A 61,536-nucleotide genomic window follows, 5' to 3' on the forward strand; every position below is an offset into this window, starting at 1 on the left:
AATCAATGAGTTGTAAAATAAAAGACAAATATCTTCATTTTTCATTACAAAATAATTAATTCTAGGACTCGAATTATTCAAGACATTTTCACTTTTTTTATACTTTAAATAAAGATTATATATAGAAAAGTTATATTTAAATATAATAAAACTCATAATTTTATAAAATAAAAACCATTTAATATTAATTCATAAGTCCAATCTTGTTATGCCTTATTAAAAATACTTTATATCACAAAATATGTATTTCATTTAATTTTACATATTTTGTTTAGTAAATATTGATAAAATATTGAAAAATATTTTTACATAAAATATTTTTTAAATATAAATTATTTTTTTACAAATAAATGAAGTTTTTTTTTTGAAATGGAATAAATGAAGTTTAATAATAATAATAATATTGTTACATAAAAATAAATCATATATTTTTTAAAATAAAGTTCAATTTAAAAATAATTGAAACTTAGAAATCATAAACAAAAATGCATGAGTAATCCCAATATAATAAAAAGCCCAATAGGCCCACAAGTCATGAAGAAACTATAGAGAAACCCCAGGACAGCTTTGTCATTTTCCACCTGTCTGCTAAACCCTAGCCCTCTCACCTTATATCTTCAAAAACTCTCACGTTCCCTACTTTGCTCGCTGCGCCTCCTTCCTACGCACCTGCAATTAAAACCCTGAATTCCCAATCTGATTATCTGAAAGCTAACCATGCCGCCGAAGTTCGACCCAAGTCAGGTGGTGGACGTTTTCGTCAGGGTCACCGGAGGTGAGGTCGGAGCAGCTTCATCTCTTGCTCCAAAGATTGGTCCACTTGGTCTCTCTCCTAAGAAGATTGGTGAAGACATTGCTAAGGAAACAGCCAAGGACTGGAAGGGTTTACGTGTCACTGTTAAGCTTACTGTCCAGAATCGTCAGGCTAAGGTCTCGGTAGTTCCTTCTGCCGCTGCTCTTGTCATTAAGGCATTGAAGGAACCTGAGCGTGACAGGAAGAAGACGAAGAATATCAAGCATAGTGGGAATATTTCTCTGGATGATGTGATTGAGATTGCTAAGGTAATGCGGCCTAGATCGATGGCTAAGGATTTGAGCGGTAGCGTGAAGGAGATATTGGGTACTTGTGTGTCGGTTGGGTGTACTGTCGATGGGAAGGACCCGAAAGACCTCCAGCAGGAGATTACTGATGGTGAAGTCGAGATTCCTCTTGATTGAATGGAATGAAGGAATCGGTAATTGTGCTTTTTTTTTTTCTTAAAATGTTGCTCCAGATTCTGGGTTTTTGTTCAAGGGCAATAGCAAGTTCTATGAATTATTGAAGTTTTATATGAATGAGGAGATGTAATATTTATTATTTTAGCATTTTTGGTTAATGCTTTTGATTTTAGCTATAGAATGAATGGTTTTTGTTTGCTAGCTACGGTTTTTTATTTAATTTTTTATATTGATTACTCTAGATTGTTTCATGTTTAGCATTCTATGAGTACTAGTTTGAACAAGGATCCTACTGAAGTTTTTAGGGTATTTCCCTGTTCAACCTGATTTGATCTGTTGTCCTGGAACAGTAAGTGGTATCTCCTTTTTTGTGATTTATATGAATTTATTGAATTCTGAGGATTTTATATATAACTATTACTATATATATATACACTACTGGCTATGGATACCCATGAATCAGCAGTGATGAATTCTACTTAGTCCTGGTTATTATAGGCTTTTAATAAGTATGCATGGCACCAGATTCTTGCTGTTGGCTCTGGTGTTTCTTATTCTGTTTGCCTGGATGGAATGATTGGGTTCCTAGCCTTTTTGGGTTGGTGTCCTTAGGGACAACGGTTTGAAGGTTTAATTTTTGTGAATAGTGATTATTTGTTGAACAAAGGCTTGTCTAGTGCTTGTCAAATTTGCAAATGTAGAAATGGTCCTTTATGCTAGTGTTTTGGATGATAATTGGAATATTGTTCAATTCATAATGTTGATTTCACTCATAAATTAACTAGTGTTGGAATATGATTGATTTACTTTTCCCCCTTGTAAGTGAGGTTGGGAATTTTATCCTTATGAATGAAGTGCTTCGGACTTTACATTTTAATACCTGTGATTATATTTTAAAAAAAAAACTATAACATGTTATATATGACCATTAATCTCAACACAACACATTATAATATTGGCATAGTTAGACTTGTTATTTGGCAGGATCTCAAAATAATTTTGAAGCGTGTCTTGTTTGGGGGTGTTGTGTCATATTTTTTGGATGGACCTCAAACTATTGTACTCTTACAGTGCATTTGAGTTGAGCTGCGAGTGCGACTCGTTTAATTCTTCTGTTGCAAGCCAGTGCTCCCAGCAGCAGTTATTATGTCCTTTGTGGTTGGAACCATAGAGCTATGTTTTGGCCAAGCTCTATTAAATGATAAAAAAAAGATTGTTTAGTTTTGTTGAAATTATTATGAATAGTATGTGTAATTAGATTTCATATTACATCATTTTTAATATTAATACCAAAGCATTCATGAAAAATGTTATTAGTTTTTATATTATAATAAATTTATATACTTGAACACATATTAGTGATCTAAATATGTGTTCAAAATTTTGGTTTGTCATAAAACTTGTATTATGGACGATAAGTATATTAATTCGAATTAATAGCCTTGTTTGGTATTTATTTTTTTATTTATAAAAAAACTTATTTATTTAAAATTAATTTAAATATAATGAAATTCAATTTAACTCTTTTATATTAAACAAATTTAAATTAATTTAGGCTATTCATTATTTTTTTTATTTTTAAGCTAAACATAAATATTTATTTTTATAAGTATAATACTTTTTTATTACATTGATTGAAAAATTATTATTATTATTTTATAATATTATAAATACCATTAAAAATATATATTGAGATTTTTAAAAAAAAAATAATAAAATAATATAATAAATTTCTTAATATTAATTATAAATGCATTAAATATTTATAGTTAATATTAAATTAATTTAATTTTTAAAGAGCAATTATTAAAAAAATAAGAATTAAATTTAAAATTAAAAAAATAAAAAATAAAAGAAAAAAAATAGTTAATTAGATAATGTTGATATAAATAGGTTTAAGTAAAATCATTCTTGCAAAATTTAATAAATTTGGTAAGATTTACTTTCAATTTAAAATTAATTTTTATAAAAATTCAAAAGAATTAAATTTTTATATGATTTGTTTTATTAAACATAAAAATTTTAAAAAAAAATTACTTTTTTTTTTCCTGAATTCTATCAAAATTAACAATTTCAAACAAAAGTTAAGGAATTTTTTGATAGAGGAATTGATATAGAGACTTAAACTATTAGCGGATTTGGTGGCGGGATAAATTAAGGTTAAGTAAATTTTTACTTTGAAATTATTAATTAATATGACTAAATTTCAGTGCTTTAATTAATAGTTAAATGGATGAAAATGTGGAGAGGATTAATCATTTTCCATCTTTGTCTTTTGTACACAAGGCATTTTCTTGCCTTGTCTCTCTTTAAATTGGAAGAAATTTTTGTTGAAAAAAAGTGCATCCGTCAAAGATTCTACACGTGGCAGTTGAAGGCGGCTTCAAGTATCCAAAAATTCTGGAAATTTCCAATGTTAGACAACAAACCAATCATTCCATGATTTGGCCACATGGACTTGCAAACTACCAACCACTTGTTTGTCTTTGATATTTTATGTGTTGATATTTTGGGTTTCCCTCTTCAATCTTCCCTTATAAAACCCCCTCACCCAATTAGGTTTCTGTTATCCTGTCCTTTGTTCATCTTGTACTAATCTCTTCTATCTTATTCCAATACCATCAAAGGAAGCGTTCAGTCATTGAAGTTTCATCTTGGGTAGTAAGTGTATTCAATGGCAAAAGAAATCCCAAGTTTCCATTCATGGAATGAAGTAGCTCCACCTCCCATTATTTTCCCTCATAAGCCTTCTAACTCTCCTGCTTTGGAGACCATCACTGAGGAAGAAGATGATGATAATGATTAATGACTTTTTTTTATTTTTTATGATATTTTATGTGTTTTTCAAAATTACGTACGAGCTAGATTATGCATGTAACTGTTATTTTAATGTATTAATTTTAAATATTATTTTGTAAATTATTTATATTTTTCTTTTATAATATAATTATAATTATAAAAATTAAAATTTCTTTTAATATAATGATTTTAAAATATCACTCAAATTGAGAATTCGAATGAAAGAAAATTTTGAATTTGTGTTAAATCAAATTCAAATCAATTTATAAGCCAATCCAATAGAATTTATGCAAAATCTAAAAAGCTGTCAACAGTTCTTTAGGTTCAAAATGGCTTAAAATTAAAGAAGGGATTGATTATAGTTTTTTTTTCCGAGATGTGATTCACTTTAAAAAGAATAAAAATTAATTTTAAATGTCTGTAATAACTTAGAGGTGTGTAGGACAAGCGGCATGGGAGGTATTTGGAATTAAGGTATTAGCTCAGTATCAAGCGGGTATTCTGTAGTAACTTTTGGGAATATGTAATAACGGAGAGAGTTAATGTTTTGTTTTGCGAGTCAAAGTTCACTTGAATGGATCCTTTTTCTTTGAGTTTTTATTTATTATGGTGTTACGATTTTAAATTTTCACGTTTACATAAAAGTATACAGTATTTAATTTGAACTCTTTTCAAATCAAATCAAACACTAAATTCAGAAATATATTTACATAATGAAATATTTTAATTATAATTTCTAGTCCTATTATCATAAAAATATGGGATTTCAATTAAATATCATTAACCAATAATCATAATAACATCAGCATAATAAATATGGTAACTCAATAACGTAGTTTAATGAATAAATTACTTATTTTATTTAAAAAATAAAATAATTATTACATAATTATAGTACCAATTATTTTATAATTTGCAGATCAAGAAATAGTCTACAATGAATAAAAGAAGTATTTATAAATCTCACAACTTGCTTATTAATAAATAGTCTACAATGAGTCGTGAAAGTATTTAGAAACTTGGCAAGTTTGTGATGACTAGCTGGATTTCATGCTCATTGGTGATAAATTAATCACTTACTCTAAACAGTTTTAAAAATAAATAAATTTATTACAAAAACTAAAACAGATATCAACATCCCTCATATAAGATTTTAAAATAAATTTATGAAAAAAATTATAAATTTTTATTTTTTCGCTAATTTATTTGTGTATTGTTTATCGAAAATTTTAATGTTGAAAAATTATATTTTTAATCCTAAAATTTTTATGAGCTTGACACATGGCCTGCTTTTGAAGCTAAGATCTCCTGTTTCGTAAGACACGTGTATGTGTTGGATGTGAAGCCTATTTTTGAGGGTTATAGTTCTCAATTCAAAATGTGAAAATGACCCATCTATATAATGATAAAGGTCGGTGGCCACCCCCAATCCCGAAAGGAGTTATTACGCTTAGCCTCCCAAGAAGTGCATAGTGACTTCCTTTTCCACGTGTTACAGCTTCGTATTCCTCACTTGATTTTCCCACTTCCACCGTATTTCTCACGTGTGTTTAGCTTTTTAAGGAGTGTTCAAACGCTGTTTAAATCAGACAAACAATGTTTAGATCCAATAATCAAGGACTTACCTTATCCTATAGTGTACACATAACAAACATAATGATATGAGATCTAAAGGAAGTTGATTTTCAATATCAAAAAATTTAGTATGAAAGAATTTTTTAATTTTTTAATAACATATAACAGTAATACTATTACAATATTATTTATTTTTATCATACAGAACCATACATATAAATATATTTATCTGTCCATTCTCGTCAAACGACCATTTAATTTTAGCGTGCTTACAAAATCGTGATATAATTGGACATGTTCTCCTATCCATCACATTAAATAAATTAGGATTACTTTTAAATAAGTTTAAACTTTCGATCAGTCCGACCTGCTTTAGTTTTAAATTGAATGGTGTGTTAATGAATCAACTTTATTAATAGACTCTAATGAGTTTTGGACTTATATATTTTACGAGAACTCGATTTCAGTTCAAACACCAGAGGTCCAGCGATAATCAAAACAGAAGTGGCCAATCTTCATTTGGAATTAAGTTTGTCTTCAAACTTAGACTCTAGTCCTCAAATTCCAAAGCATGTTAAAAGATTTGAATTGTTGAGTTGAAGTTGCACCAGGCCTTTTCATACCTCTCTACAAGACTGCTAATTCTCCTGGGTTGAGACTGTTGCTGTCTGTCGAAGAGGAGACTGAGGATAAGGAAGATAACCAGACTCAGAGATTTTTGGGTCACTTAACTTGATTATTTGAATGGGATATCTGTGCAATTTTTGATAACTTTGTAAATAAAAATTTTTGTGACAATTTAATTCTAATTTTTTTATTTTTCTTAAAAAATTTATATAATTTTATAAAAATTCATTTAAAATTTTTCTTACATAAATAAATTACGCCAAAGAAATTATCTTTTGGACAATAAAATTAAATGGAATGTTTGGTTGCTTTTCTTTCAATTTCCTTTGGTTATCTTAACAGTAGTGTTATGTTTGGATGAAAGGAAAAATGAAAATTTAAAACAAAATATTTTTCCGTAGAAGAGAAAAAATGATAATAAAAAATAATAAATGCGTGTACTTTTTTTTCTGCCTTGAAAGAGTGAATGGGTGGAAAATAAATAAAATTTATATATCTACCATTCATTAATAGAAAATAAAAACAATAAAATTTTATTTCTTAACTCTTTAATTTTGTAAATGAGTGTGGAAAATTTTATTATAAAAATTTAACTAAAAAATGTAAAAGATAAATATGTTAAATTAAAAAAATAAAAAAGAAGACTAAATTAAACATTTCAATCATGTGCTGTAATGAACTACAAAGTATAAGAGACATGTGAAATTGTTAATAATTGAGTTGTGGAACAAATCTAGGTCCAGTCCTTTTTCTGATGATAAAGCATTTCAGACTGAACACAATTTTTCAGTTTGTCTTTCATCTGACACATTCATTGAATCTGCCTACTTGTTTCTTTTTAATTTCCTTTTAATTGCAAGACAATTATTTTGTCTTCAACTTCGAATTTGCAAGAGAAGGAAACTCAATATGCAACATACTTGCTCTAAACACCTTTTGTTTTGTTTTAAAATTCACATCTCAATCTTGACGATAATTTAATTATAATTATTGATGATTTAAAATTTAAAAAATATGATTTATGGTAATTTTTTTTAATTTTTTATTTTATTTATTAATAACGTCTAATTATTTTTCTATTATAATATCATCTATTTTTATTATTAAGATTTATACGTACGAACTCGTTAAAATACCTCTCCATATCAAATAGTCATTTAATTTTTTTCGGCGCGTGTACTGTTAAGACTGCGAAATAACTAGACTAACTACTCTCTCACGTTATATTACTGAATTAAATTATTTTCTGTTAGGTCCACGCCTATAAATTATTTACTATGTTTCATGTGTCTGAATTGTAAATCAGTTTATTTAAAAATAATCTGATGGACCTTAAACTTGTATTATGTTTTGACAGTTTAATCTCTCTCCATAAGAAAATATTTAAGTCATTAACTATGATTCAATTTAGATGAATTATTTAATTGAGAATTGAAATCGGGTTTCATTGATTTGCATCTCAAAATTTTCACATCATTGATTTGCATCTCAAAATTTTCACATTCTTTGTGTTGCTTTTTGCTCACAAGATAAAGCCTTCACATGACAAGATTATAAAGAAGCTGCAGACAAAACCGACAATTTAACTCATCAATCCTTAAAAAAGGAAAAAACGAATACGTTTTCCTCACGAGGAACAAGAGACCGACACGTGGCTCAATTTCATCCAGGAGATTTTTCTATATTATTGATCCTTTTTGTGTTTATTGGGTAGTGATTGAATAGTGATTAGGCATTGAAGTTTTGGTTCTTAGCAATGATTGGTGGCGTCTGTGGGGACATGCAGACGTGGCTTGCAAAGAGTGGTTGAGAGAATCAACGGCTGTGGTAATAGTTGGACTGAGTTGTATGGGCGGTTCCCGAAGGGCAAATGAATGATTATTGGCGTTCTTGGTCGGTTTGGTCGCCCATCACCCACCACGTCACCAAAATATTTTATAATCAAACTATAGCTCTACTCATGAATTTTATATGCAATATATAATTAAAATTAATTTTAATTCTTTTTAATTAATATATATTTAATCAAATTTACAATAATAATTACCAATAAAACCATAATAATAATGGATCGATAAAAAATAAAGTGGTTTATAATTTTAATATAATTAAAAAGAATATAAAGTACTATATATTAAAGAATATATAAAATAATTGAAAATATTGAGAGAAAATCAAATTCTTTTTTTTTTTTTTTGAAAAAAGAACACTCACTCTCCTCTCATACTCACTATAAACCAAAGATAAAATTAGTAGAATATACTAAAATGTCTTTAAATTAAAATCCTAAATTTGGGTTTTAATCAAAATCGAAATTAAAAAAAATCCCAATATTCAATACTCACACCCATAAATACCCCCTTCGACTTCCACACTCCATCACAACAGCGTACATCTCTTGGCTATCTAGTATCTACTATCTACTATCAGAACTCTCATCTTCTCTACCCTCTTCTCTTGCCAAATTCTTGCCCTATGGCGAAGGACATTGAAGTTGGAGGACATGGAAGTGATTTCCAAGCCAAGGACTACCATGACCCTCCACCCGCACCATTGATAGATGCTGAGGAGCTCACACAGTGGTCGTTTTACAGGGCTATAATTGCTGAGTTTATAGCTACCCTGTTGTTTTTATACATCACTGTTTTGACTGTGATTGGTTACAAGAGCCAAACTGACCCTACCAAGAACGCCGATGCATGTGGTGGTGTTGGAATTCTTGGTATTGCTTGGGCCTTCGGCGGCATGATCTTTATTCTTGTTTACTGCACTGCTGGTATCTCAGGTAATTGTTCTTGTCCTAAAAATAGCATCATTACTGAAGCTAAAAATGATATGGGTTCTAATTAAATTTGGGATTTTTGTTATAGGTGGGCATATAAACCCTGCTGTGACATTTGGGTTGTTTTTGGCGAGGAAGGTGTCTCTGGTGAGAGCTGTATTGTATATGGTAGCTCAATGCTTGGGTGCCATTTGTGGATGTGGGCTCGTGAAGGCATTCCAAAAGGCTTATTATAATAGGTACGGTGGTGGAGCCAATGAGCTTGCTGATGGGTACAGCACAGGCACTGGATTGGGAGCTGAGATCATTGGTACTTTTGTCCTTGTCTACACTGTTTTCTCTGCTACTGATCCCAAAAGAAACGCTAGAGACTCCCATGTTCCTGTATGTTCTTGTTCTTTCTTTCTTAAATCATAATCCTTCTTCTTAATTAACTGGTAAAATATGAGATTGGTTTAAAAAATTTTTTTGGATTTTTGGATTTATATATAGGTCTTGGCTCCACTTCCAATTGGATTTGCTGTGTTCATGGTTCACTTAGCCACAATTCCAGTCACTGGCACTGGTATCAACCCAGCTAGGAGCCTTGGAGCTGCTGTGATCTACAACCAGGACAAGGCCTGGGATGACCAAGTATGTTGCTTCTCCTCTCAAATGATTTTTCTTTCTTGGTCTGACACTTAAACCCATGAAATTATCTTTCTTACAAAAATTTTAATTTAATTTTCAGTGGATTTTCTGGGTTGGACCTTTCATTGGTGCTGCAATTGCTGCATTTTACCATCAGTACATCTTGAGAGCATCTGCTGCTAAAGCTCTTGGATCATTCAGGAGCAGTTCCAACATATGATTCAGGGGGAAAATGTTCTCTATGCTTCTGAAGTTGAGAGTTTTATCTGGTCCTTAAGCTTTGGGGCCTTTGGAATTTGTACATTAATTATGTATGTTTGTGTGTGTGCTTGATGCTTGGGCACTTGGTTTTATTTGTGCCCAAAATGTTGTTTCCTTTCCCTTTTTGTGGTCATTGTAGTCATGATGATGTTAATCTCTAATAAAAAAAATTATTTCTCTAATATTTAGACCATTATTCAGCAAGTTGAGAGAACAAACTCGGTTAATAAGTGGATTAACCTTTGGTGGTGGATTGTGAAAATTGCTTTGGTTATCCTACAGAGGAGATGACCGAGTCATTGCTTTGATTCATGTAATTGACCAAAAATTATAGAATACAACATGGTATGATAAATCAACAAAACTCTCTATATAAATATGGGTAATTCTTATTTAAACTGGTAGGTAAAATAACTAAATAAATAAAACGATGTCGTCTTTTTGCCTTGGCAAGAATAAAACTCATCTTTAACCTTTAATAAAGTCATTTAAGCTCTCAGTATTCTGTAAGCACGAAATTTCATACGCGGCTTCCTCTCTCAGCTGTTATCTGAATCTCCGTTGCTACACTCGAGAGGTATATTTCTTTCTCTTACATGAAACTGCGACCTTCACTACTCTTTTTGTCGATCTTGATCCATTTCCGATTATCATATCCATATTCTTGCTTTCTTCTTGTTTGGTGTCCCAGAAAATTCTGGTAAATTTTTCATTGAATTGAATATCGGATCTGTCCATTTCGATGCTTAAATGATCTCCAATTTTCTTCTTTTTTTTATCGTATTATTTAAATATAAATAATTTTTGTTTTAATCGATTGTTGATTTGTTGAAACTTAGTGTGGAATTTCAGGAAATCATGGAAGCTCATATGAACCAAGGTGGAATTCAGCATTTGGTGTCTGCAGAGCGAGAAGCTCAACAAGTTGTCAATGATGCTAGAAATGGTGAATTGTTTAACTTCAAATTAAAACTGAAAAAAAAAGATTAGTTAGATGTATCCGTTGTCTATTTTTATGTAAAAGCATATGTATTTAGAGGCTGTTTTGGACAAATGAATTTCATAAGATTCTCACATTATTCTGCTAATTTTAATGAAATTTGGCTCATGTATGATGAAAAGAATAGAATTTAAACTGAACTTTTTAGGTTCCAAATATGTTAAGTATTTTCTTATAGTTATTGGAGTTTGCTTGGATGTTCACTTATGAAGTCTCTTCTCCTAATTACTTTTCTGTTTGGGTTTATGAATTTAGCAAAAATGGCTAGACTAAAACAAGCCAAAGAAGAAGCTGATAGAGCGATTGGTGAATATCGAGTCCAACTGGAGCATGAATTTCAGAGGAAAGTTGAAGGGGTAATATGAGTTATTATTACATTGCATTATACTTGCCCATAAAAGAGAACTTTAAATCATGAACTTCCATGCACATTAAGCTCTTGAAAGCATTTACCCTTGGTTGTTTTCATGTGATATGGCTGTGATTCACTGCATATTTGCTTACTTCTCTCTTATTTATTTATTTGTTTGTGTATATGTGTTTGTGATCACATGGCTCTTGAAGACTAGTGGAGATTCAAGTTCTAATGTGCAGCGGCTTGAAAAAGAGACGGGGGCAAGAATCAGTCACTTGAAGAATGAGTCTGGTAGAGTATCCCATGACATTGTCAACATGCTACTGAAGCATGTCACAACTGTTACAAACTAATTCTGTTGGTTCCTTGGTGTTAAGGTGGACTTGCAAGTGATTAAATAATCTGTTTGTTTTAGCTTTTTTCTTCCAATACCTTACACCTCTTCTATACTTCTACAAGTTCAGTGTCTTTAGAAGCAATAATGATAATAGAAATTTTGGCCGTTTCTTGTAGGCCATATGCTAAGCGTTTTTCTTGGGTCCGGTTGGCATTCTTGTTTGAGTTGTTAAAAGAACATCTTAATTATATTAATTAGAAGCCATCAAGTTTTGCTTGTAAGTTGAACATAATTGGTTTTAGTCACTAACACAGCTAAGTAGTTTATCAAATTATTATATTATAATTACGGCTCTAATTTTTAAATTCTAAAATAACTTGATCTCTGTGATTAAAGTATGATATATTCACTAGTTACCGAGTTACATAGATTAACTTTTTGTGGCATTAGTTATAGATTCCCTTGGCCTGGTCCACATGACGTAATGAGTTTCACTTTATAAAATCCAGGTGGAGAGGATATGAGGAATCCAAATTAAACTAAACACTCTAAGATAAAACAGTTTCAGAAGAGGAAAGAAAAGCCATTTGCTTTTTGAACTTGAAATGAGGGGAAAAAAAAACAACAAAAGATCCTCAAAAACAAAAATGGGTTGGCTCAAAAGTATTGCCAAGTCTAATATATATCTGCTCTCTATCTCCCCAGAGCTTCTTCACTACTCTTTTAAAGGTCACAAGCGCAACCTTGCAACCTTCACCAAGTTCACGGCCAAAAAGCTATACAAAAAAATAAGCTTTTTGTGTTAAAAGAATCCTTTTAGCTGTGTCTGCTATGTGCCAAATTGCCAACTCAAAAGCTACCTGGAAAAGGCATGAAATAGTCACCAAGAAGCCGAGACTGATTTTCCTCTTGCAATGCCCTTAAACACTGCAACTTGAGCTCTGGAGCGTCTAAACTGTGTTGGCAATTTCAAGTCCCAAGTTACTGCCAAATTGTGACCGCTTGGTGGCCGGCTACAATCACTATCCCTTCATGGTTTGAACTTTCTCTGCCACATAATAAATTTTATATATATATATATATATATAAACTCCTGTTTTTAGATACTTATTGTGTGCCTGGCTCCCTGTATGCCACCTGCAAAGCTCATCAAAAAGTTGGTGGCGGCCTCCGCAGGTGGCATGCGAGGAGCCATGCATGCTGCAAGTCATTTGGTTTTTACATCTCTCTCATGTAGTCATTTAATCTCACAAATCTTTAATCCTTGTTAACAAAGGTAAATCTGGACTAGGACCTTAGAGGGATCTTGGAATAATTCATAGTGTAGAACAGCTTTCTACATAGAGTTCGACTGAATCTCTTTCTTTGCTTTTCTTATTTTTTTAATTTTTTTTATATAGCTGTTAATTGTGATCTATAATTCAAACTTTCCTGCTTTCTGTGTCTATTTATTTTTCAGAAAGATTTTAAGGCTTGCATAAATATATTTTTATTCTCCATCTGCCTCAAGCTATGGAAACACAACATATAAAATGGTTGAAGAAAGGTTTTATTTGTATAGCTACTGCAGAGAAGACAAAGAAAATGATTAAAGAAAGCTTCTCCTATTCAACTTTCTACACACTGAGGAATTATTAAGAAAAGAAGAAAGAGTTGGAACACTTAATTTTCCCTTTTTTTCTTTCCCTTTTGACATCATACAAGAAGCAAAAGCAATTTTTTCTTTCCCTTTCCCTGTCATAAGAGGCTAAAAATAGGCTGTAGTACGTAGCTTATCATGGTTGATACCCTGAAGGATGAGCTTTCGAATGTGTGTTTCTGATGCTCTCTGATATCTTTAGGATCTGATAAAAGTCCGGTTGAGGAGATGATCTGAACATTTCGGATGTCAGTTGCATTATGCAACACGGCGGCTGACATTTGTGGCCGGAGCCTGGCTGTTTCTTGTACAGAAAGAAGGCTCACCATCAAGAACACAAGAGCTTCTTCTTATGGGAAGTTCACATTAAGAGCTTGCATAAGCATATAATCCACTGGTAATTTCTAACAGAAGTACTCCAAATTTCGAAATCAAATTACAACTTATGATATGTGGCTAAGAATTTTTTGAATTTTGTTTCTTAATTCATCTTTGTATTTTTATCTAACAAAATTTCATTGATTAATTTAGATTTCTAAATTGGGAGTCTTTGGGTTTTAATCAAAAATAAATATTTAAGTCTAGTTTATATTTAAGGCACAAATTTATGGTGCTTAATCTAAATGGTTAAAAACATATGTAATTTATTTTATAAACTCAAATTGAATTTTTATTTTTCCAAACATAAATTTATGGTGATTTAAATAATAATCATAAAATTATAATTATTTTGAAAAAAGTAAAATTTTGGATTTAAAATATAAATAGAATCAAATAAATTAAATGTCCAAGTCCATAGTTAAAGAATGAGAAAGGTATAAATCCATAGACTTGGATTTGACTTCCACTGATACTTATTTCCTTGTTTGTTCTATATATGCAGTCAACAACAAAAGAAATAAATATTATGTATGTGTTTAATTACATTAATAAAATCAATATGAAATAATCATATGAATTTTAACTATGAATTTTATTTTCAATTTTCCACATTTAATTAAAATTTTTGGGCAATAATATCGAAGAAATTATGCCATTTTTAATTTAATTAAAATTTGAAAATGAAATCTCATAATATTGACATCGATTTGTCAATAGGTTGAAATAATTAATTTAATATTTATAAAAAATAACGAAAAAATCATTTTCCCAATTACCACACATTTATTCTAATATTGATATCCAATTATTATTGATACTTGATAAATTTGGATTAAACTTAACTCATCTTAAAAGTAGTCAGTGAAATTTAATACACTACTCACACTCATAATTATATTAAAATTATATTGGAACATGAGGCTTAATATCAGGAAATTATAATATCATATTAAATTTGAATTATATCTAATTCATTCGAAAGTAAATTTAAGATAAGTTATAATACCATATTAAATTTGGATTAAATTTAATTCACCCAACTAGACACTTCTCTTTTGAGCTATCTTTTAGAGTAGGTTAAATTTGACTCGAAATATGTTACCAGAGCCTCTCAACCGATTGTTGGACCTCCCGTAGATGTGTTATGCTTTTTGTGTAATTTTTGAGCATGAAGAGGTGTGTTGAATTTTATATTAAAGTAGGATAAGGGTAATGTACTTGAATTTAGACACTCCTCTTTTAAACTAATTTTCAAAAATATATAAATTGAGTCTCAAAACATAAAAGGTGTCCAATTTAGCCTTTTTGAAATCAATTAGGGTAATTTTAGTGGATTATTGATGTTTCTATGGCTAAATTCGTGTCCCTGATCAATCCTATAAGAAAAGTAATGATAGTCATTGGATTTGCTATCATAATCACATTGATGCTTAAAAATAAACTTTGAAGAGTAACGTAACAATAAAATAAAATAATAATAATCATATTTAATGGTTATATACTATTTATATTTAAAAGTTAGAAATAACCATAGACTCGTAGTTAAATCGTGACTGAATTTTCTTCTATCATGATTATCATCTGTATAAGAGTTAGAGTCATAATAAAATTCTAAAATCATCAATTAAACTAATTAATGGCTTCATTATGCTTATTCTTTAATATGTTGAATTCTATATATTCTGAGATATGGCTCTTTGCAAATATTTATGAGACCATTAAGCATTAAATTATTTGAATAGTTTGAGTAATATATTTCGCGGTTTAAAATTCTATCTATTTGGTTGATAATTTTTTTAAAATTTTTTAAAAAATATTTTTATGAAACTAAATTAAATTTCAAAAGTAAATCAATAACCATTTTAAAGCCGTCGATGTATAGAGTGATTCTCAACTTGTATTTTATTAATATATCTGATACAAGTATATAGTCTTGCACTGCCTTATCACATAAGTAAATCAGTTACAACAAATACCTAAGCAATTTATAAAATAATTCAAATATATATATATTTTAAACCTTATCAGCCCCCTCAATTCGAGCATCCTTGATTGATGATCAAATTTTCAAATTGTTCATGAGTGCATGGTATCGAAGTTTGGGCAACGGTTTGGTCAAAATGTCAGCTAATTGATCCTTTGAACAAATAAACTGAACGGTGAGTTCCTTCTTCTGAACTTTATCATGAACAAAGTGAAAATCCACTTCCAAGTGCTTTGTTCTAGCATGGAATATAGGATTTACCGAGAGATATGTGGCGCTAATATTATCACACCATAAATTGGGTGTTTGCTTCAAAGAATACCCAATATCATGTAACAAAGTTTGTATCCATGTTAACTCTAATGCTGCTAAATAAATTGCTCGATACTCAGCCTTAGTCGAAGATTGAGCAAATGTTTGTTATTTCTTAGAATTTCAGTAAATAAGATTTTTACCCATAAATATAGCAAATCTTGTGGTGGATTTTCGATCATCAACATTGCTAGCCCAATCTGTATCAATATATACATTCAAGGCTGTTGACAAAGATTTTGATATGTGAAGACCATAATCAATCGTGCTTTTTAAATAACGTAAAATCCTCTTGACATAAGTCCAATTGGCATCAGTTGGAGCATGTAAAAATTGGAAAGTCTTGTGAACCGAAAAACATACCTCTGGTTGAGTTAGGCTAAGGTATTGTAAACCCCCAACTACACTTCTGTATAAAGTTGGATCTAAAAACCGCGAACCATATTCATCTACTTTCTCTTGTGTCATAGCAGGTGTTGAAATAGACTTTCAATCTGTCATTTTCGCCTTTGTCAGTAAGTCTAAGATATATTTTAGTTGTGTTAATAAAAGACCAGATTCAGTCCATGTCACCTCCATACCAAAGAAGTATTCTAGCCTGCCTAAATCTTTGAACATGAATTCAGACTGTAAAGAAACAATAATCTGCTGTATTATGAATATATCTGTGTCTGTTAACAAGATATCATCTATGTATACCAAGGCAAATAATGTAATATTATTTTTCTCATAATGAAAAAGAGAAGGATCTGCCGGTGAGACTCAAAATCCTTATTTTAGTAAAGCAGAGAAGAGAAGTTTGTACCATTGTCGAGGTGTTTGACGAAGACTGTACAACGAGCGTCGAAGATGACAAACATAATCTGGCTTTGATTTATCTTAAAAACTAGGAGGTTACTCCATAAACACTTCATCCTCCAAATCACCATGTAAGAAGGCATTGGATACATCCAATTGTTTTACTACCTAACCATGTGAAACAACTAGAGAGAAAATAACTCGAATGGTTGTTAGCTTTACCACCGGTGAAAAAGTTTCAAAATAATCAATACCGAGACGTTAGAAGCCCTTAGCCACAAGACACGCCTTATAACGATCAACATTGCCATCAGCTTTCTGTTTAATTCTAAAGACCCACTTGCAGCCAAGAATATTCTAAGCTTTCTGTTGTGGTACTAGCTCCCAGGTTCCGATCTGAATTAGAGCATTTAATTCATGAATCATTGCTTCCCTCCAATGAGAACTCTGAATTGCTTGTGTGTAGGAAGTGGGAACGGAAGATAAAATCGAAACAACATTAAACTGCGGCGACCAAGGTAATTTCAATTGCAGACTTCCTGTTTGTTGTCGGGTTACCATGGCATGAGTCTTTGTAGAACGAATTGGTTGTGTAGCAGAGACTAGTAGGTTTGGATTGGTTTCGTTTGGGTGTAAGTCAGAGGTGGGAGATGTTATCAAGTTGGTGCGTATTGGCGAAATATGTGGGTCTGGGAGAGTAAGTGTTGGTGGGTCGGGTTGAGTAGATGGATCTGATTGAATATGTGTTTTCGGATTTGAGTCAAGATGGGTTGTTGAGTGCGGGTCTGGGTCAGATAAGTGCGAGTCTGGACTAATGGTTTGGTGTGTGGCCTTAAGTGAAATGGTGGTGTTGTTTGAGGTTTAAAAATAGTAGTAGCGCTGCGGTTTGGTGCTGCACCCAAAATACCCAAATGATTCTAGTTGACTAAGGGAATTGGCGACAGAGGAACAGATGTAGGAGAAGAATCCATGGGGTCAGTCGTTTTAGAGCAATTATCATTTGGCTTCTTAAAAGGGAACACCTGTTCATAAAACAAAACATGACATGAGATAAACATTCTACCAGTAGAAATTTCAAGATATGTATACCCTTTGTGAACCTTACTATAGTCCAAAAAACACAACTAGAAGACCGAGGTGCTAATTTATGCGAAGTATATGGTTTCAACCATGGATAGCACAAAGACCCAAAAACCATTAACTCATCATAATTGGGTTTAGTATGAAACAGAAGCTCAAATGGAGTGCTTTGATTTGAAAAAGATGGCAAGCGATTTATAGTATAAACAAACGTATTAAAAACATAGGTCCAATAAGAATAAGGAACAGAATCATGGGTTAACAATGTTCGACCTAGCTCTACAATATGTCTATATTTTCTTTCTGCACAACCATTTTTTTCTTGCATATGCGAACAAGATATAAACTATGTAATACCATTCTCTTGCAAATATTTAGTCAATGATCGAAACTCACTCCCCAGTCTGATTGAAAACTCTTAATAGGCAGACCAAAATATTTTTCGACTAATTTTCGAAATTAAACGAATAAAGAAAAAACATCAAACTTTTGCTTGAGAAAATACAACCAACTATGCTTGCTATAATGATCATAAAATACGACATAATATCGATACCCATAATAGAGACTATCAGAGATGGCCCCCAAACATCTGAACAAATCAATTCAAGAGGTTATTTTGCTCGATAATTAGACTCAGGAAATGGTAACTTATGTGATTCACTCACATTACAAGCATGACAATTATCAAAATATTTATTGGAAACAAAAGAAATTTTATTTGCATGAAGAACATCTTGAACAACTCTAAAATTGGCATGGCCGAGACGCTCATGCCACAACAAAACACTAGTTGGAAATGCTTTGGGAGAGAAAGATTGCACGAGTGATATAGGTAAGAAGTACAATCCATCCTTACTCTGGCCTTGGTAAAGCACTTGTCTCGTAGGGATATCCTTCACAAAATAAGTATCAAGGAAAAATTCAACAAAAGAGTTATTAAAAGCAGAAACAGACAATAAATTTTTAGCAATAGCAGGTGAATACAAAATATTACCAAATACAAAAGAATGACTATTAATAGACAAAACAGAAGATCCACGAGAAAGGATTGGAAGAGTTTTACCATCTGCTATTGTAAGGGCAATATTGGCAGGCACAGGAACTGGATGATTGATGTGCTCCTGATTAGCAACCAAATGATAATTAGCTCCTAATCTACTATCCATATATTTGATGCTTCTGGTTCAGCTTTGGTAGTATGGGCTTGCAAGTAGGATTTAGAGAAGGGGCATTGGCGGGCTACATGATTATTTCCATTGCAGTTGTAACAAACCAGATTTTGAGAAGAAACCGAATTATTTTCTCCATGACCAGCACCGTGACCACGTCTAGAATTCTGAAAATAATTTCCACGTCCACGATTGCCACGACCACCTCGTGATCGTCCAGAATTGCCACCACACCCAGCATTAACATATTGAGCAGTAGGTGGAACAGCAGAACTGATGCTAAGAGAATCAAATTGCAGCTGAGATTCTTCACTCAATAACAAGGCATACAATTCATTAAAACCAATAGGAGTATTCCGTGCTTCAATTGCACGAGTGAAAGGACGATATTCAACACCCAATCCTTCAAGAACATCACAAACAAGGGCCTCTTCTAGTATAAAACTCTCCAAGGCATTCAATTGATCACAAATAGAGCGAGCTTTGCGCATATATGTATCTATACTATCTGAACCACGAGTTAAGCGCTTGAGCTGCTTATGTAACTGTTGGATTTTCATTTTTGAACCCGTGGAGTATAGACCAGCAAGCTTGTCCCAAGCCTCCTTGGCTGTTGTGCATCAGATTATGTGATGAAAAATAGATTCAGAAACTGAGCTATTAATGCAGCTTTTCGCTATTTGATCTTGATAGAACCACTCATCATAGGCTGGATTCCTCTCACCGGTGGTCAAAAATTGAGAAGGAGAGCTTACCAATCCATCAATATAGGATGCTAATCGATAACCATGAAACAATGGCTTTGAGCTTGTCAAATTAAATAGTTGGCTGAAGTTAACTTGATAGAAAGAAATTGAGAAATATTTGGAATTTGTAGGGAAGGGGCAGTAACGATTTGAGAACCAGAAGGAGAAGAAATAAGACTAGTAACAGTAGAAGAATGTTCTATAACTATAACAACGAATTGATGAAGGGAAAGAATAAAAGCTGTTGTGAAGCCCTATGGCTTTGATACTATAAAGCAGTTGATGTTTAGAGGGATTCTCAACTTATATTTTATTAATGTATCTAATACAAGTATATAGTCGTGTATAGCTTTATCACATAAGTAAATCGGTTACAACATATACAGCAATTTACAAAATAATTCAAATATATATATAAATATATATATATTTAACCTTACCACATCTGAACCAAATGAAAGGTTAATGTAAAAATATCCATCTTATTAGTAATAATGCATATTGAATTTATAGAAGTAAATAAGCCCATTTTCTTGGTTGGGTCAACTCAATTATGGGGAATAAATAAATTTAAAAAGAAAAATCACTAGCTAGGCAATGATGCCTAAAATACCAATGAAATGAATATATATATATATAGTATATTTATAAATTATAATGTAGTGGAGGAGTACTTGCTCTCATCATCACTACATTTAGTGGACAACACTCAATGGAATCCATTGATCTTTATTTCATTTAAATTAAATATAATGTTAATTTTTTTTTATAAAAAAAACACTATTCTCTCCCATTCATTGCTGTCCTTTTCAAATGTCTTTTTTTTTTTAATTTTTAATATAATAATTGAAACTTTTAAATTAAAATCTACCTTTTATAATAATGTTTTATAATTAATAATAATGTCATGAAGTTTTGAACTTTACGTAAAATTTAAATTGAACTTAATTTTTACTATCGACATTTGATAGAGATCCACGATAAATTTTTGAAAAAAAAATTTCAAGATGTACGACTTTTAAAAGTGTGATGAAAGCTGCAGGTCTTATCACAAAATTTGATATGAAAATTTTATATTTAGGGATGAATTTTATATTTTAATTATTTTTTAATATTTTAAATATTTTCATAATTTTACAGGTCTTATCACAAAATTGAATATGAAAATTTCATATTTAAAAATTAATTTTATATTTTAATTATTTTTTAATATTTTAAATATTTTCATAATTTTACATATTAAAATTTTATTTTTATTATAAATAACATCTCTTAATTATTAAAACTCATTTTGAGAAATTATAATAAGATTTTTCGTTTTTTAATCTATTTTTTTTTATTTCGTTTTAGTCAAATGATATTGGTTAAAACTCCTCTATTTTTTTTTTCTTATTTCATTTTAACAAATGATATTGGTTAAAACTCCTGATATAGTCTAAATAGCTCTTTAAACCCTACATTTCATTCTAAAATATTAATTAAAATAAAAATATTCTCTATTAATTAATTTATTAATTAATTTTTTCTGAGTTTTTTAAATATTTAAAAAATAAAAAAATATTTTTCATAAAAAAATAGAGCCTTAATCACCATCCTTTTGCTATTTTTAGAATTACATTATTATTTAATTCCCTACTTTCTGCTATTTTTAGAATTACATTATTATTTAATCTTCAAATAATATAGCTATTTATGATATTTTGTCCTCAATTTTACAATTAATCATAATTTTATCTATTAATTTTGTCTTTATTTTTATCACTATTCTCTTACAATTAAGAGAGATATTGAGAGGGAGAGAAGCAAGAAGAGTGAGAGATGAATATAAAGGATAAAAGTATTATTAAATATAATATTGAGGGATGAAATTACAAATAGTTATATTATTGAAGAATTAAATAGTAATTTAATTTTAAAATTAAAGAAGGGACGGATAAAAAGACTTAAGTGTGTAATAAAAGTAAAATTTAAAGATTAAATAGTTTAATTTGTAAAATATAAAAATTAAATTATTATTAATGATATAACGAAGTGACTAAAGTTAAAAAATAAAATAAAATTTATTTTAACTCATTAAGTTATAATTAATTCGATTATATTTTTTAATTACGAATATAACTATAAGTATCACTGTAACAAATGAAATTATAAATATTTTATAATTTCAGTATTTTTTTTCCACCTTCTGCTTCCGTCTAAATATGGATCCAACCACTTATCACTATAAAAATAATTTTATTTGAATATAATATTTAAAAATTTTTTAATATTAAAAAAATATATTAAAATATCTCCTGCACTTTAAAAAATTTACTAATTGATTTTTTTTTATAAATTTTAATTTTTACTATTTAATTTTTATAATTTAAAAAATATATTAATTATTTTTTCAATTTTATAAAAAAATACTGATTAATTTCGCGCATAAAAAGTATTTTAATTTTTTTTTTATAATATTTAACTATTGATAAAAAGCAGCCAACTTCGCATAATCTCCATCCCTCGTGATGGAGGGTGCATTGGGTTGAGCTTTACGCAATCCACCCACCCACCTCCAGATTCCTACCCTTTTCTCTCCTTTCTTTTCCGGCGACGAAAACGTTTCCTTCCCTTTTCTTGTAAAACCATTGTTCTTGCTTCAGATCCACTCTCTGTCTCTTTCTTTCTATTCAAAACAAAACTGGAATTTTCCATTTTGTTTACTGTTTTATTACTGAATTACTAGGCAAAAAAGGAACCACTGATGGGCAATATCGGTAGCAGCGGTGTCCACGGACGACGGAGGTACGGGAGCCGCCGGAGACATCCAACTCCTCCGCCACCAGCACCTCCACAGCCGGAAATCACCGCTAACCGGTACGTATTCGCTGCGGCGACTCCTTACCCTTCTGAATACCCAAATCTTAATCCACCACCTTACTACCAGTACCCGGGGTACCACCGTCCGCCGGCTCCATCGGCCATGCCTGTGCCGTTGCCAGTCCCTTATGATCATCACCACCGCGTCGACCCTGCTCATTGGGTTGGTGGCAGGTACCCATGTGGACCTATGATGGCGCCTATGGCGCCTTACGTGGAGTATCAGAAGGCTGTGACTATAAGAAACGATGTTAATTTGAAGAAGGAAAGTTTGAGGCTTGAGCCAGACGTGGAAAACCCAGGAAGGTTTCTTGTTGCCTTCACTTTTGATGCTAATGTTGCCGGAAGGTAAGGGTCAAAGCTTTTATTTTCAATTGCTCTTCTGTGATTCCCAACTGAAACCTTGTAGCTGTCATTTCTATGATGCATCAGGTTTTCTTTGTAGCCATTAGGAAAGATTTTTTGTTCTGTTTTCATTATTTGACTTTGGAAAGGTTTGACTCTTAGACTTTGAAGGTGTACTTGATTGCCTTATTAAATTCCACTAGAGGAGAGCTTCTTTTGTCGACTACTTGAGACTCTTAGTTCATATTAGTTTAGAAGACCTTATTTCGGAGTGAACTTGGTCACTTTCATAAATGATCATCTATCAAAGGTGTTTAACTTTTGGGAAGGCAGTGCTTTGATGCCACCATTAAGCTCAGAATGAATGTTTTCTTGGTCATATTACATGCAAGTAATAGCTTTCTTATTCCATAACCTGCTTTGGATAGAATTTGGTGTAAATTTTTTACTGGTTGTTGAATTTATGGAGAGTTTTCTGCCCAAATAAGGTGGGAGACTGAGGATTGGTTTTCCCGTTGAGTGTTACTGTAAAGGCTTTTGCAACAGAATCACATCTAACAGAAGTTTAAATGTATTTTTATGCTGCATAAATCAGCTTTTCGGCTTCAGTCATGTACTCGTAGAAGGCGTGATATCCTTCTCTTGATGATATTTTTATCCTTATTTACAAGCTTGGGAGTGCATTAAATTCCAAGTCTACTGTCTGGATGACCTGGAGAAAGAAATGAAAATGTTACTACATGCCGAGTTTCCATTTTGAGATACTGGTGGAAGAGTGTTAATGAAATAAAAAGTAGTGAAATAACACTAAGTATTTCTTTTGTGTTGGAAGTTTAAGTAACAATATCTCTTAATTGGCATAACTGTTAGAGGAAGCCTATTGGTATATTGAGCAGAGATCAGAATCGTGAACTGGCATTTCTATGCAATTTGTTTTGCTTAGAATCATTCCTTTTTTTTTTTTTTTTTGTGGCTTTTAACATTTAGTCATATTATTGTGTGTGCTTTAGTGCTACTTTCTCTATCCTGCGTGTGGATGAATAGTGAAAATTTTCTAGAGAATATATTTTCTTGGTTATGAGCTCTAGTTGATTAAAAAGAAAATCCGTTTAATCATTTCTTATAGGAGTTATTTCTTATGTTTTTAGATCCACGCCGTGGTAGAATATCAAGTATTTGATCCTCTTTTGGACATCTTGCTAATTTTTTTATTTGATACTAATTTCTAATGAAATTTGCATTCATTTGTTCAAACAGCATGACTATTATTTTCTTTGCAAAAGAAGGCGAGGATTGTATCCTTGCACCAATGAAAGAAAACCTTCTTCCACCAGTGACAGTCAATTTCCAACAAGGTCTCAGCCAGAAATTCAGACAGCCTTCTGGAACTGGGATTGATTTAGCAGTGTTTGAGGAAAAAGAATTAATGAAAGAGGGGGTGGATGTCTATCCTCTTGCAGTGAAGGCAGAGGCTTACCCTCCTAATCTGAATGGAGAGGAAGGAAACCAACCATCTGGAACCATGAATTCTCAGATTACGCAAGCAGTGTTTGAGAAGGAGAAAGGCGAGTACCAGCTGAGAGTAACAAAGCAGATTTTGTGGGTGAATGGGATGAGGCATGAGATGCAGGAAATATATGGAATCGGAAATTCAGTTGAGGGTGATGTTGATGCAAATGACCCAGGAAAAGAATGTGTCATTTGCCTGTCAGAACCACGGGACACGGCTGCCCTTCCCTGCCGTCACATGGTAAGTAAATTCCCTGCATCTCTTTAGTGCATCTTTGTTCGTGCATTATCCCCTATGAATTTCAGACAGAATCTCAATAATTTGATCTCATCTGTTCTACCTAAATGGCATGAATTTAGAAAATAAAAGATCTTGTTGATGATACATGTTTGGCTAACTTCTGTTTTATGATGCAGTGCATGTGCAGTGGATGTGCAAAGGTTTGGAGGTATCAAACAAATCGGTGCCCAATTTGCAGACAACCAGTAGAGAGGCTTTTAGAGATAAAGGTTAACAATGGGGCTGATGAATGAGGAGAGAAATTGCTCCTGACTTGCTGTATAGTAGTTTGTTATTTGCACTTTTCTCCCCACTTTTGGCTTTCACTTTCTTTTTCCCCCTCTATTTTTCTTGTTTAATAATCAAACAGGAAATTATACTTAATTTGCAGAGTGGCAGGGATACATGCTGGTTATTGTGCCACAAATAGTAGAGCCAATGCCTTCAGCTTGATAACAATAGCTATGAATTTTCATTAATCAGAGAAAATGTAGTAATATGCTTGGTTTGATTGGAAAATCACCTGTTTGATGATGTTGATTCGCAGTCTTATTTGAATGACTCACTAAAATTCAAGAGAGATCTAAAATGTAATCTTTTTTAAGGCCATGTTTGGATAGGGGAAAAAGTAAGGGAGGAAAGAAAATTTTAAAGGAAAATAATTTTATTTTTCACTCCTTATTTTTGAAAGGAAAATATTGGTTGGAAAACAAATTTTTTAGTCTCACTCTTATTTTTTTGAAGTGGGAAAAGTTCTTATTGAAAATATTGGTTGAAAATGAGAGCAGTACAGCTGTTGACCCATGTGAGCACTAATTGTGTGAGTTGATACAAAAAGAGACCAATCATAAACAATTGGACCCAACAAGCCAATGATCTGTATAGCACTGGAAGTTAGAACATTAATTTATAGCACTCAGCTCTGCATATCATTCCTCACCCAACCACTTCTTGTTCTACCACTAATGGTTTAACTTGTCAAATTCTAATTCAGAATTAAAAACATCAAAGAACCCAATTTGCCAAATAAAAAACAAAAAACAAAACAAAACAAAGAATTTGCTAAAGAACATCTGAAAATGGTTGTTTATTTAGATTAAATGCTTATGTGCCCAACCACACAGCAACTTTAGAACGGATGTCTTCACAAGAACAAAGTTCAATGGCAAAGTTCAATGGCAAAAACAGATATAAGCAATAAAAAACAGTTCAAGCAAGACAGATCCACATAAAGTAATTGGGGATTAATCTCTCCACCATTGGTGGACATACATGCCACTGCTTCTAAGGCTCTTGAGTATATCCATGCAGTCCTTGCTCACCACACCATTGTCATCTACATGGTCTGCACAGCTAAGGAACAGCTCGTCGACAAAGCATATGACTCCACTTTCGTACAAATCAGTGAGGAATTTCAATTCTGCCTCCCCTGCTTTCATCTTCACAATCACAAAATCTGCATGCCCCACAGTTTCTCTAAACCAAGAAAGGATATCAAATCCCTCATCTTCCACTGATGGTTCCAGATCTTCACCATCAGAAATGGAAGCAGTAATCTTGTCTCCGGCGAGGCCTGGATAGTATATGAAGGTAACACCAGGTTTTTTAACATGAGAAAGTAGAACAGAAGCGTTGTGGCCAACAAAATAAATATCAAACACTTTGTGATCCACAGGATAATTTGGAATAGACCAATTAGCAACACTAGAGTCTGCCCCAATTTCAACATACACCAATTTCTTCCTGGAAGGCACATCACTGAAATTGGGCAGAAATGAAATCTTTTTCTCAAGCCCCATTTCCTTATTCTCCACAAGGGGCTCTAGATGTTTCATAAAAGGTCTATTATTCGAAAACGATTGGCAATCAGCTGGTAGACGGAATTGCTCAAAGTAACCAACTTTTTCAAAGCTTTTCTGGAAAACAACCAATGTATACTCATGAACATAACTAACATGTACCACGTTTGAGGCTTTCAATAATGATGAAACGGGTGTAGCAGATCTAATCAAGCCATTTGGGTTCAAACCAATGACACCCACAAGCATAGCCCCAATTCCACCGGGCTTCAAAACGCGCTCAATCTCGAGCACCAGAATAGCAGGGACTGAAACCTTGTCTAGGTCCCTAGACAAGACAAATTCAAAGGAATTGTCTGGATATTGAAGTTCATAAACGAATTTTCTATGCTTAAGCGAGAAAAATGGGTGTCTGTGAGATCCACAAGCATTTGAAAATCCTAACTCTCGCAATGCATAAACAGCAGAAGCAGATCCTTCACCGACATAGAGAGCTTTCGTGTTATAATCCAACAGTTGCTTAACCATTAGCACTCTAACAACATCAGTAGTCAAATTCACATCTTCCTTGCACTCAAATGAGTTCCAAATGGGTTTCAAAAACCTGTGCTGAAACAAATTCGTGCCAGTAATCATAAATGGCGAATTACATTCATGGAAGTTCACATGATCGAGCAATATTGGATCAGACCCAGAAATTATTTGGACAACAGGAATAAGGGAAAGAGCCGAGGCAAGCATAAATGCACGAAAAAGCAAGCGCCTGGCTATTAGCCCAGCAAGGACGTAGATTCTGAAGGCCTTAAAATCCATGGATTTTCACTCTTAATTGGCACCAAATTGTCAATGATTTGATCAAACAGGAAGGTTTCAAGTAGTGGGTTCGAAGAAATTATCGAAAAAAAACTTATCTTCTGTTTGAGAAAGAGAGAGATTAAAGCCAAACTGAAGAGAAGAAAAGAATTAGCGAGTGCAAAACCTGGAGGAAGTGTGATTCCCACCCACGAGGACACCCATTGATTTTTGAATCCTTAACCATACCCTTCTATGAACTCTTCTCGGCTTTGGCTCAAACCAGGTCTCTTCCATCTTTGCTTTATCAAAATGCACCATGGAATTCTTCAAAATCTCTACATTATACGAAGAATTCTTCAAGCTCAGAACTTTCGCACAATTTGATCAGAAACAAATGAATGAAACAATCAAAGAGGGCTCAGATTCCCAAAACGACAATAGAGAAGAAAAGGTAGGGACAGGATTGAGAGACGAGCTTGAGAATGAAGAGAAGCGATGGAGAGCGAGAGATATAAGAGAGGAACGGTAGATTGGGGGATAGGAAAGTGGGACCCTAACTTTGGAGTCATGACGTCATATCAGTGCACGTGTCGAAAAGAATAACCTTCTCTAGAAAAAGGAGGTTCGATGAGGTGGACATACATATGTGAAGATTCCTAGAGATAAAAAAGATTGCAATTATTAGAAGCGTAATTCTGCAATTTAATAATTTTTTAAATTAAATAGTTCTATTAACATTTATATACTAAATAAAAATAAAAATGTTTTTATTAATTAAAAATAATAAAAGCCTAATCACAATTATTAAGAAGATAATATAGTTTTCCAAAATAAGAATCGTTTTTTTTTCTTATTTCTTTTTTATATACGAAAAGGGAAATGCTTCTAACAATAATTTCAAATTAATAAAAAATACTTTTTTATCAAATTATTCTCATATTAATATTTAAAAATAATAAAATAATTTTAAATTTCTCTACAAATACAATAAAATTATTTTGATATCTTATTATATAATTTTGTTAATTAATAACTAAAATAATAAAAAAATAGTAACCTTAGAAAGTTTAATAAAATAATTAAAGCATAGAAAAGACAGGTGAGGTACGTGATTGTCAAATAATATAATTCAGAATTATTAAGGTAGATATAGTTTCTTTCCTTTCTTTAGTTTCTCCACACAGAAATTCCGCTCACACGTTAGATTCCAAAAGTAAGCACGTAAACGCGAAGACTACTTGCTTAAATTTCAACCTTTTAATATTATTAACATTTTCAAATTTAATTAAAATTCGTATTAAATTATTTGATCAAATTTAATTAAATTTTAATTACAAAGAAAATTATAAATATTGTATTTTTTTTTAATGGGATATCTCGAGCATGTTCATGGATCTGAAATTATTATCATAATTTATTATTAAAATAAATTTTTTATTAATAATATTTTCATATCTTATTAATAATTAAAATAATAAAAAATTAATAAGGGGCCAAAATATGAATGGAAACAAATTTGATAAAATAATTTATGCATGAAAAGACAGTGAGGTATATAATCCAAAATTATTGTAAATTATTTGGTAGTTCATGGTGTCGTTTCGTTTCTATCGACACTTGGCTATCCCTTCTTCATTCAAAATTTATTCATCAAAACCATTTTGGATAAAGGCTCGTAGACAATAATGAAAATCTTTTAAATTTCAATGATAAATATGTTTAATATTTACAAAGATTACATGAATAATTTTAAAAAATTTAAATTTTACTCCTTCAATCTTCAATTTTTATTTAAAATATATATATTTAAATTTATTAAAATAAAAATATTTTAAATTTAAAATGTGTTTATCTTTCTCATGATGAGAAATTAAAATATTTTAATTTTTGTTGTAAATTATTACCATGAATAAATTTTATAACTTCAGAGTAGTAATTAAAATGATAATATGTTTGGTTGAAACATATTAATCAACTAATTTATTTATTAAATAGATGGGTGAGGTGAGGTGAGAAGTACGTTATTGTCAGACAGAGGGGCGTGGGGTCCACCCGCCCTTCTATAATTATTAGCGGGTCGGGCCGCAAAGACCGCTAGGATATTTTAATACGAAACCAAACAAAAAGGATGGGTAGGGCCCATCGTACAGACCAAATTAAGCTTTTGGGCCTCCACAGGTTCTGGCCCTCTTTACAATTTAGATAAAATATTAATTTTACATTTACGCAAACCATTCATTTGATATAATTTATTTTCAAAAAAAAAAAATTTATAAAATTTATATATTTTTTTAAAAATAGAAATCTATAGAGTTAAAAAGAATTAAAATAGAAATATTTTAAAATAAAAAAATTAAATTTTTTATTTCAAATAAAAAAAAAAAACATAACATTCACCCAATAAACTCAAATTTAAATCCCTATTTCTCCAACCGCCCAGATTGTGAAAAAAATTCACATCAAACCCACTATAATTAATGATCACCACAATAATTGCATTTTATAATTTCTCCATCTTCAGCCTTCAGCTTCACAAACAATCAGTTGTCAGTTCTGCTTGTCACATTCACTGCTCATCAAAATCACCAACATGATACACTTAAAAAAAAAACAAACAAAAAAGTCAATCAAGCAACCAATTAGCCCACACTGTACTATGAACTATTAACATGGGCCTTCAAGCTTTTGAATCTCTTCACATAGTTACCCCACCCTCTCAGTATCAAATGATTTGCATCAGAAATAAAGAGTCAACCAATACATGCACCAAGAAAACTTGGCCAGTGCCCAAAGCCCAACAGGCGTACAAGATACAAAATTTATTAAAAGAGGCTGTTGGTGTTTCATCAGGGAAGTTGACGATTTTCCACAAAAATTATATGGCAATTTTGGGCATTACATTACTAAGAGATCTGATTGAATACTCAACCTCTAAGAAACACAAATATCAAATAAGCAACTTCTGGTTATTCTTGTTAGTTATCAAATATATATATAAGATGTAGCCTAGCAACAGCCATTTTCGTACTTACAGAGGAGGTCCTCTCCTTCCCAGCTCTTAATGCCATCAATAGCATTTTTATCCCTAAATATACAATGGAACCCATTTGATTGATCTTCACTGCTTTTGATAAGACCAACTGTCTGGAAACAGAAAGGCCACACTAGCAAATTGAAAGTACAAATCCACTAAAAAGGAGAACACCTTTGCCCGGCATCCGATGAGAGTTTGGTCATTGCTTATGACTAGAACTGCCAACCTTGATTGAGAATGAAGGCTTGTCCTTCAAACTGCTACTTAAAATGGACTCGGAATTACTTGACTGGGTTTCGGTAGCCCCAGGTCTCATCCAGACTTTTATTTGGCCCTCTCGGCAAACAGTAAGAACAGATTCTTGAGTAAACATCAGGCCAGAGAGTGGTTCTGTGTGAACACGATGAGCAACTACCGGGGAAAGCTTTGGTACGTCTCGCATGCTAGGAGCAGGTTGCAAGGTGCCAAGTGGGACAGCACTCTCCCAATGTGACGACTGACTTCCTGTACTGAAAGTGGGAGAACCACCAGGAGGACATCGACGTAATGGCACAACGATCTCATCCATTTCCAAGTCCCACAACAACAATTGCGTATCCTGTCCAGACAGAGGTAAGTTGCAACAAGATTAATTATGGGGAGCTCAAAGCATACAGGTAAAATGAAGAAAACTTGGGACAGAACCAGCGAAATAATACACATATAAAGACCAAGGTTCACAAGTTCAACTTCAATGTTTCAGCCAATATTCTTCCCTTTGCCCAAACCATTGCAGCCTTGTTCTCGAGCGTCCAAAAACTAAATCAAAAAGGCAAAATGCATCCAGTACGAACAACAATTTCAGCTGTCTCAACTTCTCTTTTTGAGTAATCCGTGTATTCTTAAATACAAGCAGATTTCATCACTTCTAGTCCGGCTCTGAATCAATCTTTTCATTTGCCCTCAGCTATTTCACATTGTGATGCAGTATACATCCTCATATGCATAGCCAAGTCCTAATCATGATCCAAACCCATCTTCGAAATAAGGGCATCCATCCTAAAAATTATTATACTTCTTTTTAGTACAAGGAATTAATAGTTTATATTATGGTAGGATTATTTAGCAAGTCCCTATTTTTATTTCTCAATATAAGGTTGAGCTTCTAGAGTCATTATTAGTTTTTGGAATTACATTAGTATTTTGGGTATGAGAAACATTTTTCTGCTTTGGCAAACAACACCAAGTATGATAACATAACTTTTCAATCTACTCAAGAAAACCACATCCTGATATTGCTACTTCTAACTTCATATACTCCCTAATTCTACTACTTTTAGAACTAAAACTCAATCTGTTATTAGTCTGGCTTTGCATTAGACCTCATTAGCATCACCCAAGGTTCCAAAATATTGGTTGCCTCCACTTTAAGTCAACAGTCAACCATCAAAGTTTGCGCTTACTAATCCAACCTATTATTCATATTTTCCCCGTTTTAGTTCCAAAAAATTCCTCGGCTCAGTTAAAATTGAAATAAGCAAGCTATGCAGACATCACATGGTTGGCAATTAGCTACTGCCAAGCCAAATGTATGTGGCTTGCAAAAACCAACATTTTAGGAAGTTGAATTCGAAATTAATAAACAACTACTTGGGAGGAAAAAATCTCTATGAGAATTTATTTGTTCGACAAACTAGCAATGCTTCTAATTACCTGACCAACAGATCCAAACCGGTACATTACAGTCTCTCCTGTGCCATCTGAAGTTGGTGATGACCAATATGAATCAAAAGTCACTCCACTTACCTGCCAACATCATCAACTGAATAACATGGTCATGATCATGTATAATGTGTTGGCAAAAACCCACATTTACTCAATGACAATCTTACCCATGAGTTGTGCCCCTCACCCCATGCCACGACCTTCCGGTCTTCCATACTCCAAACTTGGACTAGATCATCTTCGCCTCCAGTCAAAATGTATTTTCCATCCATGCTGATAACAAACACTTTGTCAATAACATAATAGGAAAAAGTCAAACAAACAGAAACAATTTGGGGCTTCAATATCAGTGAGAGCTGGTCACCTCCAAGCACAACATAGTAGAGCACCATAATAACTTTTCCCACCACATACCAGCTGTTCTCTAGAATAGTCAAAAACTCGCAAGTAACCTGTATTCAGTAAAAAGCTAAACTCAATTAGGTTACTAACACAATTGAGCAATGCGCAATCAATATGAGAATGATATCATACCATCTCTTCCAACAGTTGCTAAGCATGCACCATCTGTTGAGAATGTGATGCTATTAATTGAACCCTGGCAAATATGCCATCTGGCAATAGGGTTACACTGCATATATTTTATAGTTAGTCAGGAATTGATAGGTGCAAGTCAAAGCATTTGAGTATTTTTTTTTTTTTCAACTCAGATGCACATACTTCTCTAGTTCTTGTCTCATCCATCATTAAGTGTAAATTAGCTAAGCTGTTGCAGGGACATTTAAAATGCCCCAGCCCACACATCTTACAGGAAACAAAAAATGACACAAGCTTTCTGTGTATTATCACTGTGTCAGCAGGAAACATGCATGAGATCCATATGCTATGAAAGAACAAATTGCCATACTCTGAATGGCACTATTTAGTAATGCTGAAAGAAAAGAATACACACAGGAACAACTCAGAAAAGCAGCAACATTGAGTAAATGTCTCCATGTTCATTAAAAAGAAAGAGGAAAAAGAAAAGCACTTACTCACATATAGGCCATAAATGTAATAATTACTTATCCAACACCAGCTATGCATGATTACACAAGTCAAAATTTTAATTAATGCTACTAATATGCTGTAAATATTAAAAACCAAAATGACAACTGGGAAACACTGAGGTTAGACTCCAAATTCTATCAGCTTCTCACCAGCACAGTTTAGCTGCTGTCAAAATCACTGCATTAAGTTACATGAGAGTTTACTATTTTATGTGGCATGTGACTGTAGTAACCATTTTGGCACATGCCACATTTTAATATTTAGGAACATAGAAGAAAACACATCTCAAGTTGTTTATTTGCCAGTTAACAGCACTAGAATATAATTTGCACAACGAGACATACTCACACTCTCTTATGCAGAAGTTCATATATTTTGTGCAATTAAATTCTTGACTAGAAAATTACCGTAACAGGAGCATGTTGTTTGCACCATCAGGAAATATTGCTTCTCAGAAAAGTGGGTATCTCTATATTTCTCAAATCAAATTTATATTAGCACTAGAGGAAACTTTTTTTTCTTCAAGCCTGACCTAAACTAAATAACATTTTGAAGGAAGCACATATATAGGAGCTAATATCAAACAGTGAAGTACAAGTCATACAAGAGAACAATATCCAAGGAAATGGTATAATAAGTGGTACACTCATGCCATTTTGAAAATTATCAAAGATCACAGAAGTAATGTCCAAACCCAATGACAGTTTGGATAAGGGATCTTGAAAGTTGAAACAAAGAAATTCTGTTTTCAATTCTCAGGATGTAGAAAAATAGCTGTTGGATTTCAATATAGATTGCATATTGGCCATTTGAAATTAACTTTAGACAGCATTGATCAAACTAGAACATGAACAAAATATTTCTGTTTAAAATAGACATCAAGTGTTGTACCTTACTATAACGCGCGTGTGCAACCGAAAATTGAGTTAGATCTTTGATAATGGGGAATGAAGAGTCACCTGCACCATCCTTGCTCTAGAAAATGAAATTTAAGTAAACATCCGTATCACTGGATACTGAAATTTGAAATGTGATTATGAAGCAAGATTACAGAAGTATTTCTTTTTTACTGTTTGAGCTTGCCTTCTCATACACGTACAAATTCCCATCAACATGAGAAACAACAAAAGCACCATCACCTCCAGGCACCCATGCAATACTTGTACAACGGCTGTTGAAAAGCACAGGTATTAATCAAACTGGTCTCCAGAAGGGTTTCTTATAATACAGCCAAGATTTCTCATATAGGACTCCAATGAATAAAATAAAATCTGAAAAATTATCCTGTTGTGTTTAAATTGTTTCCTTTTTGTATCTGTACTTTTTATCAAAATTGCCAGACATAGGCAATACAACTTCAACACATGTAAAATTCAAAGTGCAAGAACCCTCATACATGCAATGTCACACATTTGAAGGATTTTCTACTTGTAGCTTGAAGGAAGTTCAACACTACCATGAAAGATTAGCATAAAATATAAGGTGAGTGTGTTAAACTTTTAGTGTAGTAGAATGGCCTCAGGCATAGTATCATTGGCAGCAACCAAAGGTGCATTCCACAGTAAGCAAATAAGTATCAAATGATTGTCAAGAAGAAGACAAGAAGAAAAGAAAATTATGCACAAGTCTTAAAAAAATAATAAAAGCACAATAAACACAACACTTAAAGGATGCAATGGATATTCCAAGCATACATCTAATTTCTAAAATCAAAAATATGAAAAATCTATTTGCTAGTATCATCTACAATTTCAAAATCTATTGACAATCACGACTCACTTTCAAAAGTAGAGAGAATTAATAGCGCTCGTAATCAAATGATCCAACAAGACTAAAATGGATACTTTGAATTCTTTTCTAAGTAAATGCCAAAAACTTTATTGCCTTACCTCTTTGCTATCTCTCTCTCTCTCTCTCTCTCTCTCCCCCCCCCCCCCCAAAAAAAAAAAAAGCCAATTTCTCTTATATTAAATATCTTTCATAGGAAATATATATTGGTTTATTTTGTGTATGAACTCATATCCATATCTTAAAACTTTCTTCACTCTAGCAATCAAGTCATTCCATATTTTTAGGATCCCATCCTAGATATTTCCTAAATGAATATCTTATTCCATTTTATGATTCTAACAACAATTATATTCATATTTCATGGAGGAAAGCAAAAGGAAAAAACATCATATTAATGCCATATGTAGCTGCACAAGAAAACAAGCAAATAGGGTGGGCCAGGACTTAAACAACTACTGCCTAATTTCCATTGCCCGCAAACTACCTACCTTCAATCTTCATAGTCTTGCAACAAACAATATGCGAAAAAGAGCACCACAACTTTTCTTTTTAGTTCAAACATCTAAGGTTGTCAACAATTTCACGTCTCTTGGCAACTTTTCACATACTTTGAGGAGTTCATGACCAAGCTAATTGGGAGAATCACTAAAGTTGCATACATGCACAAAGGAAAAAATGATACTCAATCTCAGAAACAACAGCAATAAGGCATGGTAGAGAAAAGAGAAGGAAAAAAATGATGAGCTTGCCTGCTATTAACAGAACCATCTTTGTTATAATGATGGGCCCCAACAAGCTTCTTTCCAACATCCTGTAATTGCTGTCTCAGTGACACTGAGTAGACTACAATAGTGCACAAATACCCATTAAATTTAGAAATTTACACTTTCTGGGAAGAAAAGAACTGCAATTCCATTTGAGATAGAGATTTTTACCATCACCAGAACTCAATCCAATAAGCAAATCATGTCCATCCTTAGCTTCTTGATCAAAGGCATGGCAAACAGGGTTTGAATTACTAAAATGTATCGATTTTATTGGATCCTAAATTGAGCAAGAAACTCTCAATTAGCAAACAAAAATTTGATTGCCCAAAAAGTGGAAATTGTAGATACCAAATTACCTTATCTTGAGAGTTTAAATCACTTATAAAGATCGTGTCCCCCACATTGAAGACCAAGTAAGTCCCTTTTCCATCAAAATTTGGATTGATCATTGAATTACTTGAAGAACCCAATGACCCAATCCTACTACCACTACTACTACTAACAGTTTTACTCCCACCATTCCCTCCAACAATGCTTAGTGCACGGCTTCCATTGCTAGCCCCCAACAACCTGGCTGCAGCAGATCTTACCCCACTACTAGCACTGAAGCTTGAAGGTGCGGCTGTTGGGGTTGATAGGGCCGGCTTGTCCTTAAGATTAGCAAGAGTTACCTAGTAATAAAATTAGTCCAAATTTCCATCAGACATCATTAAGCTACCCGTGTAAACGAGTAGTACAAGAAAATGAATTTGAGCATAGAAGCACGTAATGTAAGTATTTATTCTAGAAAACAGGCATTGATAAATAGCTCAGGAACAGATACTATACAAATCCAATAAACAATTAATTTCGAGAAGATAGGCACTAAACAAACCTTAAATGAATTACTAATTAACAATGCTAAAACATCTTAAATGAAAATCCTGTCCTAAAATTAACGCCAATGACTATGTGTATATAGTATAAAAACGCAGCATAAAGAAATTAAAATCAAAAGCGCTCATAAAAACACACAGCTTTAACAAATGGGTACTGACCAAAACGCCAAAAATATTAAAAAGATAACCCAATAATAGCTCGTAGAAAACAATTTGACAAAATGGGTAGTGATTAAAATAACTGTGAAAATGAAGTACCTGAGTGACGGTTTTGCCATGGGCATAATGAAGCAGACCTGAAGGGTGTGTCTTCTCGTAGTGGAGCTTATAACGACCCTCCGGAGTTTTGAAATAGGTCTTTAGGCCTGGTGACTGCGAGTTCCCCGATGCCGATGAGGTCGAAAGCATGCCGTTAGTCGTATTGATCATGGTTCCGTCTACTCCTACAGACCCGAGAGCATCTGATCATGACACTAGGGTTTCGTATTATTATTTGCACTCTTTTGGTTAATTTTTCTAATTGGTGGGGGTGGTCGGGATTTTTCGAAGAGACAAGGTGTGTTTTTGCTCTGCTTTTAGCTATACTTTGCGCTCTTTCCTGGGTCTTCAATGGATGATCAAAGGTGGGTTTAGATCTTCTGTTTTGCGGCTCATGTAGCCTTTGTTGTTTAATGGTTGTCTTCCGATACGTTCTAGTCTTGACTTTGAAGTAGAAATCGTCAATGAAATGGACGGTGGAGATGACGAGGATTTTCATGTGCTGACCTGTGAAGACAGCTAAGGAGATGATGGGCTCCACATCTCCTTGTGGGGAGATTGACGTCTTCTAGACTAAAGTGGGAGATTGAGGTTGAGAGCATAATTTAATGAGATCTAATTAATATATTTCTAAAAATATTTTTGAACAACAATTTTAATGAATATTATAAAGACTGTTAAATACATTGATTAAAATTATTTGTTAATAAAGATTTGAAAATAACTGAGCATTATAATTTTAAAAATTATTTGAAAGAAAAATTATTTTAAGAATAATAAAATATTTTTTCTGTATAAATCTATTAAGGAGTAAATTATTGTATGAAGTCAAATTTTTAAATTTATTTAAGGAAAAAGAATATTGAGTTTTTATTATAATACTCATTAATTAAAATATTTTTTGTTGTGTGAAAAGCAAAAAAATAAATTTTCCAAAGGGAGAGAGTATATACACATGGCAATTATAGGATATTCTTTGTGTGAGTGGAAGGTAAATATCAAGAGTGGGCCCTTCAATCTATAAGATCAAACTAAAACAAAGGGGTTAAGCTTAAAGGGTTGGGATTGGAAATTAATGTGGATGTCAATTTGCCAAATATTGTATGATTAAAAATACATTATTATTATTTAATCTCTAAATATTGAATCCATTTTACATTTTTATTCTTATTTTTGCAATTATTTACACTTCAATTGGATTGGTTAATGAAGCCAAGCCTTGTTGAGTAATCATGATTTGATAATCACTTACTTTTATGACCAACTTTCCCATGCCTTTTTAAAATCTAAGTTAAAATGTAATGATATATTTTAGAAGCTTGAAATGATCGCAACAACTCCTCTTCCTTCTTAGTTATCTGGTGTCTAATACTAACACCACATATGGCGGTGTATGAGACTTCTAGGCTATGGTCAATACTCCCTTTCAAATATAGATTGTTAGATGATTTTCTTCTAGGCTATGGTCAATACTCCCTTTCAAATATAGATTGTTAGATGATTTTCTTCTAGGCTATGGTCAATACTCCCTTTCAAATATAGATTGTTAGATGATTTTCCTCTGTGCCATTTTGTCAGGAGGCAGAAGAAACGATTGAACATGATCTGCTCTAGTTCTCTCATTTTAGACTCACTTGGTTTTTCTATCCATGCACCTATAAACCAAATGATATTGGCTCCGCTTTCATTACCCAATGGTGGTCGCAAGTTCAAATAGCTTTTAGAAATCAAAAAGGCCTTCTTAGTTTGGTGGTTACCATATGCTGGTTTATTTGGAAGCAAAAAAACAAAGGAGTTTTTCAAGGCATGCTGCCAGATCCAATTGAAGCAATCAAAAGTTCCGCAAAGACACCGTATTGACATGGAGCAAGCAAGGAAAGATTAAAATTTAATTGTGATAGTTGCAAAAAAGGAGGGTCAATCTAATGCTAGAATTGCTATAGGATGGCTTAGCTAAGAATATCAGTGTCTCCCTAATCAGGAGGACAAGCAATGGCAATTCTGAAAGCTTTTAATTGGCTAAGAGTATGGGAGTGCATGATCTTATATTGAAAGTGACTACGCAATTCTATGCTCGGCTACTAGAAACCCAAGGGTAAACCAAGTGTGTGTCCCTGGGAGATCAAAGCAAAGCTACAGTTAAAGCAATCTTCCACAAACAAGAACAGATGCCTTCTGCTATTTTACTATGGATCAACAGGAATGCAAATGCTATAACGGACTCAGTTGCTAAACTCTACCGTCACTCCTCAGGAACTTTCTCAGATTTTATATGCTGATGTTTCCATTTAATGCAATACTTTGCAATTCAAAAAAAAAACATATAATGCGTCATTTTTTCACTAGCTCAGTGATTCCATACCATTCAAGATATACAGTAAAGAATGAAACAAAACGAAATTTAAATACAGAAAATAGCTAAAAAATCTAATACGCTAAAAAGCTTCCAAAGATATTACAACCTCAAGGCTTCTTAGTGCCGTTAACAAGTCCACTGTTGCATATGCTAGAGCTGAAATTCTCAGGTTTGCCAGAGCATTTTTCTTGTATGGAATATGGAACGTAAGATCATTGCCAACTCCTTCAATGTTCTGACCAACATCTTTGTTGCAATGGAATAGTTTCTACACTTTGCTATGACAGAATTTCTAAAGAAACTTTTATAGGATTTGTTTGTATTTATAGCATCTACTAATTTCATAATAGAAAAAACACAGTATCCTCGTGATGCTACGATTTGATTACAACTTCTCCATGTTCAAATACAATGAGTGAAAGCCACTGGAAGCTTAGAATTTGAAGCAGAATCAATAAGATAAAGATGGCACAAGTTGCAAGCTATAAATGAATTAGCTCATCAATTTTCCTTGATCAATCAAATACAAATTTCAGAATTTTAAACATTCCGGGAGCAAAACTTTGTTTACGGATATATCAATCATCTAATATGCCTAGTTTAATGCCTGAGATATACCTGTTAGTGCTAGTCAAATGGGTGTTAGGATGGTATCATGAGAAACGACCCCATGTTTCACTGATATCAAAAATGGAATTGAAAACCACCAGGAAAACCACCATCAAATCCGCCAAAGCCCCCAGGAAAGCCTCCTTCAAACTGAAATGTGAATTGTTGCCCTCCACCACCAAAGGGGCCTCCACCACCCATTCCCATTTCTTCCAAGTCTTCTCCTCTATCATATCTTCCACGCTTATCTTCATCACTAATAACCTGTAGAGGATATACCAGCATCAAATATGGAGCACATCAACTAATCTAAATTTTTTACCAAGTAAATTACGTTGGACCATTTGCAACACAATTTCACAGGACGTTTAATCGTTTACAGGCCAAATGGAATACTTCATAGTAAATAGAGAAGGATAATAAAGATGACTAAAAACATTATAAAGCCACACCTCATATGCTGCAGCAACTTCTCGGAACTTGGCTTCTGCTTCTTCTCTATTATCAACATTCTTATCTGGATGCCATTGCAAAGCAAGTTTTTTATAGGCACGCTTGATTTCAGATATAGAGGCAGTCTTCGATACTCCCAAAATCTTGTACCAATCTTGCCGTTTGCTCATCTTTAAAGCTTTCTCTGCTCGCATTAATGTTTCTCGTATATCCATATCCTACAAATGTCACAAAATTGAAGGTAAAAAGGGGAAAAAACAAAGTACCTTGAAAGAGACTGTGATTTATATGCTATTGACACATTTTCCTTAGTTTTCAATTAGCTAATCCTTCACAGAATTGGCACTGTTTGTGCCAGTAGAGTTAGTTCTTATTTCAATCCACAATTAGGGGGAATTTTCATATTCTCAGTGATTTTACAAGCACAGGAAAAAACACACATGCACACACACAAACGTGCTTGCCAGAGGGAATAATCCAATGTGAAGCATGATGCAAATCCAACTTGGATTATGGTAGTAACCATTTAATTGAGTTTAATGCTAGCAGGCATTAGAAAGTAAATAGAAGAGAAATAATACAAGTTCCCCAAGTCATTTAAGTAACTTAGATTCTGGAATTTACACTTGATACTATATTTTCTAGTTATGGAGAGATTCCTTTGACAACTAGAATTATAGGAGGCATTAGATCAACAAATTACATATCCTTTAGTGGAAAATTAGCACCCCACAACATGATGGAGGTATCAGACTTTGAAGAACGTCAAATGAACTTGGCATCAGCACTAACCTTAGGTGATTTCTCAGCTGCTGCTTTGAGATCTTGAACAGCTCCTTCCCAGTCCTCTATTAAGAGTTTAGCTTCACCCCTCTGCATGAAAGGTTTTTTTTTTTTTTTTTTTAAAAAAAGTTCAAGAAAATGTGGATCAAATAGTAAGCAGTTCCAACAATTTAGGTGGTAAAAATAAATGACAGCAGACCTGAACTAAACCTTCAAGAAGCTCCCCATCAATGTTAAGTGCTTCATTGCAGCTATTCAAAGCATCTTTGCCCCTGCCAAGCTTGACCAATACCTTACACAAGCCGAGATGGAGATGAACATTATATGCAAGATGATCAGGGTCCATTGCAAGAGCTGCTTTATAGTCATCTACTGCAACACGCAACTTGCCCTTATTTACATTATCTTCTGCCTGTAAAAGAAACAATACATTGATAACAAGTTATAGCAGGTCACAAGACATTTCAGTCTCAGAATAGCCCTATTAGGTCCAATTAAGAATGTCAATAAGCTGTTAAACTCAATAGAACCTATTTCTTTTATTTTTTTTCGTTTGTGGGGTTGGGGTGATAGTCTGATAGAAGAAACATTAGAAGTTTAGTGGACCCACGCTTTTAGTCTTCTTGAGTAAATTTTTTAATCCAAAATATGCTTTCTTCAGCTCACTATGTTCTGGATCAAGACGAAGACCTTTTTGGAAATGCCTGAAAGCAACCACATTTTAAATGGCAATTCCAAGAAAGTTGAAGAAAAAAGCTTAACAAAATCGGTTATACTCACTTTGAAGCAACATCATGATCTGCTAAATAGTAGTAAGCACGGCCACGGAGCAATAATGCCTCTAGATTAGATTCATCTTCCTTGAGAATATAACCAGTTTCAGAAATGGCAGCAGAATAGTCTTTGACTGCTAGCAATAATCTAACTTTTAGGAGTTTAACCTGCAAGAAATAATTCCCATGTCCAAACAAAGAAACATAATTAGCAATAAATTACAACATTACAAAGTTGGGCAACTTCATGACCATGCTGTGCTTTCATCAAGTCTTTACCTTTGAGCATGCCGGCGAAAAAACAAGTACAACTTTATCTACGTATTCCAGAGATTTTGCATAATCGCCTGAACCAAAAAGAGTATAAGCAGTATCCAAAGCACTCTGAGCCTGATGCAATTGAGAAAGCTCCTTTTCTGCTGTTTTATGCCTTGGTTTCAGTTCCAGAAATTTTGTATAGCTCTTTTCTGATTCTTCATATCTGTAACAGGAAAAACGCATAATAATAACTTTTCCCAGACAACTTAACCATGGAGCAAGGAGGAGGTGCTGTAAGTGTTCCTCAGGACTTGGTAATTTTATGAACCATTGTTTATTTATTTATTTTTTGAGAAAGTATCATTCTAACAAAGATGATAATTGAATTAACATGGAAGCACAGATAAAATAATCAATTCAGCCAATTTAGCATCTTGCAAAGCAACAGACAACAAAAATTATATTCCTTTCTAACATTCTCTGGTCTAACCACTTTGACAAATCGCAGTCTTTAAAATCATCAGAATAACAACTAGGGATGAGAACAAAAAGCTTAAAATCTTGGGAAAATTTGAAATTAGAAGTAAAAAACCAAACAATTCCCACCAACCTGCATAGCTGACGAAGAATAGAAGCGCGACGAAAATATGCTTCTGATAGTGTTGGATCAGCTTCAATGGCTGCATTTAGATCATCAAGTGCCTCGCTATAACGCTTAACCTTTACACTTCGCTCCACCTTTTCAAATAACTCCGCAACATTTCCACTTTTACCATCTGAAATTAAATTAAAACATTAAAAAAAATCGTTATGCACCAAATACCAATCCCATTCACCAAAAAAAAAATGACCGAAGGCAATGCATAGGTGCTTCTCTAATGGCAAATCGGATAATGATCAAAGCGGCAACAAAGAAGTACCTGAAGCAGAAACGAGAGGTTGAAGAAGTAAGAGCTGGCAAAGGAACACAAAATGAAGTATAAATACTGTATACGCCACTCCTCTGCATGCCACACCATCCACCGCCACCCTCCACCGCAATCTCGCCATATCCATTCCCTTCCTCATCTTCTACTTGGGTATCAATAAAGCAGGAAAATTTTCATACATGCAAATCAGGGATTTCAAGTTTGAATTGGAAATGTTTAAGGAACTCGAGACTGAAATTGATGAGGATTCGCCCAAGGAGAAAGGTTGAAGAAGGCCCGTGGAGGGATTCCGCTGTGTCAATACACGTATCTACTACCTATCATTTTTCTACACGTGGAATAACAATGCAGCTTAGTCAGCTGTCCTATCAAGTAAAAACTTGCCACGTGAACTATAATGTTCCCTTTATTTCTGGCTATATTTTGGGCTTTAAATGAAAAAATATGAAAATTGTGTGGACGGGTGTGCAATTGGCCTATGGGCTTTGAGGTCGGATACCTGAGCCCAATAACGAAGCATACAAGTATGCAAAACATTTTAATATGCCAAAGAAAATAAGAACAAGGCTTAATGACACTACAAATTCTGAAATTTATGCATTTTTACAATTCAATTTTATCATTCTTCTATAAAAATTCAAAGAAAATTTCTCCGATCTGGAAAAGAAAATTAATAAAAGTGTAATTTTATATAAGTAATAATCTATGTGTCATTCCATTTAAAAAAAAAAAAATCTGTGTCATTTTTTAGCTTTTTTTTTTCAGTGATAAAAGTGTAATCTCAACTTCTAATTAGGGTTTGCATTAGGTTGGTTGGTTTTAAAACTGAACCGAATAGAATAAATTGAAAATTGAAATTTTAGTATTTATGAAAATCGAATCAAAATGATTTTAGAAATCGAATCAAACTGAATTGGTCTGATTCAGTTTGATTCGGTTCGATTTAATCGATTTAAATTTTTAATAAATTTTTTACTTTTTACACTTATTTTTAGTATTTTAAAATTTAATTAAAATATTTTAACTTTAATATGATCTAATCTCTCTATATTATTAAAAATAATATATTATTATCACTAATCGGTTCAATTTGATTTATTTTTTATAAAAACTAAACCGAACTAAGATAATAAAAGTTTTTAAAATTAAAAATCAAACTGAATAGAAATAAATAAAAATCAAATTAAAATTTTAAATTGATTCAGTTTGATCAATTTTTTTAATTTAAACTGAATAGTGGTCGCAGCTCCCTTTAATCTATTCAAATTATTTTTTAGTTTGACACGGTTATAAAATCACATTTTTTTTATTTTTCTTTTTAAATTGAATAGTTTTTAAAAAATTTAAAATTTTGAATTGTGATACGAAAATTGAAAATTTAAGATTAAAATTTGAAAACACATGAAAATGAGGATTTTTATCGCTATTATTTATTTTATTTTTGATTTGGTTTAATTCAAGTGTTATTTAGTGATTCGTGCTTGTCCTGTTCAGAGAAGATGACCCAAATTGAAAGTAACCATATAATAGAATTCCTAGAAAAAATAAAAATAATCTATCTTAGAATCCTATAATGACAAGTTAATAGTTTTATAATCAGAGTTTGTTTGGTGTCTGCGAAACATAGTGATGAGAGAAATGCTACTCGAAACGTTTCAAACTCCAAAGACATAGGGGTTCGTCGACCCAGGTCTCCAAAAGCTGGTCGAAACAAGTACCAATAAAAAGGCACTACTCATTTCCAAAAAATTAAAAAAAATAAAAAAAAGGAAAGAAAAAAGTTGCAATCTCTTTAAATCAATGAGATAGAGAATTCGTGGATTTCCATTGGTGTTGATTCTGTTTCATCTCTAATCTTCACGAGAAAATAAAAGTTCCTTTGTAGTTAGGGTTTAATGCAAAATATAAAGAAATTAACGCAAGAATCTGAAAATTAATCTCAATTATAAACACAAGGATTAAAATTAAAGAATAATTAAGATTTTAATACTTCTAATTATACGTGAGCGTAGGACATGCATGCTTGTCTTATCTCCCTCTATTTTCCCCTCTTTCTCGAGAGGAAGCCTAAAGGCTGAAAAGTTGAAGTTACTTTTTTGTATAGTTCTTCTAGCATAGTTTTTTCAACTTACAGTCCAATTTCTCACCTAATTTTCAAAGGCAAGCAAGAAATATGTTAGAGACTGATCTTTGATTCTTAATTTGGACTTCCATACAGGGAAATAAAATTCAAGAAAAAAAAAATACTATATCATTTCCTTTTGATATATTAATTTATAAAATAATATATCTATTTGTCGAATTTATTTTTCAATAAACTGATTCGATATGAATATAATTTAATTATAATCTCATAATGTTGAAATAACTTTAATTAAACTAAAAAGAAAAATTGTAGGATAATATACTTGTATGCAGACTTAAAATTCAGGGGTGAGCATTCGGTCGGTTCGGTTTAAAATCGAATCGAACTGAATAAAACGAAAATTAAAATTTTAGTATTTATAAAAATCAAATCGAATCGATTTTGATTAGAAACCGAATCAAACTGAACCGGTCTGATTCAATTGGATTCAATTCGATTTGATCGGTTTTAATTTTTACTAAATTTTTTTATTTTTATATTTTATTTTTATATTTTAAGGTTTAATTAAAATATTTTAATTTTAATATGATCTAATTTTTCTATATTATTGAAAATAATATATTATTATCACTAATCGGTTTGGTTTGATTTTTTTTATTTTTTCTGATTAAAATCGAACCAAATTAAAATAATTAAAAATTTTAAAATTAAAAACCAAACCGAATCGAAATAAATAAAAAAATCAAACTGAACTTTTAAATTAATTCGATTCGGTCAGTTTTTTTATCTGAACCGAATACTGCTCACCCCTGCCTAGACCTAGATTCTTCCCCGTTAATAAGACACTAAAGCACTTCATGATCTAAGCACAAAGAGGCTTGTAAGGCCTACCTAATCTCTATTATATCACAACTACTTGCTAAACCCACATTAAACAAATAGTAAGAAAACCAACTGCGCACGTTATATAGATTTACCATACATACAACCCTCTTATTTCCTAAAGAATTTGTGATTATTTCTACAATTATATAAAGATATTATAAACGAACGAATTTTAACTCAATAATATGTAGTAGATTTCAGTCTGGCTAAATGAGTAAAAAAAAAAAAATTGTACATACATATGCTCAATTAATTCCAAATAAACCCACCATCTTGGATGAGATTGCCGGATTTTTTTTTGAGTGAATTGTGTTGTACGTAGTTTTCTGTGCCCTTAAATTTCAAGAAAAGAGCTAGCAGAGGTAAATAACTAAATATACTAGAAATATATAGAGAGGATAAGAGAGTTAAGACATGAGATAAAACAAGAAGAGAACAAAGGAAAACAGCAAAATATAAGAAAACAACGAGAACATGCAAAACTTAGAGTTGACTAGCTCATTGTTTTGTCACTTCAGATAAGCATCCACTGGGCCACCCACTATACCTTCACAAGCCTTCCTTGTCCTGGCCTGGATTCTCTCCACCGATTCCACCACCAAGCGAGTCTCGTTCTCGGTTTCAAACTCGGGTTTCTTAGTATCTGCTTCTTGCTTGTGGGATTTAAATTTCGGTACGTACGATGTGGTGTAACCAACGTGAGTCCTCATCAGGGATTGCTAGTGAATTGACTTAGACCCATAGCTGAGCTCATTGAAACAAATTTAGCTAACTCTTGGGGTAAAAATGGGCGCCCAGATTGATCACTCATGCCAAGAAAATCTCTGGTTAAACCACTTTGTATGGAATTTGAACCTGGTCGCAGCTTCAACTGAACTGGGTGATCATTTTGTTTTACTGTAGATTGCATCACAACTTGATCAAGACCACTTGATACGACCATTACAGCGTCGCCCATAGGTGCACTACTCTTTGTTACTGTTAAATTACTTTCTGCAGGTTGCTTGTTAACATTTTGGAAAACTTGGTGCAGCTGCTCGTTTCTGTTCTCACTGAGAGTGGTGAGGTTGGTTGAATTGGATGAAGAGGAAGAGCTCATTAGTCCACAATTGTTGCTTCCAAGGAAAGATTGATTGCTTCTTGTAGAACCCATTTGAGCTGCCTTTTGAAGCAGAGCAGTGGCGGACATGGAAGCAGCTGGCTTTGATTGCTTATGCTGATGATTATCGGAGTAGAGAGAAGGCAATGAATCCATTACAATATTAGGCTTATTTCCACCTCCTTCTTCTTTAAGTCCATGAGGCAGTCCTGTTAAGGTCAAGTTACCAAATTTGGTGGTGGATGATGAACCATAAAGATTTGATCTTATTTGCATCATCTCAGGCAAGCCAGTTGAACTTGGAGATGCATAAAGATTAGAATGATTAACCAAAATATCAGCAGGATTGATCTCAGGATTTGCCTGATTTAGCCACAGGGACAATCCAGACTTTTGTTGATCAGCATTTAGAGAGGGCAAGCCATTGAAATCCGGTCTAAAACCTGAGGAACTGAATTGGGAAATGCCAGAAATCTCTTGAACTCCACGGCCTGAACCTCCATGATGAGGCAAATTAACTGTATCATTTCTGAAATTTAGGCTGGTTGCTGCAGCTGAATTGATTCTTGCACTTTCTTCAGCTAAGGCATCACAAAAGGCTCTATGGGTGATAAAGCTATCTTTCCTGTTCCAAGTATATTAATTAGAAATATTTGCATATCTACCTGGTACTCATTAATGAAGTGAAGCATTAAATTGCTATCCAAAAGCCAAAATGAAACCCTCTACAGCATTTATTTCTTATATGATGCTTATCAAAAGAAAGCAAAACAGAAGAAATATTATTAAAAACAAGGGAGAAAGCTGAGTACTGATACCTGGAAAATAAAGTCCCACAATCACATTTATATTCTCTAGTCCCACAAGTCTTGGAGTGAGCTTTCCAGTCAGATTGAACTGCATATTTCTTTGAACACTTCTCACACTTCCATTTCTTCTCTCCATGTTTCCGGCTGTAATGCTTTTTTATTCCCGTGAGATCGCCGAGAGCTCTCGATGGATCATGGTGAACGCAGGTCTTTACTGGGCATAGATACACTTTCTTTCTGACTTCTTTGTTGGTCCTTTGCTTTAGCTTCCATGGAAGATTGTGACCTCTCCGATGAAGCTGCAAGTTTTGGTCTCTTTGAAAACCTTTATTGCATATTTCGCATATGAATCGGTTTGTAGCCATGAGAGTCTTCGGGGATAAAGCAATAACTTCAGCATCTGGATCTGTAAAGACACAGCTATGACTTACTATTCAATTGAAAATTAGCTAGAGAGGCCTAAAACTTGCATAAAGAAGTAAAGAAAATTAAGGGTACGAATCAAAAGGGAAGAATAAACATGGGTATAGTTAATTACCAGGTGTTCCAGGCAAATTTCTCTTCTTCTTGGGAGCATGATTAGAATTAGGTTTAGGGTTAGGGTTTGCATTGATCTGTTGTTGAGGAGCAAACCCTGGAATGGAAGAAGGAATGGAGAAAGCATCATCAGACATCATTTGCATATGTAAAATGAACTTAAGAGAAGTTGTCACACAACAGACCAAGAAACCTTACAGAAAGAGATAAAACTGTACAAACAAAAAAACAAGAGTTTCTCCAAACACAAACAGCTAAATCTTTGGTATATTTTTCAACATAACTACGGACTCATTATCTCTTTGTAGTTTCTAATTGTGCCTAAAGACAAGAACAACTCATCAAAGCTTGAATCTTTAAACACTCAACCACTAAAAGAAACAATAGTCCAAACTTGAGACTCTCCTTACGAGAAATATTCAGAGTCACAGAGATCTGGTTTTCTCTTTGTTTTGATTTCAAAAGAAAAAACCAAAAATCATCTCTTCTTTATTCTCTAACTCTAGCTTAACCCCTTTCTGGTCTCTCTCTCTCTTTCATTATCCTGGTCTCAGATTTTTTTAAGCATAGAGACCATGGTCTTATCTCACCACCCGTATGGCCGTATCCTCAAAGTCGGTCAGGTACGGACTTGAATGGGCCACCCCACCCCACCCACTCTCTCTCAAAACGCACACACGATGGCAGTAGAAGAGCTCGTGTGAAAGGTGGTGGCTTGGAAACCAAACCAGAATGTGGAACAGTGGCAGTGTAGTAGGTTAGCTTTTGTCTGTTTGTAGCCTTTTTTGGATTCAAACTCCAATTATATTAGAACAATGTAATAATTATTTCAATAGGTTATCTGAGATAACATAAATTCTTTCACTTAAAATTAGAGTTTTCAAATTCAAATTTTAAATATATAATATTTTTAAAATTAAAAAAAAAGTTTTGCTCTTTAATAAATCTACTCTGCCATAAATTTCTGAATATTATATACTAAAAAAGAATAAAGTAATAATTAAGGTAATGCATGTGCATGTAGGAGTTGTTGTGGCAATGGCACGCTGGTGTAGACAGTTAAATGATGGGATTGATTAATGTTTAAGTTATTATTATTCTGAGGGTTTGAAAAGAGAAAGAAGAGGGGGAGGATCATTTTGGAAAGTTGATTGCCTTTATTGCTGTTGATCAGGAAATGAATGATTATATCATAATTAAAAGTTGGACCGAATTTAGAATGCAGCTTTGGTTGCTGTTTGGTGGAAGGGAAAGTTACAGAAATTGCAGGGTGAGAGAGAGAGAGAGAGAGAGAAGAGAAAAGGGATAGTGGGTAAGTTTCGTTTCCCGAGAAAGTTGATAGGACGGTCCGTGACACTGTCTCTCTCACTCACTAGCGTTAATGTGAATGTGGGACCTCATTTCTGTGAATTCTGGTGTTGCACCTTTGTTCATCTGAACTTAGTGAAAAATTGCTATTTAATTTTTATATTTTTAAAAATATATTAAATAAATTTTACAATTTATATTAATTAAAGAGTTTTCCATTAAATTTTAGTACTGCTATCATAATTTATATATTAACTTGTGATATTGAAATTAATAATAATAATATTAAAATGGTATTCACATATTTAATCCGATGATAAATATATTTACGTAAATTTAAAATATATCAGATTCTATTATTCTGATTTTCAGTTTTCAAATAAAAAAAAATAAAACTCAACGAAATGAATTTTTTAATTAAATTTTTTAAAAATTATGTGAATTATTTAATATATTTTAAAAGTAAATATGTAATAATATTCTCTTAAACTTACTAGATTTAATTAATACACTTTTCAGATATTCAATTTTCAGATAAAAAATATTAAAACTCAACGAAATGAATTTTTTAAAAATTATGTGAATTATTTAATATATTTTAAAAATAAATATGTAATAATATTCTCTTAAACTTACTAGATTTAATTAATACACTTTTTTAGTATAAGTGGGTGAGAGCTTTTAGGCTTAATCAAAATAATCATTTAATTATTCAATCAAATTAGTGAATCTTTTATTTATGGATATATTCTTAATTATTTTTTTAAAAAGAAAATCATAGACAGAATTTCTGAATCTAATTCAAAATTGTGGACTAGAAGGTTGCTAGTTTCAAACTGCAACATTAATTAGTTTAGCCATGAGGGGCCATACAGCATTATTGAACCAATCAAAACGTGCAAGAAATGTATATATTAATGCACTTACTCGTTTTCACGAAAAATTATTCAATTTTTTTTAATTAAAAGAAAAAAAAAAGTCATTGTTAAGTAAAATTGACTTTTATTTTCAAAAAATCATATTAGTAATGCTAAAAGATATCCTAATTAAATTTTGATGGTGAGATAAGGGGAGCCTTCAGATTATTGGCCCCACATGAACTTCCATGTAAAATTATTGGATCAAATTAATTAATTAATTAAATTAGAGAAGGTCCATATTTGAACCCCACACGTTTTAATGATGTCCCATTCTAAGCTGACTTTGATCACACTCATCTCTCATAATCCAATTACACTTTTTTAAAAGAATAATAACTTTAATCTATTGGCTGAAATGCTCTGTAGAGTTGTTAAGCTTTAAATTCCAATTCCAATTCCAATTTAGCAATCTAATTAATAACGGTATCTAAAATGCCCTCATAAATTTATTTTGATATTTATATATAAATTTAAAAAAATTATAAATTCAAATCCGGATAAAATTTTGACGATTTGTCGAGAGAAAAAAAAAGAATGAATCTCGTAGGATTCAAAAAAATTTTTTGATTTTTTTCAGAAGCAGATGAAATACTATTCTTCCTCCCCAAATGATCAATGGTTGATTCCAAATATCTAGAATGTATATTATCTATTATATTTTTAATTCTTTATAAAAGATCTAAAATACATTTTACTCTCCGTTCTTTAATTTTTATTAAAAAAAAGTCTCTAAAATTATTTTTAAATAAAATTGGGGCCAAATTATATGTATGTAATATCTTTGGCTGTATTCATATGGAATTTCCCACCAAACACTTTATGCTTTCTCATTGTCATTCCCCATTTTGGCATCCAAAGCTCTCTCTCTCTCTCTCTGTCTGTCTCTATAAAAATAAACAAATATATAACATGCAGATCAACGTAATCACAAAACACCATGTGTTAGTTGCAAATTATGTAATAAGAAACCCTAATTCCCAGTCCATAAGGAGAATTTTATATATCTCCGACCACAAACGACATATGCATAAGGATCTTGCACTCGTCTATTGCTTAAATTCCCTCCTCTCACTATGCTCTTTTTATTTTTATGAATTAATTGATTAATTTGCATATATTCAACACGTACCATTAGACACTACCCAAAAATAATGTTAATTTAAATTTTGATTAGTAATTGTTTAATAATGTTTTTATAATTAACACATTTGTCCATGTAAAGACAATCTCGTGTCCTTGGGTACGTCGTAACACCACATGGGCTGTCTTATTTATTTATTTAAATTTGAATTTGGATCACACCGAGTAGATATGATAGAATGAATTTTTAATTGCAACTGCCAATTCCAATTTTTTTTAGTATACACTCACTTGTATTTTTATTAAAATCTCAAATTATTCTGAAAAATACAAATCAATATATAATTCTTGGCTGGGTGCTGTCGGTGCTAATTTTTTTCCTGTTGTCCAACTATAGATATCTATGTTCTTTCAGAATGAAACTATTCTTATTTTAAAATGAGAGAATTACTATTAAATTTTTAAATTTTTGAATGATTAACTACTAAATTTTTAAAAAGTTAGAGATTAGATAGTAATATTATTTCAGTAAAATAATATTTAAATTAAATTTATACTTAATCTCAATTAATTGACTACGTATATTATTGCTATTGCTATTGCTATTGCTGTTTTTATTTACGTACTAACACTTAATTTCTTGGTTTTAAGTAAGCAGAGAAAGCTTCTTTTTGGAGCGAGACTCTTTATATCAACAGAAAATAGGAAGAACCCTAGTGAAGCAAGACCAAAAAGGCTCCATCCTCAGAACACTGGGTTTTTCCATTTTGTTTAGAGCTAATTTATATTGATTGTATAAAATAATATTTTTGGATCAAATTTGGTATAACAAGCATTTTTAAGTGATATATATGGAATAATATTTTTTTTTATCTTTTATGTTCCATACAAAGTATGAAAAATTTAAATTGTATAAATAATTAGGTTTAAACAAATTCAATATTAAATTTGTTATTTATGAAAAAAATCATATTATATAATTATAAAATTAAAAAAATAATAATAAAAAATACCGTGGATTTTTTTTTAGATTTTTCAAATCTTTCTTCTTGAATTTCTTATAATTTGCGCTGTGTACAGGTGTTTAAAAGTGGGTAAAAAATTCTTCAATCTCTCAATAAAAATATATTTATACCTATTGAGACCTCTATTGTATGGCTTTAGGAGTAAATTCAGAGAATTATGAATTCTGATAAAAATATGAAGTGTTATGCACAAAAATGAGTGAAACATGAGGTAGATTTCGAAAAATATAAAATACAAAATCAAAGTATATGGGCAGTTTGGAAAATAGGGATTGCCCTATATTTTTGTGTGTTTCATCAGAATTTCTTTAAATTTTTTTAAATTTCTCTAGAGTGTCTCTTTTATTTTTTACTTGTTTTACTCTGTAAAAAAATTAACTATTATGTAAAAATATTAAATAATAGAATAAAATTAAAAGTTTTAAAATTAAATATAAAAATCTAATAAATTGAAGAAAATCAATAAAAATAAATGAATATAATTTTAAAAATATATGAATAATTATATAAATTAACACTAGATCATTAAATACGGATAATCACAAGTGGGCCCTTGGTAGAAGGCAATTTGGGTATGATAACTTTTGGCTAACTCATATGGGCATCTATGATGTGCTCAAAGCTTCTTAGGTAAGTTGCTCCTTAATCGCATTACTTGTTATATTGCAAGACTAGGGCAAGTCTAGTAGAGGCAATTTCTATGTTCGGTAAAAGGGCCCATTGGTTGAGGGCCTTCTTTAGTACAAACATAAACAATTTGTTCTCTTTATTAAGTCTTTAGTGAAGAGAATAAAAATGGTGGAAACGTGAAAGCGAAACCTTTCATTAAATCTTCAAGTTCAGAGATACGTTAAAATCAGTCAACAACTAATTGCTATCTATTACAAAACCTTCAATTAGTTTAACCAAAATTAAATTAAATTTTTGCAACTATATTTGCTACAAGTAGTATACAATATCATGAAATATATTAAAATTAAGATATCAAACTTTTTGCACAATCTAAAGATCATTTTCTTCTCTTACTTTCCTCTATCCAATCTTCTTAATGATTACTCTTTTCGATTACTTGTCGATCGTTGGATTAATACGATGCAAGTACTTGTAATATCTTCTTATCCAAACATAAAAATTTTCTTCATATTAATAAACTATATAAGATGAAGAGGAAAAATAAAATGTGAAATTTATAATATTATATTTTAAAAATTGTTTACCCCATAGAAGGGACACCTAAGAAATCTCTGCTCTAGATTTTTGTCCGCCTAAGATGTTTTCATCATAATTTCCACTATGTAGTTACACCTTATCGATAACAAATTATTTATTTTCAGCCCTTGATAAGGGGCTTATCAAGGATTTAGAATTATAGGAAAAAAAATATTTTTCATTTTCTTACTTTCTGTATAATAGAATACAAGGATTATATAGTATAAGATATGATTAATTATACCTATGATTATGCAATCAATTATCCCTATGATTATGCGATCAATTATCGCCTAAAATCATGCTAAGATTATGCTAACTATAGTAATGTTAATCACTGATTAATTACAATTATGGTAAAATATTCTTTCCAACACTCCCCCTCAAGTTGGTTCATGTGGATCCAACATGCTCAATTTGCCCAAAACTTCATGGAATATTCATTCAGCAACTGCTTTAGTTAGGATGTCTAATTACTGATCTTCTGATCGAACAAACGGTAATGATATCAAACCATTGTCCAACTTTTCCTTGATAAAATGTCAGTCTATTTCAACATGTTTTGTTCGATCATGTTGAACAAGATTTTCGGAAATGCTGATTGCTGCCTTGTTGTCACAACGAAGTTCAGCTGCGTCCCCTGATGGAAATCTCCAAGCTCAAACATCAACTTTCTGATCCATAGTAGCTCTGTAAGTCCTTTTGCTATTCCCCTAAATTCCGCTTCAGCACTGGACAGTGCCACCATCTTTTGCTTTTTACTTTTCCATGTTACCAAGTTACTTCCAACGAAGGTAAAATATCTTGAAGTGGATCGTCTGTCGACACGGTCTCCTGCCCAATCAGCATTTGTATATCCACTGATACTGAGATGACCATTCTTATTGAACAACATGCCCATCCTAGCTGTTCCTTTCAGATATCGAACAATCCTCAATGCTGCCTCCATATGGTCTTGTTTTAGATCGTGCATGAACTGACTTACTAAACTCACAGCATACGCTATGTTTGTCTGGTGTGTGATAAGTAAATCAGCTTTCCTACCAGTCTTTGGTACCTCCCCCTATCTGCTGGTCTTTCTTCTGAATCTTTGCTCAATTCATGATTGACCATTACTGGAGTATCAACTAGCTTGCAGTCTAGCATTCTTGTTTTGGCTAACAGATCAAGGATGCATTTTCTCTGTGATATCAGGATTCCTTGGTCTAACCTGAGAACTTCAATCCCAAGGAAGTATTTTAACCCCTCCAGGTCTTTCATATCAAATTCTTAGAATAAGTTGTCCCTCAGCCGTTTGATCTCATCCACATCGTCTCCTGTTATAATCATGTCGTCCACGTATATAATCAAATACGTGATTTTTCTTCCTCATCTCTTCAAGAATAGGATGTGATCGGAGTTACTTTGCCGATATCCATATTTCTTCATTGCTTGGGTAAATCTCCCAAACCATGCTTAGGGAGACTATTTCAACACATACAAGGCTCGCCTTAATTGACACACTTCTCCCCGTCTATATCCACTCGTGAACCCTGGTGGAGCATCCATGTAAACTTCCTCTTTCAGGTCACCGTGCAGGAAAGCATTCTTCACATCAAACTGGTGAAGTGGCCAGTCTAGGTTTGCAGCAAGAGAGAATAGGACCCGTATTGTATCAATTTTTGCTACTAGAGAGAACGTTTCGGAGTAGTCGACTCCATAGGTCTGAGTGTATCCTTTTGCTACCAGTCGAGCTTTATATCTATCCACCGTTCCATCCGGCTTATACTTTATAGCAAACACTCATTTGCAACCCACTGGTCGTTTTCCCTTGGGTAGCCAGCATTTCTCCTAGGTTTTATTTTTCTCTAAGGCATCATCTCTTGTTCTTCTGGGCCTCTATGGCATCCTTTAGTATCCATTGTAAGCAAATATTTTTCTGTAGTGTGATAAACTGAGGTGATAGATTCTCTCCTCTAGTAATATTTGCCATAGGATACTTAGATCCGGCTGCCTCAAATTCTGGATCATACCTCTTGGGTGGAACTCCTCTGTTACTCCGAGGGGGTAGTACATAGTGGCCTGTTTCAAGAGACTCAAGGGAGATGGGTTTAGTGGTAAAGTTATTAGAGGAAGGAGAGGGTTCAGATTCATATACCTCAGTGGCGTATTCCTCAGGATATTCTATGGTGGTAGGCTCTAGTTGTGGCGTTGAGATTGAGGACTATACTAGATGATTAGTGTCTCCAAGTTCTAGTGTAGTCTCAGGAAGGAAAAGTGGATGGACAGTCTCTGACTCCCCCTGAGGATTTTCTGACTCTCCTTGAGGATAGCTAAGCCAACTTGGAAGTGGTGGTTCTGCTATATTCTCCCCCTCACTGCCAGTTGGCGAGGAGAAAAAAATACTCGTCTTCAAGAAAAGTGCAGTCCATAGTGGTGAAGAGCCGTTTAGAGATTGGGTCAAAACACTGATAGCCCTTTTTATGGACACCATAACCGAGAACCACACACTTAAGAACACATGGATCAAGTTTAGTGCGATGTGATTTAGGAATGTGAACATAGACTGTGCAGCAAAAAATTTTAGGTGGAAGGTTTAGATGGGAAGGGATGGTGTAATGAGAAGACAAGGCATGCAGTGGAGATCGAAAATTAAGAACTCGAGCCGGGAGTCTATTGATGAGGTAAATAGAAGTAACAACTGCTTCGGGCCAAAACTTAGAAGGAACCTGGGTTTCAAACAATAAGGCTCTCAGGTGATTTCAAGGATGTGCCGATTTTTTCTTTCTGCGACCCCATATTTATATTTCAACAAGTAGATCCAAGTAACATGAGTGCAATCATCAATAAAAGTAACAAAGCATCTATAATCATAAGAAACAGTTTCCGGGACAGGCCCCCATACATCAAAGTGTATTATTGAGAATGGAGTATCAGATTTATTTGCGGAAATATGATAAGTACTCTTATGACTTTTAGCAAGCACACATGAAGAACAAATAGGGATATCAATGGATTTAAATTCAGGAAACAAAGCATGAAGATATTCACTTGAGGGATGGCCAAAGTGTCGGTATCAGAGCCACAACTGTCAGGTTGAAGACCCTTGAGCTAAGCGAGCATACCCAGTGCTCGAGACCTCCTCCAATACCGTGTCCGTATGAATATCCTGCAAAACACAAAAATGAGGATACATGAGCACTTTGTAATTTAACTACTTGGTGATTTGACTGACAGAGAGTGATTTGCAAGATAAGGAGGGTACATAGAGGCAGTTGGAGACATTTAAAGTAGGGGTTATAGAAACGATACCACCACCGATGACTGGGAATGAGCTACCGGTAGCGTTTAGGATATTGAATTTAGTGGGTGGAGTTTGAGAAACAATATCTGAAGGATCATTGGTCATAGTGTCTATGGCTCTTGAATCAAATATACAACTACTAGTACTATGCACATTATTAACATGGCCAACACAATTATTTAAAGTGGTAGGGATAAAAAGATCATTTGACCTTTCTAACCCTAAAATACCTCCTTCACTATCAGTTGAGGCATTTGTGCCTCCTTCTCTTTGTAATACCCGGCTTGCGTCCGACATCGAAATTCCTGTAGACCGGTGGAATCTCGAGTGTCGGAACCCTCGAGAAGGGTAAGACTTATGTTTTCATGTGTGTTTTTATGGGTTTTGAATGGTGTAAAGTGTTAACGGAAATGAGTTTTGAAAGAAAAGCAACAAGGGAGAAATGCAAAGGTTCGGCCGCCGAAGGTCACTTTTGGCCGCCGAAGGTCACTTTCGGTCGCCGAACATTGCATGGTTTCGGATTCACGTTCGGCTGCCGAAGGTGGTCTGGCCAGCCACCTATAAAAGGGCCAAGGGTCGGTGGAAGGAGGCTATTTCTCCTCCACTTGCAGCCAGAGGTGCGTTCAAGCCTCTCCCACGTTGACTTTCATGTTTTTCATGTTTTTCACCACATCTTTCAAGGGTTTTAAGTGTTTTGGTGTGTTTTGAAGGTTTTGAGCAAAAACATAGTAAGTTTTGAAGCTTGGAGCTTCGGAAGAGGTTTTCTCCCTATCTCCATGTTAGGATCACTCATCCTCAAGTTCTTTAGGAGGTAAGGGTTGATCCTGAACTTCTTTGATGAGTTTTGAAGGTTTTATGGGAGTTGGATGGGTAGTATGCATGATTAGGTTTAGGTGAGGTTTATGGGAGATGTTTATGTACAAGCATGTTAAGTGTTGTTTGATGTGTTTGGTTGAGGTTTTAGGAGAGTTTTGGACCTCTTTATGCATGTTATATGGTATGTGTTAGTTGGGCGTAGTTGCTATGCATGTTGGGTAAATTTTGGGGGAGATTTGCATGAAACAGAGCAGGGTTCTGTCCACTGGACAAAGCCAGGTTCGGCCGCCGAAGGAAGGTTCGGCCGCCGAACCCCTTGTGGAGGCAGTTTCGGCTGCCAAAGCTGGCCCCCGAACATTTGGACTTTCGTCTCTGGAGGTAAGGTTCGGTCGCCGAAAGTGCCGCCGAAGGTTGAGTTTCGTCTCTGGAGAGGGGTTTCGGCCGCCGAACATGCCGCCGAAAGTGCCCTGTCCAGCTTTCTTTTGCATGTTTTATGTGATTGTTTTAGGATCGTTTAGAGGGCTTTTGGGGAGTTTCTTAGAGCGGTTCTTGGGTTCGTTTGGTCCCTCATTTGAGTCCACCTGTGTAGGAACGGACCAGAGGAATCAGGGAAGTCAGCAGTGAGCACAGGTTCAGAACCTGCAGAGGTAGTCCAGAGTCAGCCAGAGGTGAGTGGAACTTCTCTTTTCAGAACTAAAATGCTTTTAGCATGTTGCATGCATCATGGTGACTATAGTAGGTTGATTGCACTAGTTTCACGAAGATGGCGCATTGCATTGCATAATACGATGTATATGATGAGATGGATGGACCAAGGCGACCCCAATAGCCCTAGCTCTGTGTAAGACCTGGCTGGGCCAGGCAGCCTTCTGTAGGTAAGACCTGGCTAGGCCAGGCAGCAGATTATCGTAAGACCTGGCTGGGCCAGGCGAGCAGAGTTTGTAAGACCTGGCCGGGCCAGGCAAATTGAGGATGGAAGACCTGGCTGGGTCAGGCATCCTCCCAGTGGGAATTTTGGTGGTCATGTCTGTCCTTGAGATGAAATGTCTATGATATGATGCATTCCATGAGATCATGTTTTATAGTTCTACTCATTGGGCTTGGATAGCTCATCCCTCTCCCCTATTCCCCAGGTTTGCAGGTTCAGAGTCCAGAGGGAGTTCAGCAGGGTATGGAAGAAGAGATATGTAATAGATAGTGTGGACATGTATATGTCAAGAGCTTGTAGTTCTGTAATAAGATGTATAGACTTATGCTTGATTCGTTAGAGTGATCCCCAGTTATGTATACATGATCCATTTTTATATGTATGTATCTTTTCTTGTTGATGTATATGAGAAAACCAGACTTAACATTATGAGTTTATCCGCTTAGAGAAGGATAAGAGAGAGCAGAAACAGTGCATGCACAGGGTAAGCCCTGGAGTAAAGGACAGTTGTAGTGGTTTGACAGCAAAAGTATGATCATGTATGGGATTTCACAGGTACACAGACAGGATAGCAGGCTTACTACGGGTCCCGGCGACCTTAAGTCGATCTGGATCCTAGTGCCGGTAGCAGTTCGATTTCCGGGCTGTTACAGATTGGTATCAGAGCCCTAGGTTCACATGATCGGACCTATAGAGAGAGAGTTGGGCTCATAGAGGTTTAGTGGGTCAAGCACAATAGGAAAACATGTCCACTAGGATAGGATGTTTGTCCTGTCTATATGCTGATGTGTCATGCTATGCTTTATACATGTGCATTCTTTTATATGTATTGCTTATGTGTTATGTTATGTGCTGCTTTCCAGAACGTTACGATGCGAGGAACTCGTCGATCCGCGAGATTGACTGGAGTCCCACCTGTCAGTGAGGGAACAGCTGCTCGTCCTCCTGCATTGCCAAGGGCAAGTTCTCCTAGGTCAAGCAGGGAGGGAACGTCAAGAGACCCTAGAAGGTCTTCTGACGAGAGCAGAAGAGGCATAGGCAGAGGGGAAAGAGCAGAAGAAGAGAGCTTGGCTAGGGAGGAGGCTCGGAGTAGAGATGAAAGTATGGGTATAGGACGGTCAGAAGAAGGTATAGGGGAGTCCCAGGGAGGCGCACAGGCCTCGGGGTTTGGCTATCCACCCTTTCAACAGGGCCCAGGGTATCCGATGGGGGGCACGTCGGATTACTCCAGCTTTGCCCCATATCCACCCTACATGCCATATATGCCTTATCCTTCCTTCTATCCACCATATCACATGTATCCACCCCCACCTGTTCATCCAAGTGCAGCATCGCCTGAATCCATAGAAACAGTACCTCCACCACCACCACCTGAACCAGTAGCCCCTGTTGTTGAAGCACAACCCAGTTCGTCAGGGGGAAGTAAGGTGAAGATGACGGAGTACTTAAAGTTGGATGCTCCTAAATTCAACACGGGAGATGATCCCTTTGAGTATCTCAGTGCAGTTAGAATGATAACAAGTGAGTTGGGCGCAGATGATAGTAGAGCCATTGAGATGGCAGGGTTCACATTAAAATGCAAGAAAGCCAGAGAATGGTTCAAGAACTATGTGGACCCCAGAAGAGACAGTATGACATGGGAAGAGTTCGCCAACGAATTTGCTGGGTGGGCTTTTCCTGACAGTTCCAAGGAGCTAAAGGTTGTGGAGTTCGAATAGTTGAGACAGACGGAGGAGATGAGTGTTGATGAGTATACAAATAAGTTCCTGGAATTGTTACCATATGTGGGTTAGGCGTATGATACGGATCAGAAGAAGGCAAAGAGATATGCCACGAGGCTACATCCCAGGTATTTCTCCTTGATCCTCCATGCAGAGAAAGAGAGTTTCCACTCGATTGTGGATGCTGCTCGAAAGATGGAGGCCAGTGCCATCAGTCAGGGAGTAGTCAAGCAATCAAAGGCACAGTCTTCTGGTGTTAAACCAGGTTCCTCCTCACAGAGTATGGTCAATGCGAGCAAGAAGAGATGGGATAAACTCAGAGGAAAGAGAGGCAAGTTCTGGAGCAGGATTAAGACGGGTCTGGGAATGAGTAGCGGCTCCAGCTCTGGTACAAATATTCCAGTATGCACTAGGTGTGGGAGACCGCACAAAGGAGCTTGTCTGTTGGGATCTACAGCCTGCTATAGATGTGGGCAGGAGGGACATTATGCACGGGAATGTCCTCAGGCGACTTTGGTTACACCAGCCCAGCAGATGACCTCAGGTAGTGTCGTACAGTCAGCAGCTTCAGCCCGACTGTAACGCCTCGGAAATCCGGACCGCTACCGGCGCTAGGATCCGGGTCGACTTAAGGCCGCCGGGACCCGTAGCAAGCCTGACATATAACCTGTAAACCTGTATAATCCCATACATGATCAACAACATACATAAAAATTTAAAACTTTTCTTCATACATACTGTCATCAACTAACTCAACCTGTGCATACTTGATCATAACATAACATATCCCTCTGTGGGACTCATCAAAGCCTTAAAGGCAAAACATGTTAAGTTAGTTTACATAACATCATAACATAAGATCATGTATATACAAAAGGATTAACAATATATTGTAGTCAAGCAC

At 33.7% G+C, this 61,536-nt stretch overlaps 8 protein-coding genes across 14 annotated transcripts; 4 read left to right on the plus strand and 4 right to left on the minus strand.

The window, feature by feature from the left end:
• Nucleotides 1-584: 584 nt before the first annotated feature.
• Nucleotides 585-1,362, plus strand: LOC110622184 (60S ribosomal protein L12). The gene has a single exon (XM_021766606.2). The coding sequence runs from the start codon at nt 718-720 to the stop codon at nt 1,216-1,218; it is 501 nt and encodes a 166-aa protein (XP_021622298.1). The 5' UTR covers nt 585-717; the 3' UTR covers nt 1,219-1,362.
• Nucleotides 1,363-8,583: 7,221 nt separating this feature from the next.
• Nucleotides 8,584-10,070, plus strand: LOC110621983 (aquaporin PIP2-4). The gene is made up of 4 exons (XM_021766305.2): nt 8,584-9,004; nt 9,090-9,385; nt 9,494-9,634; nt 9,732-10,070. Exons 1-4 carry the CDS (start codon nt 8,695-8,697, stop codon nt 9,849-9,851), a joined length of 867 nt encoding a protein of 288 aa, XP_021621997.1. The 5' UTR covers nt 8,584-8,694; the 3' UTR covers nt 9,852-10,070.
• A 270-nt stretch (nt 10,071-10,340) lies between these two features.
• LOC110623215 (V-type proton ATPase subunit G1) lies at nt 10,341-11,774 on the plus strand. 4 transcript variants are annotated; one of them, XM_043960248.1, is made up of 4 exons: nt 10,341-10,469; nt 10,745-10,838; nt 11,148-11,248; nt 11,457-11,774. In XM_043960248.1, the coding sequence occupies exons 2-4, from the start codon at nt 10,751-10,753 to the stop codon at nt 11,598-11,600; spliced, it is 333 nt and encodes a 110-aa protein (XP_043816183.1). In that variant the 5' UTR covers nt 10,341-10,469; nt 10,745-10,750; the 3' UTR covers nt 11,601-11,774. The 4 variants fall into 4 exon arrangements, with proteins under 4 accessions (XP_043816183.1, XP_043816184.1, XP_043816182.1 ...); XM_043960249.1 differs by having other exon boundaries at nt 10,368-10,469; nt 10,732-10,838; XM_043960247.1 differs by lacking the exon at nt 10,341-10,469 and adding an exon at nt 10,483-10,592 and having other exon boundaries at nt 10,732-10,838.
• A 10,405-nt stretch (nt 11,775-22,179) lies between these two features.
• Nucleotides 22,180-25,223, plus strand: LOC110622873 (probable E3 ubiquitin-protein ligase LOG2). Its single transcript, XM_021767564.2, has 3 exons — nt 22,180-22,903; nt 24,158-24,650; nt 24,827-25,223. The coding sequence occupies exons 1-3, from the start codon at nt 22,440-22,442 to the stop codon at nt 24,941-24,943; spliced, it is 1,074 nt and encodes a 357-aa protein (XP_021623256.2). The 5' UTR covers nt 22,180-22,439; the 3' UTR covers nt 24,944-25,223.
• A 710-nt stretch (nt 25,224-25,933) lies between these two features.
• LOC110623216 lies at nt 25,934-27,301 on the minus strand. The gene has a single exon (XM_021768145.2). The coding sequence runs from the start codon at nt 27,299-27,301 to the stop codon at nt 25,934-25,936; it is 1,368 nt and encodes a 455-aa protein (XP_021623837.1).
• Nucleotides 27,302-30,083: 2,782 nt separating this feature from the next.
• LOC110622874 (dystrophia myotonica WD repeat-containing protein-like) lies at nt 30,084-37,171 on the minus strand. Of its 4 annotated transcripts, none has more exons than XM_043960245.1 (11): nt 36,766-37,166; nt 35,986-36,300; nt 35,798-35,906; nt 35,612-35,705; nt 34,155-34,242; nt 33,963-34,046; nt 32,556-32,652; nt 32,386-32,473; nt 32,189-32,294; nt 32,010-32,102; nt 30,084-30,915 (listed from the first exon to the last, which is right to left on the minus strand). In XM_043960245.1, the coding sequence occupies exons 1-11, from the start codon at nt 36,934-36,936 to the stop codon at nt 30,517-30,519; spliced, it is 1,644 nt and encodes a 547-aa protein (XP_043816180.1). In that variant the 5' UTR covers nt 36,937-37,166; the 3' UTR covers nt 30,084-30,516. The 4 variants fall into 4 exon arrangements, 2 of the variants coding, with proteins under 2 accessions (XP_043816180.1, XP_043816181.1); XR_006352081.1 differs by having other exon boundaries at nt 30,783-30,915; nt 32,010-32,118; nt 36,766-37,170; XR_006352082.1 differs by lacking the exon at nt 30,084-30,915 and adding an exon at nt 30,922-31,355 and having other exon boundaries at nt 32,010-32,118; nt 36,766-37,171.
• Nucleotides 37,172-39,484: 2,313 nt separating this feature from the next.
• Nucleotides 39,485-43,182, minus strand: LOC110622856 (dnaJ protein P58IPK homolog). The gene is made up of 9 exons (XM_043959557.1): nt 42,918-43,182; nt 42,608-42,773; nt 42,019-42,220; nt 41,747-41,907; nt 41,577-41,670; nt 41,166-41,378; nt 40,976-41,056; nt 40,183-40,401; nt 39,485-39,994 (listed from the first exon to the last, which is right to left on the minus strand). Exons 1-9 carry the CDS (start codon nt 43,063-43,065, stop codon nt 39,806-39,808), a joined length of 1,473 nt encoding a protein of 490 aa, XP_043815492.1. The 5' UTR covers nt 43,066-43,182; the 3' UTR covers nt 39,485-39,805.
• Nucleotides 43,183-46,260: 3,078 nt separating this feature from the next.
• On the minus strand, nt 46,261-48,896 carry LOC110622855 (zinc finger protein JACKDAW). Its single transcript, XM_021767539.2, has 3 exons — nt 48,344-48,896; nt 47,815-48,211; nt 46,261-47,621 (listed from the first exon to the last, which is right to left on the minus strand). The coding sequence occupies exons 1-3, from the start codon at nt 48,486-48,488 to the stop codon at nt 46,607-46,609; spliced, it is 1,557 nt and encodes a 518-aa protein (XP_021623231.1). The 5' UTR covers nt 48,489-48,896; the 3' UTR covers nt 46,261-46,606.
• Between the last annotated feature and the right edge of the window lie 12,640 nt (nt 48,897-61,536).

The sequence above is a fragment of the Manihot esculenta genome, chromosome 9, assembly GCF_001659605.2.
Source record: "Manihot esculenta cultivar AM560-2 chromosome 9, M.esculenta_v8, whole genome shotgun sequence".
NCBI classification, from domain to species: domain Eukaryota; kingdom Viridiplantae; phylum Streptophyta; class Magnoliopsida; order Malpighiales; family Euphorbiaceae; genus Manihot; species Manihot esculenta.

Coding starts and splice junctions, on each gene's coding strand:
- LOC110621983 (XM_021766305.2), top strand. CDS start 8,695: ATGGCGAAGGACATTGAAGTTGGAGGACATGGAAGTGATTTCCAAGCC. Junction 9,005..9,089: donor CTGCACTGCTGGTATCTCAG/GTAATTGTTCTT, acceptor TTTTTGTTATAG/GTGGGCATATAAACCCTGCT. Junction 9,635..9,731: donor ACAAGGCCTGGGATGACCAA/GTATGTTGCTTC, acceptor TTTAATTTTCAG/TGGATTTTCTGGGTTGGACC.
- LOC110622873 (XM_021767564.2), top strand. CDS start 22,440: ATGGGCAATATCGGTAGCAGCGGTGTCCACGGACGACGGAGGTACGGG. Junction 22,904..24,157: donor GATGCTAATGTTGCCGGAAG/GTAAGGGTCAAA, acceptor TTGTTCAAACAG/CATGACTATTATTTTCTTTG. Junction 24,651..24,826: donor CCCTTCCCTGCCGTCACATG/GTAAGTAAATTC, acceptor TTTATGATGCAG/TGCATGTGCAGTGGATGTGC.
- LOC110622856 (XM_043959557.1), bottom strand. CDS start 43,065: ATGAGGAAGGGAATGGATATGGCGAGATTGCGGTGGAGGGTGGCGGTG. Junction 42,774..42,917: donor ACCTCTCGTTTCTGCTTCAG/GTACTTCTTTGT, acceptor ATTTAATTTCAG/ATGGTAAAAGTGGAAATGTT. Junction 42,221..42,607: donor ATTCTTCGTCAGCTATGCAG/GTTGGTGGGAAT, acceptor TTCCTGTTACAG/ATATGAAGAATCAGAAAAGA.
- LOC110623216 (XM_021768145.2), bottom strand. CDS start 27,301: ATGGATTTTAAGGCCTTCAGAATCTACGTCCTTGCTGGGCTAATAGCC.
- LOC110623215 (XM_043960247.1), top strand. CDS start 10,489: ATGAAACTGCGACCTTCACTACTCTTTTTGTCGATCTTGATCCATTTC. Junction 10,593..10,731: donor TGGTGTCCCAGAAAATTCTG/GTAAATTTTTCA, acceptor GTTGAAACTTAG/TGTGGAATTTCAGGAAATCA. Junction 11,249..11,456: donor TTCAGAGGAAAGTTGAAGGG/GTAATATGAGTT, acceptor TGGCTCTTGAAG/ACTAGTGGAGATTCAAGTTC.
- LOC110622874 (XM_043960245.1), bottom strand. CDS start 36,936: ATGATCAATACGACTAACGGCATGCTTTCGACCTCATCGGCATCGGGG. Junction 35,706..35,797: donor TGGATTGAGTTCTGGTGATG/GTAAAAATCTCT, acceptor GCACTATTGTAG/TCTACTCAGTGTCACTGAGA. Junction 32,295..32,385: donor CTACTATGTTGTGCTTGGAG/GTGACCAGCTCT, acceptor GTTTGTTATCAG/CATGGATGGAAAATACATTT.
- LOC110622855 (XM_021767539.2), bottom strand. CDS start 48,488: ATGCAAATGATGTCTGATGATGCTTTCTCCATTCCTTCTTCCATTCCA. Junction 48,212..48,343: donor AAATTTGCCTGGAACACCTG/GTAATTAACTAT, acceptor GTGTCTTTACAG/ATCCAGATGCTGAAGTTATT. Junction 47,622..47,814: donor TGTGGGACTTTATTTTCCAG/GTATCAGTACTC, acceptor TACTTGGAACAG/GAAAGATAGCTTTATCACCC.
- LOC110622184 (XM_021766606.2), top strand. CDS start 718: ATGCCGCCGAAGTTCGACCCAAGTCAGGTGGTGGACGTTTTCGTCAGG.